The sequence below is a fragment of the Pyxicephalus adspersus genome, chromosome 5 (genome assembly GCF_032062135.1).
Source record: "Pyxicephalus adspersus chromosome 5, UCB_Pads_2.0, whole genome shotgun sequence".
In the NCBI taxonomy this organism is placed as follows: Eukaryota; Metazoa; Chordata; class Amphibia; order Anura; family Pyxicephalidae; genus Pyxicephalus; species Pyxicephalus adspersus.
In genome coordinates this window covers 80,360,861-80,432,949 of record NC_092862.1, presented here as the reverse complement: position 1 = coordinate 80,432,949, position 72,089 = coordinate 80,360,861, and the positions used below count along the sequence as shown (strand labels likewise).

Here is a 72,089-nt window from a genome sequence, read left to right as displayed (position 1 = left end):
TCAAGGCCACCCAGAAGTTAGTAATACAATTTTTGTGAATGGACTGACCGGGCAGCAGCAAGAGGAGGCAGTGGGTCCTGAGACAGAGCATGGACCGCATTGGTAACTGGCATCTAGAGCTGGGTGTAGTGCATCGTCAATGCCATCCAGAAGTGTACAATTCTAGTGAATGAAGTAGTGACAGGCGGCAGCAGCAACAGCAGGAGGAGGAGGCCGTGGGCCCTGAGACAGAGGGTGGATCATTGGAAACTGACATCTAGAGCTGGGTGTACTGCATTGTCAATGACACCCAGAAGTGTGTAATACAATTATAGTGAATGGAATACTGACAGGCGGCAGCAACAGCATCAGGAGGAGGCGGTGGGCCCTGAGACGAAGCGTGGACAGCATAGTAACTGGCATCTCGAACTGGGTGCAGTGCATTGTCAACGACACCCAGAATTGTGTAATACAATTATAGTGAATTCAGTACTTACAGGCGGCAGCAGCAACATCAGGAGGAGGAGGCGGTGGGCCCTGAGAAGGATCAGGGACCGCATTGGTAATCGAGCCTTTCTCGCTTACCGAACATTTACGCAAGAACGGCCTTGTGATAAGCCATGAGGTCCTGTTCTCGCCGAACAAACGAAGGAAAATGCAGGGGGCCGAAACGGTGACTGTTTCTGGTGGAAATGGCGCGCTTGGGGGCGAATCATTTGCTCCCGGGATGCACAGCAAGGCCCAGCAGCCCAATCAGGAGAGATCTGAGCACAGGCATAAATACAGAGAAGGAGGGAGGGGTTAGTCACTCCATCTTGTGTTCTACGTGAAGGAAAGAAGCAGGGAGAGAAGTACATTGTGACAGAGACAGGTTAGGAGCCTTCTCTATATCTGGAAATATAGAGACTTTGCAGTTTTTGATGCTACCTCTTGCTATCTAGAAAAAAAGTTAAAAACATTTCTGTCCTACTCTACAAAAAAATACAGATATTTCATTCTGATACCACTTGCTATCAAAAAACAAAAAAACACTCCTGTATTTCTCTCAAAAAAATACAGATATTTCATTTTGATACCACTTGCTATGAAAAAAGCCAAAAAAAAAAAATCTGTTAAAAAAACACAGATAGTTCATTCTGATACCACTTGCTATCTATTAAAAAAAGCCAGTAAAATGTCTGTATTACTCTCAAAAAAATACAGATATTTCAATCTGATACCATTTGCTATCTATCAAAAAACCAAAAACATTCCTGTATTTCTCTAAAAAAAATACAGATATTTCATTCTGATACCACTTGCTATATATTAAAAAAGCCAAAAAAATTTCTGTATTACTCTAAAAAAAAAATACAGGTATTTCATTCTGATACCGCTTGCTATCCATCAAAAAAGCTGGAATAATTTCTGTACCGTGTTTCCCCGAAAATAAGACACTGTCTTATATTTTTTTGGGCTTCCAAAAACACACTAGGTCTTATTTTCAGGGTAGGTCTTATATACTTTTTTTAATGAAAAAAAAACACTTACCATATTCCCAAATTCCCCTTACAAATTCCCCTTCTGATCACTCTGTGCTTTTTTTCCCCTGTTCGGCAGTTAGGACAGGGAACAGCAGGTGGCGCTGTGCCGGCTTCTTTCGCTTTGCTTTACAGACAGGAGAAAACACGATGCTGGCAGAGGAGAGAAGAGAGACATGCTGCAGCCAGAGACACACGCAGGATCGCGTATCAGGTGAGTATATTATTTTAATTTTTTTTTTTAACACATTTTTAAGGGCTCACTAGAACTAGCCTGGTTACATGCACTTCAGCTTCTGCCAGGCGAAGTGCATGTAATATCACTCCGCCTGTGACAGGAGCCGGAACTACAAGGAAAGCATCGGCTTGTGCGGCTGTGTGTTAGCCCGCTGTGTGTACGCCCGCTGTCTCCCGCTCGGTGAGTACTGTTTTAATTTATGTTTGCTTTTATTTTTTTATTTATTTTTCTACTAGGTCTTATTTTCAGGGTAGGTCTTATATTAGGGCAGGTTGGGGGAAAAGTGCTAGGTCTTATTTTCGGGGTAGGTCTTACTTTCGGGGAAACACGGTATTACTCTCAAAAAAATACAGATATTTTATTATGATACCGGGTAGCACGGTGGCTCAGGGGTTAGCCCTCCGGCCTTTGCAGCGGTAGGTTCTAGGTTCAAATCCCAGCCAGGACCTTATCTGCATGGAGTTTGCAGGTTCTCCCCATGTCTGCGTGGGTTTCCTCCGGGTACTCCGGTTACCTCCCACATCCCAAAAACATGCAGTTAGGTAATTGGCTTCCCACTAAAATTGACCTTGGACTACATTAATAACATATGACTATAGTAGGGACATTAGACTGTGAGCTCCTTTGAGGGACAGTTAGTGACACGACTATGGACTTTGTACAGGGCTGTGTAATATGATAGCGCTATATAAATACTGTGTAATAATAATAAATAGCACTTGCTATCTATCAAAAAAGCCAGAAAAATGTCTGTATTACTGTCAAAATAATACAGATACAGTGATATCTCGGTATAAATCTGCTTTGGAATAAGTCCAACTTGGTATAAGTTCTGTTTGGACACAAAAGTTTTGCTTGGTATACAACCTTTGTGCTAGAACTTGTATAGGTCAAAATTAGTCATAACACCACACGCTACCATTATTTACCTCTCTTGAGACAAAGCCACGACTGCCCAAGAGTGTCAGTACGCCAGTTGCTACCATTCAGTGGACAAACCGCGCTGTAACTCTGTGAATTACATAACATCTCCTCCTCCTCCCTTCTCAGCACCATCCTAGTAGGCACTCGACTCCTCTCAGCAAGGTAAAGTAAGGTTACATTTTCATTTATTTCATCTAATTGCCTTTGTATTAATATATATTAGTATTAAGCAGTGTTTAAATTATTTTATACAGCTCCATCAATCTATATAATGCCAAAAACAATAGGATTGTATTTTCATGGGAACGGATTAATCATTTTCCTTTTAGTTCTTATGGGAAAAATTTGTTTGGTATAAGTCCTGTTTGTTATCAGTCCAAGGATCTGGAACGGATTAAGGACTTATACCAAGGTACCACTGCATTTCATTCTGACACTATTTTCTATCGATCAAAAAAAGCCAGAAAAAAAATCTGTATTACTCTCAAAAAAATACAGATATTTCATTCTTATACCACTTGCTATCTATCAAAAAAGCCAGGAAAAATGTCCATATTACTCTCTAAAAAATACAGATATTTCATTCTGTACCACTTGCTATCTATCAAAAAAGCCAGAAAATGTCTGTATTTCTCTCAAAAAAAAAATACAGATATTTCATTCTGATAGCTCTTGCTGTCTATCAAAAAAGCCAGAAAAATTTCAGTATTTCTCTCAAAAAAAAAATACAGATATTTCATTGTTTGATACCTCTTCTTATTTACCAAGGAAGAGCGTTTAGTAAAAGGGCATTTTTGCCCGATTAAGTAAAAGATGAGTGGTAGATGCAGGGTAAGGTGTGGCGTTCGGCGACCTGCCACATCTGGCAGGGGGCATACTCCCCGGGTGTCCGCCACTGTAAGAAAACAGCATCAGCAAACTGTTGGAAGCAGTAGCACAAGTTGTCAAACAGGTCTGAGATGTGTGGGGAGCACCAGTACGCTGGTAGATTTATTGAGAGGGAGGACTACAATCATACAGCCACGTCATGTGGAGAGTATTGTGGACTGGGTCTCAGGGGCCTTAAGTGCAGCAGGCTCTTCTTCTGCAGCAGCAGCAACCAGCACAGCTGTGACAGGAGCAAAGACAGGAGTTAGCGTGGCTAATGTGCCTGTACCTCCCGTAACAGTCAGAGACAATGTGAACGTGGGGGAGATGGAGCTGGAGCAGACGCAGGGCACCCAGCAGATGCAGAGGCAGGCAAAGAAAAAGAGCAGCAGAGTTGTTGCACGCACCTCTCCAGTCTGGTCTTTTTTCACGCTGAAAGACGATGATGGTACTTAGCAATCTGCATCTAGTGCCTTGAGCAGATTCGCAGAGGACAGGCCGGATCACATTTGGGTACAACATCCTTCCTACATGCGCAAAAACCACAAACCAAAGTGGGAGCTGTGGAAGTACTCCTTCCACCACCATTGACTCCTTCACCTGCACCTGTCATTGCTACTACGTATCAGGAGGTTGATGCCAGCCAGACTTCCCGCTGCAAGAAAGTATCAGCTTCTGGCCACAGGTTTTATGGCGTCAGACAATGTTTGTTGCCGCAAGATCGATACTTCAGTGACCCCTTCAGCTCTCCTAGCTCCCAGTCCCTTCAACCCACTCTACCTGAGTTCTGCGCAAGGTATCAGGCTAAGGGCCCAGCCAAAAAAGGAGTCATTGAGCTCAATTCGCGTCTAGCCAAACTATTGGCCTTCCAGCTACTGCCGTACAGCTTTGTGAACTTGGCTCCTTTCCATGACCTGATAGCCTGTGCCGAGCGGCAGTGAAATATACCAAGCAGGCATTACATCTCCAGCACAGCTGTACCCAGTTTACATGCACATGTAATGGGTAACCTCTCCAGGCCATTGGCATTCTCCATCTCTAGTCAAATCCACGTCACCATGGACAGCTGGACAACCAGGCACGGAGTGGGAAGCTACTTGTCCTTCACCGCTCACTGGGTGGCCTTGCATAACACAGTGGGCGGTAGTCTGCAAGAGGCATTGCAGCACCTGGTAACCCTGCCGAGGCATGTGGTGGGAAAGCACCACCTCCTCCTCCTCCTTCATTCCTTCTACTGGCAAACCCTCTCTTTTTAACATTCCTTCTGAAAGGCCAGCAGCGGAGGGCACTGTGGTAAACAGGGCACACCACTACGGCGCCCTCAAGCACACGCGTTGCCAGGCAGTGCTGAAAATTATGTCCTTGGGGAGAAAAGTCACACCGCGAGATGTTCCTTGTCTGCTTTGCACAGATAGATTGAGGCTTGGCTGATGCCCTCCTGGCTCACGACAGGCAACATAGTGTGCGACAACAGGGCCAACCTTGTGGCCACTCTGCGCATAGGCCGCAAACAAATGTGCCCTGCTTGGCACACGTACTTACCCTGGTGGTGCAGAAGTTCCTCCACACGTACCAAGGACTGCAGGACTTACTGAGACAGGCTCGCTCCATTAGAATGATCCAGCGCCAACAGAGGCTGCCATCGCATAGACTCATTTGTGACACTATAACTAGATGGAACTCCACCCTGCACATGCTCTAGGGTCTGTGTGAGCAAAAGCTAGCCATGCGCCATTACTTGGTCAGTGTGGTGCATGGAGGCAGCGGGGCACTTAGTACAGCCACACAACTGAGGTATTTTAGCAGTGACCACTGGCTGCAGATAGAGACGCTGTGCAAGATACTGGCCCCCTTTCAACAGGCCACAAACTTTGTGAGTCGGGAGTGGTCAGGCTGGAACGATGTCATACCCATCATCTTTCTGCTTGATAATACCCTGTGTGCCCTGATGGAAAGTGGTGATGGGAGAGGAGGGGAGGAAATGGGGGAGGAGGATGAGGGTGACATTACACTTCATATCTCACAGCCAGCATCGGGAAGAGTAAGAAGGGACACTGGCCAGCATCAGGAGTTTTAAGAGGAGGAGGAAGATGATTATGATGATGAGGGAGACCATGGTGGGGCTGCTGGACAGGACCCGTCCAACCTGCATTTGTACTGTCATGCCCCAGGCATTGTGTGGGAGCGATAGATCAACAGGAACTGCTGCAGCTTGAAGAGGAGAAGGTGGGTGATGGGGAGGAAGATGTTTTGGCGCCTACTTAGGGACAGGAGGAGGATGAGCTCAGGGAACCCCTCTTTCAAATGTGTGCACAAGTTGCGATGCCTACGGAGGGACCCCCGCATTCAGCATCAAAAACCAGGATGATTACTTGCTGGCCACCCTTCTGGATCACCGCTACAAAGACAAAATGTCACAGTTTCTACACAACCCGGTGCAAGAGAAAGAAAAGGTGACCCACCTGAGCAGAATACTATGCCACCGGCTGTGTGAAGTGTTCAGCACACTACATTCCACACAGGAAGCTCAGGCGGACACTGCCTCCACCGTATCCTCCTGTACATGACAGCAGCAGAAATGTAAAGTATATTGCTAGCTGGGACAATGGCAAGCAAGACATTGGCGATGAATGCCACCCCTGGAGGTTGCGATAACTAGCTGAAAAATTCAACCGAGGCAGGCTCAGCTGACAGGGTGTTGGTTATAGACAGCCACAGACTCAGCACAGGAGCAGTGTTTGTTCACAGAGGCATCTTGGTTGGCCAGTGAGTCCTTGTGTCAGTCAATAAGTGACATCTGCTGTGGGAGTATGATAGTTGTTAGTAACCCACCTTTCATTCATTTTCAAAAAGGTGAGGTTACTGACATTTTCCGGCGACAGTCATGATCACTTGTCTGTGACCACTCTGCCAGTGGCACTGAAGAGTCTTTGAAAGAAGCTTGATGGCATACTGTGCCAACTGCAGGCAGATTTCAAGCCTGTTGACCCAAAAATTATTGGCATCACTTCTGTCAGGACAGGCATCCTCCTCATAACTGCTGTCGCCACCACCACCACCACCACCAGCCAGAAAAGAGCCAACGTAATCATGCACCATGCGCTTCATCCGTTCTCGATGAATATGCCCCTACACTTCATTCGTTTGAGGTGGCCGCATCAGGTTTCGCCAGGCATCCAGAAAATCCCTCCTGCTTGGCCTGGACCTTTGGATGTGTGGGGCCTGCTGCCACAACTGCTGCTGCCGCAGCTACAGGACGTTGAGGTGAAGGCAATGTCCACCTGAGCCCCGTGTGGAATGTGGTGCACGGAACTCCTCACACAGCCGGTTGCATAATATTCTGCTCAGGCGGGTCACCTTTTCTTTCTCCTCCTCCACCTCTTAAAAACTCCTGATGCTGGCCAGTGTCCCTTCTTGCTCCTCCTGATGCTGGCTGTGCGCCATGCAGTGTAATGTCACCCTCATCCTCCTCCCCCATTTCTTTCCCTCCTCTCCCATCACCACTTTCCATCAGGCCACACAGGGTATTATCAAGCAGAAAAAAGATGGGTATGACATTGTTCCGGCCTGACCGCTCCCGACTTACAAAGTTTGTGGCCTGCTCAAAGGGGGCCAGTACCTTGCACAGCGTCTCCATCTGCAGCCACTGGTCACTGCTAAAATACCTAAGTTGTGCGGCTGTAGCAAGTGCCTCGCTGCCTCCATGCACCACGCTGACCAAGTAATGGCGGATGGCTAGCTTTTGCTCACACAGACACTGGAGCATGTGCAGGGTGGAGTTCCATCTAGTTATAGTGTCACAAATGAGTCTATGCGGTGGCAGCCTCTGTTGGCGCTGGATCTTGCTAAGCGCCGCAGCGCTAGTAGAGGATCGGCATACATGGCTGCAGATGGAGTAAGCCTGTCTCAGTAAGTCCTGCAGTCCTGGGTACGTGCGGAGGCTCTTCTGCACCACCAGGTTTGTACAGTACGTGTGCAAAGCAGGGCACATGTGTTTCAGCCTATGCGCAGCGTGGCCACAAGGTTGGCTCCATTGTCCCACAGTATGTTGCCCTTTTGTGAGCCAGGAGGGCATCAGCCAAGCCTCAACCTCTCTGTGCAAAGCGGACAAGAGTTCTCTGGTGGTGTGACTTTTCTCCCCCAAGGATCTCAGTTTCAGCTCTGCCTTGCAACGCTTGTGCTTCCGGGAGCCGTAGTGGCGTGCCCGCTTAACCACAGTGCCCTCCACTGCTGGCCTTTCAGGAGGAGTATACACTTGGTTAATTAATTAATTACTATCCACCCCTCATTCAAAGATACTGGGAAGGCATAGTCCTATCCTTTTACTCATTCGTAAGACTTCTGATGGATGAAGACACCCCAATACAAACTCGGCTTCAACAGGCCTATATATATCCACATAACAATATACTCGGTAGGTATTACTATTATTACCTCTGCTTATCAAGCCCCTGACTTAAAGCATATTCATTTAATGACATTCTATTATACTCTAAGATATCTAATTACATGTAATCGTCACATACAGCTGTGATTCTACTTTTTACACTTATCTTCACCTTGACCAATTTGGGTCACTATTTCTAGTGACAGCTACATAGTTAACATTCCTTTATTTATATATTTGTTTGTATATTTATATGACCACTACATCAGTAAAGGCATGTGAGTAACATTTATATACTGATAGCTTTATTTGAATATCTATATACCCACTATACCATTAATAAATTCTTAGGTTACAAATCTTACAAAGCATTCAAGTCCACATTAGCAACAAAAATTTACTTGTTATTAACAACAATAGGATGTACTCTCTATTGATGTTTTCGAATGTTTACTGTATGATATCATTATGTATATCTCAAATCTGCATTTCTATATGTACATATAGACCGGTAAGTACACCTAACATTTATTCCTGAGGAAGCCCATTAAGGCAAATGCGTCAGATAGCGCAACACGATATGGTCAAAAATACTTGCAATATTTTTTTTTTATTGCTAGCTACTGATATGTATAGTATGCTAAACCTCTGTCCTGTGAATTGTTAACAGGGCAGAGGAAAATCCATGTACTACTTTACTGTATTGATATAAAAATACACGTTCATATTTTTTGAAAAACCACGAGCCTCAAACCTCTTTTCTTCTCAATTTTTACTTACAATTACTTTCAGGAGTAGTGTCGAAAAGAGAGGGGTTGACGGTAGAAGGAATGCAGGAGGAGGAGGCCGAGGAGGAGGGAGAGGACTGTAGTGGCCCATGCTTTCTCACCACATCCCTCGGCGGGGGTACCAGGTGCTGTAATGCCTCTTGAGCATTACTGCCCACTGAGCCATGGCCACCCAGTGAAGGACAGGTAGCGCCTCACTCCAGCCTGGTTGTCTAGCTGCCCATGGTGACGTGGATTCGATTAGACACCGAGAATGCCAATGCCCAGGAGAGGTTTTTCATTACATGTGCATGTAAACTGGGTACAGCTGTGCTGGAGATGTAATGCCTGCTTGGTATATTTCACTGCCGCTCGGCACAGGCTATCAGGTCATGGAAAGGAGCCAAGTCCACAAAGCTGTACGGCAGTAGCTGGAAGGCCAATAGTTTGGCTAGAAGCGACTTGAGCTCAATGACTCCTTTTTTGGCTGGGCCCTTAGCCTGATACCTTCTGCAGAACTCTGGTAGAGTGGGCTGAAGGGACTGGGAGCTAGGGGAGCTGAAGGGTTCACTGAAGTACCGATCCTGCGGCAAAAAACCTCTTTTCTTCTCAATTTTTACTTACAATTACTTTCAGGAGTAGTGTTGAAAAGAGAGGGGTTGACGGTAGAAGGAATGCAGGTGGAGGAGGCAGAGAAGGAGGGAGAGGACTGTAGTGGCCCATGCTTTCCCACCACACCCCTTGGCGGGGGTACCAGGTGCTGTAATGCCTCTTGAGCATTACTGCCCACTGAGCTATGGCCACCCAGTGAAGGACAGGTAGCGCCTCACTCACTGGTTGACGCAGATTCGATTAGACACCAAGAATGCCAATGCCCAGGAGAGGTTTTCCATTACATGTGCATGTAAACTGGGAACAGCTGTGCAGGAGAAGTAATGTCTGCTTGCTATATGTCACCGCTGCTCGGCACAGGTCATCAGGTCACGGAAGGGAGCAGAGTCCACAATGCTGTACAGCAGTAGCTGCAAGGCCAATAGTATGGCTAGATGTGAATTTAATTCTTTGACTCTTTTGTTGGTTGGGCCCTTAGCCTGATGCCTTGTGCAGAACTCTGGTAGAGTGGGCTGAAGGGACTGGGAGCTAGGGGAGTTTATGGGGTCACTGGAGTATCCATCTTGTGTCGAAAAACGCGGTCTGACGCCACAAAACCTGCGGGCAGAAGCTGATACTTCATCGCCGCTAGAAGTCTGGCTGGCACCAACCTCTTTAGATCTAGTAGCAATGACAGTTGGAGGTGGAGAAGCAGTTAATGTAGGTGGAAGAGGAGAGGATGACGTGGTTGCACTTCCTTCAAGAGAACGCAAGTACTTCTCCCAATTTGGTTTGTGGTGCTTGCGCATGTGGGAAAGCAGGGATGTTGTACCCAAATGTGATCTGGCCTGTCCTCAGCAGATGTGCCTGTGGCACAGGATGCAGATTGCTACGCACCCGTCATTGTCTTTCAGTGTGAAAAAGGACCACACTGGAGAGGTTTAACCACTCTGCTGTTCTTTCTCTTTTCCTGCCTTGCGTCTGCTCCAGCTCTACCTCCCCCACGGTCACATAGTCTCTGACTGTTCCTCTGCTTGTGCCCACTCGTCTGTCTCTTCTTTGGGACTCACATGAGGCAGATTGGTGGCCCCTTCCATCCCCAATCCTTTGCTGCTGCTGTTGCCTTTTCTCTATGTCTGTTTCGGAACTGCTGCTAGCCCTTACACGCACCGGTGGTTCCCAGGTGACATAACGGTCATCATCATCCTCATTTTCATCTAAGCCAACCTCTGCAAATGCAGCCACTGATGCAGAACCCTCGCCCAGCAAGTGCTGACCTCACTCTTCAAGGGTCTCAAAGTCTGCCTCCTGCTCTGAAATTCGCACTGTCAGATCCTCAGGCTGTTCGTCAAACAACAAGGGGAAGTCATTGGGAGGTACAGGAACATTAGCCATGCTAACTCCTGTCTTTGCTCCTGTCATGGCTGTGCTGGTTGCTGCTGCTGCTGCAGAAGAAGAGCCTGTTGCACTTGAGGCCCCTGAGACCCAGTCCACAATACTCTCTACATGATGTGGCTGTATGATTGTATTCCACCCTCTCAATACAGTCCTACAGTGGCGGACTCCCGTGGAGTATGCCCCCTGCGAGATGCCGCAGGTCACCCAACTACGTCTACCGCTCATCTTTTACTTATTCATTCAAAAATGCACCTGTACCAAACGGTTTCTTTGGTAAATAGGAAACGATATCAAACACTGAAATCGCTGTATTTTTTTATTTGAAGGACTGAAAAATTTCTGTACCACACTGGCTTCTTTGAAATGACTCTGGCTTGACTGAAATATCTGTATTTTTTTTTTATAGTAGGACAGAATTGTTTTTTTTAACAAACAGTCTTCCATGGTAAAAAGCAAGAGGTATCAAACATTGAAATATCTGTATTTTTTAGGACAGAATTTTTTTTTTTTACAAACGGTCTTTGGTAAATAGCAAGATGAATCAAAGACTGAAAAATCTGTATTTTATATAGTAGGACAGAAGTTTTTTTTTACCAAACCCTCTTCTTTGGTAAATAGCAAGAGGTATCAAACACTGAAAGACCTGTATTTTTTATATAGTAGGACAGAAGTTTTTTTTACCAAACAGTCTTCTTTGGTAAATAGCAAGAGGTATCAAACACTGAAATATCTGTATTTTTTATATAGTAGGACATTTTTTTTTTACCAAATGGTCTTTGGTAAATAGCAAGAGGTATCAAACACTGAAAGATCTGTATTTTTTTTACAGTAGGACAAGATTTTTCTGTAGCAAACCGGCTTTTTTGGTAAATAGCAAGAGGTATCAGACCGAAATATCTGTATTTTTTTTAGAGTAGGACAGAATTTTTTCTGTAGCAAACTGGCTTTATTGCTAAATAGCAAGAGGTATCACAGACTATGAGGTATCACAGACTGTATTTTTTTGGAGAGTTGGATATAAATTTTTCTGTAGCAAACTGGCTTCTTTGGTACAAAGGAACAGGTAGCATGAAAAACAGTTTTATCTGTATATATACAGATATACAGAAGGCTCCTAACCTGTCCCAAATGATTCGCTCCCAGCCGCGTCTCTTGCCGGAAATAGTGGGCGTTACCGCCCCCTGCTTTTTCCCTCGTTTGTTTGGTGAGAACATGACCTCATGGCGAACCACAAGGCCATTCTCGCTTAAATGTTCGGTAAGCGAGAAAGGCCAAATTCGCCGCGAGATCGAACTTACAAATCTCGCTCGCTCATCCCTAGCTGCCACTCATCTTTTTGAATGTGCCCTGATCTCTTGCAATAGAGCTAGGCCTAACAAATGATAAGCATACATAAATGTCTCTGTTAACCAGAGGGAAAATACTCTTGCTGGTGCTGCCATACCTCTTTTTGTCCCGTTTGGGTATACAAACAGATTGTTCACTAACCCTTTAGCTCTTTGGTAATATTTACTAATGAGGTGGACCATATCTTGTTTGCTGTAATCCACTTCATCCTCCTGAGCATCCTTAGCGGGAGAGTTTAGTGCCGGCAGGACTGCCTCCCAATTCAGATGGAAAACCGACTAAACTTTCGGAAGAAATTCTGGCGATGGTTACAGGAGGACTTTATTTTGGAGAATCAGTGCAGTATGGTTCTTTCGTGGAGAAGGCCTGCAATTCTGAGACATATCTTCTATCTTCAATGTTAATTTCTCTATCGATGAAAGCAGTCTGAAAAATGGTCTCATCTTGATTACTGCTTTGAGAAATTGTTGTACCAGAGGGTCCTCTGCCCATCTTATGCATGGTAATGCCGACAGTGCTGACACCTGGACTTTAATTGTACTGAAACTCAGGCCAATGTATATAGCAGACTTTAGAAAATCCAGAATCTGTGCGGGAACTGGTTTCAAAGGTGAAAAACCTGCTTCTTGTGTCATAACAAATTTTTCCAAATTCTGTAATACATTCTGTTAGTCAATAGTTGATACTCCTGCACCTAGCAGTCTTTCTTTTTCAAGAGAAAAGTTGTTAGTTTCAGGCGCGTTGTATTGGGATATTCCCAACTGCCTTGCACTAGTAAATCCCTCTGAAAATGTAACTGTATTGGGCCTGCCACAAACAATTGTGTTACCAACAAAAACCGTGGCCTCCTTGGCCAGAATGGCAGGATTGTCATGCATTCTTTACCCCTTTTTTTTTTGTAATATATTTATATTGAATTTACAAGACAAAAACAAAACAGAAAAAAAAAAACAAAGTAACTAGAAATATAGAGTATAAATAAAAATAAAGCAATGATATACATTACCAATATAGAAACCACAAATGATCATATAAGCAAAACTCCCTACGTGACAATGCAGGTTATAATATTAGGAACACAGAAGGGATGCTGTAAGTAAACGGTAAACTTTCGTCCAGAACAAATGAGCCACCGGACATTCCCACCAGACATGTAAAAAAGTACCCAATAGCATACAACCTCATAAACAGAAAAGAGAACATTTGAGGACGCACTTCCACAAACAAGTAGGTACCATATACCATATAGAAGGAACCTTAAATCAAGTCACCGAGATGACAGAGATGTTCATAAGACAATTTAGTAGAATCAGAAGGACCTGGCCTGGGAGTAAGAATGGGATGAGAAATCTGAAAGTATCCAAAGAATTTTGGTGTTTTGAATGGGATGGAAAAGGTGTCTTTGAGTTGAGAAAACAACAATATCCATCTTGGGATAGAAATTTAAGTACATGAAACAGACCATTTAACTGCCAGGAGGTAAAAGATGAGGGGGAGAGGAAACCAGGGGGGAACACAGGATTATTGAGAAGAGGGAGTAGGGGCAGGAAACAGTGAAAGCCATGGATCTGATTAGCAGGATCCCACACTTTCAGCGAGTATGTAAAGGTAGGAAGGGTAAATTTAAGATGTAGATGGAGGGGAATCCATAAAAGATTCTCAGAAACAGAATAGTCAACTTCCAATGTTTTAAGATCAACCCACAAAGGGATTTTGGAGACTGAGAGATAACTAACCAAGGGGTTCAACTGGGCAGCCATATAATAATGGGTAAGGTGCAGACAGCCAATCTGCCTTTAGGCCAGGGATGATAAAGCGTAGTCCGAGGGAGGGGAGCGAGTCCCAGCCCAAATAAAAGAGAAGACCATTGTTTGAAGAGCCTGGAGAGTTTTAGGCGGGACAGGGATTGGAAGGACACAGAACAAATATAGTGGTTTGGGGAGAAATTACACTTTTAAAGCCACATTTCTACCTAGCCAGGACAGATGGAACCAAGTCTACTGTTGCAAAAAAAGCGCGTAATTTAGAGACAAGGGGGGATAATTTTCAGCATAGTTCAGCAAGAGTTGCATAGAAGGAAGTGAGGTTGATCCCTAACTATGGCAGAGAGTTTTGATTCCATTTGGAAATCCTATTGTTGTTGTAGGGAAGTTAACATAAGTGTAGGAAAGGAGATATTAGGGGCTTTAGTCTCCAGTTGAGTAAGGAGTATTTGAAAAGAAACTGGAAAAGTCAGTAGAAGAAAACAAGGTGGAATCTGCCTCTTTATGGCTACAAAGATACATTCCTATTCACCCACAGTTGATCATGTGATTTCTTTCCTTTGCAACATCTATGATACTTCTATAGGTACATGTTGGATGAGCAGCGGAATGACTACTATATTGCAGGATTTCTCCAGAAATGGTAAAACTTTGTTGAGCGTATATTTTCTGAGGCAAAGAGGTTGCTGATTATTAAGAGATATAAATACTCCTTGTGGTGCATTCCTAATGTAAACAATTAATGCACTGTACATTTTTTACTATAATGCTTCTTATGTGGTTCAGCTTTTAGTTTTCTGTATTTACCCTATATGGGGTGTGTTCTTTTGTATTTAATGTGTTTTTTGTCAGCTTATCTTACGTGCAACCCTGTTATGTTAATTTTTTTTATGTCTAAAAATCCAATATACATTTATGTAAAAAGAAAGCTTCCATTTTTTTTTAACATTTTTTATTTATTTTTATTTTTAAACAATGGCAAGCAATAACATCCGAGTGTAGAAAAAGAAAATACAAGAGTAACTTAGTTCAGCAGTGTTGTAAACAATAGTGTTTTTACATTAGTCTATAAACACAAAAAAGAAGGGGGGGGGGGTAAGAGGGGACAGGATGGCTGGGGGAGAGTAAGGGAGGTTTAGGTATAAACTAGATAAGATTTATAAACCAACATAGAACAAAGTTCAAAAGTAAGAAGGGAACTATGCACGAAAGCTGTTGAAAGAAGAAGTTTAATTGAAATCATCTAGAACACATACAGCTAAAATCACCTATGTTACCTGGGCTAAATAGGCACTGTAGTCAACAGAGTCTTGGTATTGGAGTTAGTTGCCTCCAAAATAGAGGCACGCAAACTCTGGCTGTATAACCAGCATTTAGGGCATGACCAGAATATTTGTAGAAATGTTCCCTTATCTGTATCACATCTCCAACACCTGTCTGAGATACTAGGGAATATCTGATGTAAGCGTGTAGGTATCCTATACCTCTTTGTTAGCATTTTGTATCCTATACCCTGAAATTTGCTGCTGATTGAGGATTTGTGGGCCTATGATTAATAAATGTGTGTGTTGAGATTCTGAGATTCTGTCAATCCTAGGTCCCTTTCCCATGATCTCAAATAGACCGGTAAAAACTCTGAGGAGGAGCAGGAAACAGCTGTGCTAATTCAGAGAGCATACAGCGTGCTACTCCCTCCTCAATACATAGTCTTTCAAAGATTGTCATGGGGCGAACAAATTGTCAAGCCTGGTGGAGGGACTGTAGAAAATGGGATAGCTGGTTAGCTCTCCAAAAAGCTGGTTGGTTTGGATCCATTAATTCTTTTAAGGAGGGACAACTATTGCATAAAATAAAATGGTGTGCTCTACTTAGGTTATGTTTCATCCTGGGTCTTCCATCCTTGGAGGAAAGGATGGGTTACCAATCACAGGTGGAAGTGTGGAAGATGTCGGTGAGAGATTGGGGGATCGTATATACTTAGGTGGGGTTTTTCTGTAAAAGTTTAATAGGTGCTTGTGAAAGCCATGGTATTGCAAACAGTTGAGTATCACTATATGACTGTTCTAGACCTTCACATTGCTTTTAGGGAGAAGGGCGCCACCAGTCTACCACTGTCTGAGGTGCGCCGCCGCATAATATAGGGAAAGGTTTGACATTCCCATGCTTTCCTGACCAATGGACAAGAAGAATAGTCTACAGTTTATCCATAGAATCCTCCTCCCCAGATAAAAATAAAAGGTAAAGGGTTTGCATATTTAAAAGGGAGTTAGGTATGGTAACCGGGAGTGCTTGAAACAGGTATAACAGGAGCACATTCAATTTTTTGGCGCTTATGCATCGAAAGCAAGAGATACGATCATTGGTCCATCTTTTGATAAACGTCCTAATTCTTGAGAGTTGAGAATGAAAATTTAGTTCAAATATATTCGGTAGGTGTCAGGCTGTATTGGACCATCTAAAGGAATATGAATGGGAGATCTCAGACAAAGGTTGCTGCTAGAGTGTGATTTTCATGGCTTCGGATTTAGAGTAGTTCACTTTAAAATTTGATAAAGTCCCATAATCTTTTAGCTCCATCATAAGATTTGGGGGTGAGACAATAGGATTCGATATGACGCACATCAGGTCGTCTGTCAATGCTGCCACTTTCTGGTGTGTTCCTCCCATCTTTAATCCTGAGATGTCGGTATTGCATCTAATCAAGCAAAGGAGTGGTTCAAGGTTTATATAAAAAAAAGAGATGAGAGCAGGCAGCCCTTTATGTCCCATTTCCAATTGGAAAGGGGGAGAAATTAGATCCTTTTACCCCGACTCTAGCGGAGGGATTGCATTAGATAGCATTTTTCCAAGAAAGCATTTTTTTCCTAGGCCAATATGTCTCAGAGTGTGGTTCATAAAGGACCAGTTGACCCTATCCAATGCTTTACAGCATATTTTGAGAGTAACATTGTGGGGGTGTCTCCTTAGTAATGGAGGCCTCTAAATATTCTCTATCCCTTCCTTCCAATTAAGGCATACGAGTTCGGGTAAGGTAGGATCGAATGGCTTCATCTCTATCTCTAATGCTACCATGGTCTGACATACAAGGAAGATTTTAGAGGTTACGATAATAGTCACAGAAAGCTTCTGCTATCTGCTCTACTTTGTATTGTTTCTTACCTGCCTTGTCTACTAAAAAGAGTATGAATGTTCTCTCTAGGGATGGGCGAGAATGCCTCTGGGAACCCACACTGTTCCTGTGCTGAGTCTGTGGCAGCCTATCACCAAACACCTGCCCCAGCTGAGCCTGCCTCGGTTGAATTTTTCTGCTAGTTATCGCAACGTCCAGGGGTGGCATTCATCGCCAGTGTCATGCCAGCCATTCTGCCAGCTAGCAATTTATGAGGTCTCCCTGGTGATAGCTGACCAGAGGCCACACACTGCCACTGCTCTCACTGACCCACGCTCCGTTTCTGGTCCTCCATCCTTTTGCTTAATGTCACTGCACTACTTGCCCACAAGTTTATGGGTGGCATTCTTAACACAGGTCCAGGTCATGATGCCAGCTAGCAATTATTAATATTGTTAAACAGGATTTATATAGTGCACCTGCACTAGGTTGGCCTAGTAAGTCCTTGTGTCAGTCAATCAGTGACATCTGCAGTCGGGATATGATAGTTGTTAGTAATCACCTTTCGTTCATTATCAAAAAGGTGAGGCGATTGACATTTTCCGGTGACAGTCGTGGTCGGTTGTCCGTTACCATTCCGCCAGCAGCACTGAAGGTTCTTTCGGACAGAACATTGAATGCCGGGAACGAAAGAAGCTTGATGGCATACTATGCCAACTGCGGGCAGATTTCAAACCTGTTGACCCAAAAAATTATTGGGTCACTACTGTCAGGCCAGGCATTCTCCTCATAACTGCTGTCGTCAACACCACCACCACCAGCCACAAAAGAGCCAACGTAATCGAGCACCATCTACTTCATCGGTTCCCCATGGTTATGCCCCTGCACTTTACTTGTTTGAGGTGGCCGCATCAGGTTTTGCCAGGCATCCAGAAAATCCCCCCTGCCTTGGCCTACACTTTTGGATTTGTGCGGCCTGCTGCCACTACTGCTGATGCTGCTGCCGCCACTACAGGAGGATACGGTGGAGGCGGTGTCCGCCTGAGCTTCCTGTGTGGAATGTGGTGCATGGAACTCCTCACACAGCCGGTTGCATAGTATTCTGCTCAAGTGGGTCACCTTTTCTTTCTCTTGCGCGGGGTTGGGTAGAAACTGTGACATTTTGTCTTTGTAGTGGTGATTCAGAAGGGTGGCCAGCCTGTATTCATCCCGGTTTTTGATGCTGCAAATGTGGGGGTCCCTCCGTAGGCATCGCAACATGAGGACACACATATGAAAGAGGGGTTCCCTGGGCTCATCCTCCTCCTGTTCCTCAGTAGGCGCCAAAACATCTTCCTCCTCATCACCCACCTCCTCCTCTGCAAGCTGCAGCAGTTTCTGTTGATCCATAGCACGCACAATGCCTGGGGCGTGACAGCACAAATGCGGTTTGAACAGGTCCTGTCCAGCAGCCCCAACATGGTCTCCCTCCTCATCATTATTATAATCATCTTCCTCCTCCTCCTCCTCATGAAACTCCTGATGCTGGCCAGTGTCCCTTCTTGCTTTTCCCGATGCTGGCTGTGTGCTATGGAGTGTAATGTCACTCTCATCCTCCTCCTCCACCATTTCTTCCCCTCCTCTCCCATAGCCACTTTGCATCAGGGCACACAGGGTATTATCAAGCAGAAAGATGATGGGAATGACACCATTCCAGCCTGACTGCTCCAGACTCACAATGTTTGTGGCCTTCTCAAAGGGGGCCAATAGCTTGCACAGCGTCTCCATCTGCAGCCACGGGTCACTGGTAAAATAGTTCAGTTGTGTGGCTGTACCAAGGGCCCCGCTGCCTCTATGCACCACGCTGACTAAGTAATGGCGGATGGCTAACTTTTGCTCACACAGACACTGAAGCATGTGCAGGGTGGAGTTCCATCTAGTCACAGTGTCACAAATTAGTCTATGCAAGGGAAGCCTCTGTTGGCGCTGGATCTTGCTAAGTGTCGAGCCTGTCTAAGTAAGTCCTGCAGTCCAGGGTACATGTGGAGGAACTTCTGCACCACCAGGCTCAGTACATGTGCAAAGCACAGCACATGTGTTAAGCGTGTTTTGCGGCCACAAGGTTGGCCCCATTGTTGCACCCTACGGTGCCTGTTGTGAGCCAGGAGGGCGTCAGCCAAGCCCCAGCCTCTCTGTGCAAAGCGGACAGAGTTCTCTGGCGGTGTCACTTTTCTCCCCCAAGGATACTAGTTTCAGCACTGCCTGGCAACGTGTGTGCTTGAGGGAGCCGTAGTGGCATGCCTGCTTAACCACAGTGTCCTCCGTTGCTGGCCTTTCAAAAGGAGTGTCCAAAAAGAGAGGGTTTGCCGGTGGAATGAATGAAGGAAGAGAAGGAGGAGGAGGGAGAGGACTGGGGTGGCCCATGCTTTCCCACCACACCCCTTGGCGGGGGTACCAGGTGCTGCAATGCCTCTTGCAGACTACTGCCCACTGAGCTATCAAGGCCACCCAGTGAGTGGTGAAGGACAGGTAGCGTCCCACTCCGTGCCTGGTTGTCCAGCTGTCCAGCTGTCCACATTGCTGTATGGCAGTAGCTGCAAGGCCAAAAGTTTGGCTAGACGTGAATTGAGTTTGATGACTCTTGTTGGTTTGGCCCATAGCCTGATGCCTTGCACAGAACTCTGGTAGAGTGGGCTGAAGGGACTGGAGCTAGGGGAGCAGAAGGGGTCACTTGAGTACCCATCTTTCGACAACAAATGTCGTCTGACGCCACGAAACCTGCAAACAGACGCTGATACTTTCTCACAGCTTGAAGTCGGGCTGTCATCAACCTCCTGAGACATAGTAGCAATGACAGTTGGAGGTGTAGAAGGAGTCAATGGAGGTGGAAGAAGAGACGATGACGTGGTTACACCTCCTATAAGAGAACGCAAGTACTGCTCCCTCTTTGGTTTGTGGGTCTTGCGCATGTGGGAAAGTGGGGATGTTGTACCCAAATGTGATCCAGCCTGTCCTGTGCGAATCTGCCTGTGGCACAGGATGCAGATTGCTACGCACCCGTCATCATTTTTCAGTGGAAAAAAAGGACCAGTCTAGAGAGATGCGTGCAACCACTCTGCTGCTCTTTTTCTTTGCCTGCTTCTGCATCTGCTGGGTGCCCTGCGTCTGCTCCAGCTCCATATCCCCCATGGTCAAATCGTCTCTGACTGTTCCCCTGCTTGTGCCCACTCATCTGTGTGTTCTTTGGGACTCACATAAGGCAGATCTGCGGCCCCTTCCATCCCCAGTCTGTTGCTGCTGCCTTTCCTCTACGCCGGTTTCGGAAACTGATGCTAGCCCTTACACGCACCTGTGGTTCCCAGGTGACATCACGGTCATCATCATCCTCATTTTCATCCAAGCCAACCTCTGCAAATGCAGTCACTGATGCAGAACCCTCGCCCAGCAAGTGCTGACCACACTCTCCAAGGGTCTCATAGTCTGCCTCCTGCTCTGAAATTTTCAATGACAGATCCTCCGGCTGTTTGTCAAACAACAAGGGAGAGGTATCGGGAGGTGTGTAGCTGTGGCTGTATGATTGTAGTACGTCATCTCAATAAATCTATCAGCGTACTGGTGCTCTGCAGACATCTCAGACCTGTTTGACAACTTGTGCTGCTGTCTCCAACAGTTTGCTGCTGCTGCTGTCCTACACTGGTGGACTCCTGGCGAGTATGCCAGATGCGGTAGGTTGCCCAACGCCTTCCCCTGCGTCTACTGCTCAAAATGCACCAGTACCAAACAGTTTCTTTGGTAAAAAGCAAGTGGTATCAGAATTAAATATCTGTATTTTTTTGAGAAAAATACAGACATTTTTCTGGCTTTTTTGATAGATAGCAAGTGCTATCAGAATGAAATGTTCGTATTTTTTTTTTTTTTGAGAGAAATACAGACATTTTTCTGGCTTTTTTGATAGATAGCAAGTGCTATCAGAATGAAATGTTCGTATTTTTTTTTTTTTTGAGAGAAATACAGACATTTTTCTGGCTTTTGTGATAGATTGCAAGAGGTATCAGACTGAAATATCTTTATTTTTTGGAGAGTAGGACAGAAATGTTTCTGCCTTTTTTGATAAATAGCAAGAGGTAGCAACAAATATTGTACGATCTGTATATTTCAAGATATACAGAAGGCTCCTAACCTGTCCCTGCACTTCTCTCCCCGCTTCTTTCCCTCACACAGAACACAAGATGAAATGACTAACCCTTCCCATCTTCCCTGTATATATGTCTGTTCTGAAATCTCTGCTGATTGGGCTGCTGGGCCTTGCTGTGCATCCTAGGAGCAAATGATTCGCTCCCAGCCGCCAAAAATAGTTGCTGTTCCTGCCCCCTGCATTTTCCCTCGTTTGTTCGGCGAGAACACGACAAGGCAAATCACAGGGCCGTTTTCGCTTAAATGTTCAGTAAACGATAAAGGCCTGATTCGCCGCAAGATCGAACTTACAAATCTTGCTCACTCATCCCTAATCTTTAGTTCTCGCTCTCTGTACTGGTAGGGTCTGGGCTAGTAACCTACCTCTTTTCTTCCCATTTTCATAAAATGAGTGCCTACATCTGACCAGTTTACCCTTGGCCTTTGCCAATGTAATTGTGGATAGTCTCAACCTAAGTGCTGTTAGTTCTCCTCCAATCTGTTTATCCAAAGTTGTCTTATACCCATATATTCCAAACTGAGATATCTGCGTGAGCAGTTTTATAATCTCTGCCTTCCTATCATTTTTGTCTGGTGCTGTGTTTAATAAAGATACCCCAAATCACAGTTTTGTGTGCTTCCCATATTACAAATGGGTCACTATCAGAGGTGGCATTTGTTTGCAAATAGTGTGAGAGTTCCCTAGTAAATTCTGCTTGTGTTACAAGGTCTTTAAGCAAAGATTTGTTAAGTCTCCTTTTCCAGGATCTTGGTGGTGATATCCTAAGATTATTGCAAATGACATTGAAGCATGGTCTGAAAGTGTGAAGTTCCCTATCCTACACTCTCTAACCCGAGAGAGATTCCTCTGGTGCATATAGAAATGATCTATCCTGGAATAGAATTGATGTGGGTGGGAGAAATCAGAGAGAGGTTTTGAATGGGGGAGACTTGTCCCCATTTAACCTCTAGTGCCAGGGATCGCACAGCCCTTGGGACTGTTTTTTTTTGTTTAGAATTTTTTTTTTAAGGAAAATTCGATCCCGATCAGCGAATTTACACCAGCCATTCTTGCTTACAATTTCAGTAAGCGACAATGTCCCAATTTGCCACAAGATCGAGTTTAAAAATCTTGCTCACTCATCCCCAGTTTTCTCTCTCTGTACCTGAAGAGTTTTGGATAGTAACCTACCTCTTTTGTTCCCATATTCAAAAGATTTGTTAAGTCTCCAGTTCCAGGATCTTAGTGGTTATATCCTAAGGTTATTGCGAATGAGACTGGAGAATGGTCTGAAAGTGTGAAGTTCCCTATCCTACACTTTCTAACCCGAGAGAGATCTCTCTGGTGCATCCAGAAATGATCTATCCTGAAATAGAATTGATGTGTGTGGGAGAAATCAGAGAGCACTAGAGGTTTTGAATAGGGAAACTTGTCTCCATTTAACCTCTAGTGCCGGGGAACGCACACTGAGCTGATCAATGAATGCAGCAGTGGCTGCATTTATTGATCAGCACAGCCCGTGGGACTTTTTTTTTTCCCCTAGGTCCCTAAGTCGGGTAACGTAGAAGGATCTGTTTCGGCTCCCCTATCCAGAAAGCCCAAACCAACAATAATGAAGCATATTAAAAGTTCTCATCGGCATGGTGAAACAGCAGAATTAAAGAACCTTTTAGAGGATAATGCATCGCAAGTAAGAAGGCCAAGAGTCTAACAGCTCCTGTAGGTAGACAGGCCACTAAGGGCCTATGGTGGAGTGGGAATGTTCCGGGGGACCTTCAATTTGGATCTTGGATCCAATAGATGTTTCTTACAACAGTGCTTTTGTTTAGGGTGTTGATAGGCAGGTTCTGCAGGGCAAGAAGTATCAGGTACATAGGCAGGCCAGGATTGCAGCTCAATGGGTGGTAGGTTAAAAGTAGCAAGGAACCATGGTAAATCTGTAGAATGTCTCATAGTGGCAGAAATTCCATCTCGTGAAGCTTGGAGATAAAACAGGAAGCCCCACCTGTAGCATTACCGGTCTGAGTGGATGCCTCATGTCTAGTGTATGTTCTGACAGATCTTGTAGAAGTTGTACAGGCATGCCATTGAATATGACCTCATCATTCTCTCTCGCTGCTTTCATGATATTTTCTTTCATATGGTGTAGCCTAAAGATAACATCCCAAGGGCAATCAGAATCTGGGATCTTAGGCTCCAGTGTAAAGTAATTCTGGTCTATTTCAATGGTCGCCTTATGCATGGGGGGCGATGCATAAGAGTATTGAAGAGTGTGGACACAAGCTGGAATGAGGTCAGTAAACTCCAATTACTCTGGTAACCCAGGTATCCGAATATTGTTTCACCTTCTGTGGTTTTCTAAATCATCTTGGTGTAATAAAGGGCAATGAATGAGGGTTGTGTGGGCATTTAGTGTTGTGGTGTTCTGAGCGATATGATTCCTGGGCTCACTAATATCCTTTTCTATATATTCTATATTCTAATTGCAAATACCTGGGGGGAGTTAGATGGCCTTCCAAACTGTAGCCGCGGGGGGGGGGGGTCTTGGGTGAGAGGGTGAGAATGCAGGAGCCTGTGGACGCTGCTGGTAGGGGGCTGGTGAGGGATTTACCGCCTGTCCCTCTTTCTCGTCAGAGTGTGCTCCCTGCTGGCTGGAGGGTGAGACAGGTCTCTGGGAATCACTGTGGCTGTGAGATTGTCCGAGGGGGAGAGCACCCTGCTCTGTCCTGTCCCACTAGCTGTTCTGCATGCAGCAGCAGTAGCCAATGCCATCTTGTCTGCTGCCGGCTTATGAAAGACAGAATGTGGCATGGCCGAGCAGAAGAAGTATTATTCTCCTTCACCGCCGCCACTGCCGAGGGAGGATGATCCTTTGGATCTCTCTTGCCCATGCTGGGGGGAATTGCGGCAGAGAGTGACGAATATTAATATTGTAAGCTGCTATCTGGAAGAGAGACCCGTGCATGCATGTCTTACCCGGTCCGCATCCAAGCCACGCCCCGGCTTCCACTTTTAATTGAATTATTGGCAGGGTAATGGTACTCTAATGTCATAATACTTTCCAAAATAATGGCAAAAACTCAACTTAAATTAATCTTATTGTAGATGTGGTTCTGCTTGTATTTTGTACAAGACCACAGAGATGAGTCCCGGACAAAAAGTATGTTTCCCATTATAGAGGGCATGGGCTCTTTAAAAACAGAGTGTGTACTGGGAAAGAAGTCCAGAGTTAGTTGTTAGTTGTTCCAGGGCTCTAGATTCTGGAATGGGGAGTAAGGTATTGGGATTACATTGCCATTTCACTGGGTACACTGTTACAGGACAAGGATTGGTTAATTGATTGGTACACTATATTTCCATAGTTATGTGTATATACTATAGGCCATATCCCAATAGTTAGATATGTATAGATTCACAATAGTTAGGTGTCTATTAGGTAGGAGCATTTGTGTTTAATCATTGTGATCTGCTTCTCTTCACCTGGGGGATTCCAAATCAAGGAATGCCAGGGACTGCACACAATAAACAAACACTAAACAGACACTAAAACAGATGCCTGTAAACAGATAAAATTCCCATAACAAACCAGTAGGGCCTCTAAGGGGTAATACATCAATATAGATCTAGTCAAGCCCTGGTTGGGCTTTCCCATCAACTACATGAGTTCTTTATTTCAGTTTTCAATTAATTACTGGAGTTTGAAATAACCAATCCCAAGCTAAGGGAATGTGTAAGCCAATAGGTGTCCTACAAATCACATCTATCAGCCAATCATTACTCTCCAATGATTCCTAATTGGGTTTAATTGTATAAGACGGGAGCCAGCAAAAGGAGGAAGCTAAGAACAGCCAGAGGAAGCCTGTGGAACAAACGCAAGCAAGTACGAGTCGGTTAATAAGCAAGAAATAGTGATGCAAGAAGCATGGAAGCAAGGGAGAAGATAGTAAGAATTAGATAGATAAGCAATGAAGCAAGTAAGCCTTTCGAGTCATACTATGTAAATATTGTGTTGGGTGGCTGTATTGTGATTGCAGTCTTATGTACTAACCACTTTTATAGTATTATTAGGATTTACCTTCTAACAACATTATTTCCTTTACTGTAAATGTTATTGATTTAGGTTCCTATATTCTTTTCAAATAATACTGTTGTGTATTTTATGTTTCAACTTGTTCCTTAATTTAACTGTTTGAGTGACTAGCTATTATTTGTGTATGAACTTTCATTTTTTGAATAAATATGTGCATGGATAGGGTTATAAATATCCATATTTATGCAGATAATATTCATATTTAACATACACACATAGAGTTTGATATAGCCAGACAGGAGGATTAGAAAGCTAAAATGAAGGGCCTACGATTAGAAAGCTTTATGCTATTTCTTTATTTATTATGTATATCTATCATATACCCATCTCTATGTTCCTATATCATCCTTTATAACACCACTCCCACAAATCTTTATTCATGACATCATCCAGGGACAGGTTTGACACCAAGGAGGAGAGTCCTGGTCCCATACCAAGATGACCAAAGCATATTAGGCCAGCCCTAGGGATAAAAATCAGCAGCCCTGAAGCTACAGGCAATACCAGTGACTTGCACTTTTCCCTTCACTTTTTATTGAAAATGTTACATTTGTAATCGGAACAGATGTTAAGAAGTCTTACAATGGGGATGCCAACTGTCACTAGAGCATAGTCCTCCCAATTAAACTCAGAAAAACAAATGATAGGGGTTTGTTTCAAAATGTTTAGTTCTTGATCAAAATCTAATTAGAAAGTTAGTTTTTAGACACACAATCAAAGGATAAGGAAACCACATCTCAACAGAAAATTGTTTACATTTTTTGTCATCTCTGTAATGATTTTTGGATCCTATATAACATGAATCCAAAAAATTTGCACAAAATGGGGAACAATAAAACTTTAACTGCTTTAACTAACTAAGAGGAGAATGCCAGAAACATTTTAGGAGCCAGTGCTGTAAATAAATACAGTTATTATACTGTGTGCTTTTTCTTCAAAGGCAGTCACAGATATTAATATGTGGCCAATTTAATTCCGCCAATTTTTGACAATGTGTTAGAGAAATAAAATGTAAATGAATTTTTGATGAAAGAAATAAGTTTGCAGCTATGTATAATTTTTAATCCAGTGGTTAAGTGCTTGTTTTGCCTGAGACATATTTCCCGGATAAATAGTAATCTTTATTTAGACCTTTTTATGATGGTTTATAAAATATTCTGGAATAAAAAAGGGTTAGCTTTTTATTTTACGTTTTGTTCAGCTAATCGTTTCAGCTCTATAATAGGAACATTGTTTGCAACTGAACTGTAGGGGGTGCAGTAAGCTTATTCTAGCTAGTCCTTTGCATCTCAGCAGGCCATAACCACAAGCTGAATAGTCCTTTATCACAACAGCCTCTTTTCTGCAAGCTCAGTTCTCTAAGAATGGGGATCAAAACAGCATGCATTATTACACTGTAAGCTGCTATCTTAACCTCAGTGCTGTAAGTGAGACCTCAGAAAAGGGAGCAGTTATACATTCATCTTGAGACTCCCTGCGGGTTAAAACCTCTTCCTGCAGTCTACCAAGAACATTCTCTACTGATTAGTTTGAGCTGCTAACTGTGGACTGAAGTGAATATATGATTTCCATGTCAAACACACTGGATTTATTTCTGCAAACAGAGGGCACAGAAGCTGTAAAAATGTCATTATCTCTGCATGCCTATATACCCATTGTAGCTTAACTCCTGTCACTTTCTGGCAATTATTTAAGAAAAAAAGGTAACAGCAGAATACAAATTTATATTGGAAATGTATTTTTCACTAGTACTTTTTATGCAGTACTGAAATATGTTGTATTGTACAGTTTTTACAAATATTATCAAAATTGTTTGCTTTAGCAAATGAAAATCTTTATTTTTGTATGTGACTATTTTTTAATCTTATTGGGCTCTGAAAATTCTGTCAGCATTTTGTAAAAAAAGTATTCTCATCCTCGTATGCTAGCTTTGTAAATTAAATTCCTATTTAATGATTAAGTAGATTCAAACCCTTTGGCTAGGTTTAGACTACTAGTATTTTACGTGGCGTTTACCTCATCTGGGTGTTTACTATCACTAGAGTGGTAGTCTGGGAGCAATAACAGGTTGTTACTGCTAGCCTTTTGCAGGCAAATGCTTGTGCAGGTGTTTGCATGGGGCTTACCATTTGAGCTTGGCCTTTGAGCATTAATATAAACTGAACAAACTATATTCTGAAACTTACTTTCCTACATCTGTGATACAAAAAGTAAAACATATTATTAAACAATTTTATTTTACTCTTATCTATCTTCGTTTTACTCCTTGGATGCTATTTGCCTTTGTCAATGCCTCCACTGTCTACCAATTACATGTCAACCCAGTTCCACTTCTATCTTTCACTACTAAAGCTCTCCACATTACTATACATATCCTTACTAATTTCCAAATACCATCCCAACTGCAAGTTTCACTCTGTACCTCCATCTTATTTAGTTGCCTTTAATTCCCACATTCATAACTTCTGAAGAACTTTACCCCTTTCTTGGTTTTCTTTCCTGCAGCATGTCTGTCAAGCACTGTCTTGAAATCTTTAAGTATACCCTCAAATGTACCTCTGAAGACAAACATAAACTTGGTCGCTGTCTTTCTTCAGACAACTATTCATACCTGTCTTCTAGTGCACCAGTTGTCAAATGACTGACTGCCTTTTGTAGTTGTATTCCTGAAGAGTTAAATTTTACCGTGCATGAACTATGTGCTATTTTCCTTTTGATTTCTTTAAATTACTATGGAAAATGATAACTATAAAATTAAAAAAACTATTATATTTGTGTGGGATGGATTTTAAAGAATGTAAAGAAAAAAATAAACCACAAGCAAACCACCACCACCACCACCACCAAATAAATGTAATATTTTTATTAAAAACTGGTACTTCCTTTAAACACCTATTTAATGCTGCCATGGCATGACATTGATGACCAAGGATGACCATAAATATTGTATGTTATGGATTAGGTTGTAATTGGTTAATGTGGAAGTTATAACTAATCTTTCAAAATAGCTAAAATAGTGATGAACTAAAAGTAAAGATGAAAAAAAGACCCTAGCTATATGGATTCATTCTTTCTTAGACTACTACATTCAATTAAAATGAGCAGGATATGTATGCAACAGACAGACATCTGATCAAACTACAAGTGCCCCAAAAGCTTGACTTTGCCTCATTTAAAGGTCTCTTATCCTAACATATTGGGAGAGGAACATCACAAGTATGTCTAAGAGATTTTCTCTCCTGTTATTTATATTTGTCATAAATCTTTCGGCTATAGATTTAAATTCTAACTAAATAAAAGCATCAAGAGTAGAAAAGAGAACACAGATTTGCACTTCCAATTTTCTTTAAAATCTCTAACATGTCCTGAAATCAAGAATCAATTAAATCATATATATATTTCTATCCACTGTAACTAATACAATCATTTAAAATTATGCACAATTTTTCTCCTATACCTGGGAACAACCCAATTAATTTGAAACATGGGTGCCCAACATTCGGTCCGTGGGCCACATCTGGCCCGTGGAGCTGTCAGATCAGTTCCTCTCCTCCTTTCCTGTCTGCTCATTGTCTTAAGGGGGTTGGGCGCACACATCTCCCATGTTGCTCCCCGCCCACCTTGTACTGTGAGATAATCCCAGCAGCAGCATGAGAGCTGTGTTCATGCAGCTGTCTTTATCCCAACGTATAAATCCTCATATCTCCTTCACTGATTGTCATAGAAATTAAACTTTCAGGATACACAGGGGACCTGTCGAGCTGTTACTAAACCAAATTTAAGCCCTCTACAGGTAATAAATTGCCAGATATGGAGTCACAAGCATAAAACTCCAACAACAATCAGGGATATTTTCACATTAAGGGGGGCTATTTCAAGACCAGGGTCCCCAATTTGAGTTGGCATGTTGGGGACCCCCTGGGGGCCACTACCATGGCAATGACTGGAAATGACTGGCTGTTGTGTCCCATGGCTTTTGTGTCCCTTAAAGTTTACAAAACTTCAAGGCTGCATTTAGGTTGGCAGTAAGGTTGCAGTGTGGTCACTCCTTCCTCATGCTGTGGAACCCTGGCTTGGGGGAGACGCTCAGTACCGCTAACTGCTGCCTGCAGTCAAATCTGCAGACGCTGAGGCACAGGGGAATAAGCAGCTGGTGGGGTATCTGTTACACAAAGCTGGACAATTACATTCTATGAATCCCAATTTCTCTGGAACAGATAGATGTTGGCAACTGGAAATGTGGGAGCCAGTACGAAACTCTTTTTGTCCCCCCCCCCATTCCCTGTTAAAATCGTATCATGCTACCCTGTCATACATCTGCTATCCCCATACTCTCTATGAACCCTAATTACTCAGTAAGAAAAGGGAAATGTGACTGCAAGTGGGGGACTCTTGTAGCTAACTCCCCTTAAAATTTCATCACTACGTCGCCATCACAAGATACGAAAATCTATACCTGTCTTACCGTGCCACCGTGTCGCACATAACTTGCCACTTACCCTCTGTGAATCCCAATTTCTCTTTAACATAGAGGAAGGGAAATGTAGAATAGGTTAGGGACTCTTGTGGCTACCCCCCCTCACTAAAATTGTATCACTCCTCCCATAGCATGGTGCCCAGTCACATATAAATGTCCACTTATGTTTTTTGAAACCTAATTTCTCATGAAAGGGGAGCTGTAGGTACATTAAAATGTAGGATAAGTGGGGGGTTCTTGTGGCTAACTTCCTCTAAAATGTTATTGCTGTAGCACCATCACAAGATAAGAAAAACTATACCTATCATACTGTGCTACCCTGTCCCACTTATCTGACCATTTACCTTGTGTGAACCCCAATTTCTCAGGAACAGGGAGATGTAGGGACCTAAAGATGTAGTAGTAAGAACATGTACCCCTTGGTTATCTGTCAAATGAATTGCATATCTCTTGAACTATCCATTTCAGAGCTTCTCATTTTGTCATTCTCTTTTATTTGGTGCATGTATGTTACGGTAACTAGAAACATTTGAATTTAATTTATTTAAATTAAAACTGTTCTAGTTTTAAGCATACATCTCTAATGTTTATTTGCATTGTGGCCGACAAGTTTTACCTCAATCTCAAGAGCGGCCCCCAGATGAAAAAAGGTTGGGCACCACTAATTTAAAATATAGGCCAAATATCTCTATATTATCAAAAACTCATCTCTGTATGGTCACTTTTGCTACCCTTGCCATTAGAAAGACTATGCTATTTTTATGATTGTTATTGACACCCTAAAGCTCCAGGGAACCATATTACAATTTAATTTAGTTGGTATAAGGTACTGAATGATCAAAAGGACCCCATTCATGTCTAAAACACTTTCTGCAGGGTGTTTAGATGTTTGAGTGGGTTTCACTTAGGCACTCTGATTCCCTCCCAAAACATACTGGTAGATTATTTGGATTCTGTCCAAATATATCCTTAGGACAGTGCAGTTGAGGCTGTGACTTGGGCAACATAATTTAACTATTAAGGTGGCCAGTATGGTTGCTTTATGTCACATTAGTTCATAAGAAAAACGGAAACGTCACAGGTCAAGTTTTTTACTGCCGTCTGATTGCACTGTGGTGATAGACATCAGGCAAAGAAGTGGTATTAAGCCTTTAGGAGAGGGGTCACGGGAGTCTGGGCATGTGCCGGACCAAGTGAGACGCTTCCCACTGAACTCCTGCTCCACACGCAGGAGATCACCGACACTCGCAGGTGATGGAGAGCTTATTCTCTTGTTCTGACCAGGCTGCCTTCTCCTCACAGGCATCCAAGATGGCTGTGTGTAGGCATCCCTACACACAGCCCAGAGGATAGATAAAAGATCCCTGGTGTCTTCCAGCCCTCCCTCTTCGCCTGCATTGTCCCTGGAAACTCTGGGTGAAAATGCACCCAGTTTACCAGGCCTCACCAGGGCAGATTTAGAAGCGTACATGTGCCACATAAAGGATACAGTACGGAAGGAAATTGCCAACCTTAAAAAAGATCTGAGCTCCAGGCTACTGGCTGTGGAAGAGGTGACAGATGCGCCTACTAAGTCATCTGACCAACAGAGAGAGGTTCTAAATGAACATTCACTACTGCTGCAGTGGTTGATAGTATGACAGGATGACCTAGAAAATGGAAATAGGCAAAATAATATTTGTATACCTGGCATTCCTGAATTGATATAGTCCTTTGGAAAGAGTACACCGAGTCCCAGGTTTCAGACCACAGGACCCAGATAGGGCTAGGGATGTCATATGCAAAATTACCTCCTATCCTGTTAAAGAAGAAATCCTAAAAGCAGCCCGCGCGCAGAAAGAAATTTCTTTAATGGCTCTCATAGCATGCTTCTTCAGGATTTACCCTGCCACACCCTGGTTTTACGCAGAGCCCTGCGCCCTTTATTGTATGTGCTGCGAGCACATGGTATTCTCTATCCTTGGGGTTTTCCCGTTTATTTAATGGCACACAAAGAAGAGGTCTCTGCAGTATTTCGTTCTATTTCAGATCTACCATCTTTTTTGGCCACCTTTACCTCAGGTATCCTTACCCAACTGCCTCAAGGGACCTTGTATCTTAGAGGCCCCAGTTGGTCAAGATTGGTCAGTATAATGAAAACGCCAAAACCGGAAAAAAATGAAACCACACTGTGTTAAACCAGCTCCATGAACATGGACAGTGGAATCCGTTTACTCTTAGTATCTTCCTTTTCTAGGGCTGCTCTGGCTGTCTACCGTGGAGGTGGAAACATTATTATTTCAGGTTGCCTGTGGTTATGTTAAGCCAGATATTTGCTTGATGTTGTTCTTTTTTATATTATTGGATTATATGTAGTTGGGCTCGAAAGCGGGAGCTCCTCTTATGAATCTGTGCCTTCGCAGTTTCCAAACTAGGGGCCTCACTTGAATACTAAGGGGTTATTGTGTTTTGTAGTGTGTGCCCCAGAACTTCCCTAAATCTATTTACAATTTTTAACCCAACCTTAGCTTAATAGCTATCCCCAGGTAAACGTTTGGGTTGGGTCTGCTGGATGCCTCTCAACTCTCCTTTCAACTTACCTATAGTTGTCAAATACCCCCCCCCCCCCCCCCGTGTCTCATTACATACTGACACCTGCTCAGCCACTTGGGGACCAGATATTACTTGGAGTCCTGTTCTACACTGAAAATTACAACGTAATGTAAGAGGTTTAAATACTCCAGAGAAACGTACAAGAAACTCACTTCAGGAAATATAAGATCCCCAAATTCTGAAATCACAGATTTCCAACAGTCTACCATAGCTACTCAACAGATTCTCGCCCAAAAGGTGTATGTATAATATAGTCTAATACATTTTTTTGTCTCTTAAAGACAGGTTCTGTGATGATGGGGCTGATATTGTTTGTCAAGGGTTTTCTGGATATCCAACTATTTACTCTTGCTACAGCATATGCTCCCAACACAGCCCAGGCTTCTTTTCCTTCTACAACTCTGATGAGGCTGGATAAATTCCGTGAAGGATTGGTCATTTTTGGCGGTGAACTTAATTTTGCCCCTGATCCTGGATGTTTCTCACCCCATGATTGGGGGTCAGAGGGGTATCGAAAAAGTTTTGTAAATCATCTACAGACAAGGACAAGAACTGTTTTTCTCCAGGCCTCATCAGAGCTATTCACGGATCGATTACTTCTGGATCCGCCACCCTGATTTAATCCAAGTAAATGACTGCTCCATTGGAAGCACTACGTTTTCAGATCATGCACCGGTATTTCTACAAATATTGCTTCAACATGTTTCTCCCAAAGTGTGGAACTGGAAGCTGAATGAATCCCTTTTGAAAGATAAAGAGATTCTGGCAAATGTTTCTAGAGAACTATCCACATATTTTTCCACTAACGAGACGCTTGGAGACGCTTGAAGAGAGAGGCTGACTGCATTATGTTTGGGTAAAGCCAAAATCACTCTGGCTAAATGTGGACCATCTTCTATGAGTATGGCATAGAATATGGAATTTTGGGAATTCTCCTGAAAGCCCATAGGGCACATTCCTTCATTCCCTATATTGTTAATAAGGAGGGTCACAAACCTAATTTGGTCAGGGATATTGCAGCCAGTTTCCAAGAGTATTATCAAGCCCTATACAATATTATTCCTCACCAATGTGGGAATAACAAAGATGCTGTGGGGATTACTAAGATCAAAAACTACCTTATTAATTCAGGAATGCCACAACTTTCCCAGGCAGAGGCTAAAGCTTTAGAGACCCCTATCACAGCCCTAGAATTTCAAAGGGCCATTAAATCCACTGCCACAGGAAAAAAAACCCAGGCCCTGATGGCTTTACCCTGAATTAATATTATTAATAGACATACTCTCACCCCCCAACTTGCTTATATCTGGGGGTAAATTTTCTAAAGAACGCCTTAACACCCACATCACAGATACCCAAGTAGTGGAATGATCCTTCAGCGTGTGCAAGCTATAGGCCAATATCAAACAAACTCAATCAAGACCTAAAACTCTTCACAAAAATCTTGGCTTGCAAACTACAACCCTTGTTACATAAGCTTATATACCTTAATCAAGTAGATTTTTTCCCCACTAGAAAGGCCAGGGATAACACAACCAGGGTTTTGAACTGGAACTTTGCCCTTCAGAGGTCCAAATTGCCGGCCTTCCCTCTGTCAACTGACACAGAGAAGCTTTTTCACAGGGTGGACTGGCAATTTGTGCTTCAAACTCTAACGCATATTGGACTGGGTGATAACATGATATCCCATTGTATCGGTAGGGGTGAACAGATTTTTATCTGCACCCCTACCAATCCCCAATGGTGCGGGACAAGGGTGCCCCTTGTCCCCACTGATTTCATACTCACCCTTGAATCTTTTCTCTGATATATTCGCTCCTCCAAGGATATCTCAGGCCTACAGTTGGGTGTTTCAGAACAAAAGGTGCTGGCCTTTGCAGTTGATCTCATCTTCCCCATATCTAGGCCAATGTTGTCTCTCCCTAATCTTATGGAGGAGTTTCCTTTACCTTTTTCAGGCACTCCCAATTAACATCCCAAGAGCTATTTTCAAACAGCTACATGCTAAACAGTTTAAATTTATATGGGGAAATAGAAGTCCGCGTTTAAGCTGGCGTTTACTGTTCTGGCACAAAGGAGTTGGTGGCCTCTGCATCCCTAATTTCTCTATTCTATTATGCTGCTTCTCATTTAGTGAGAATTGTGGACTGGTATGTACACACAGATAGTAAACAATGGGTCTCACGAGAACAAAATTTTTGCAGCGTATCACTGAAACACCTTCCGTGGGTGCAGTCCTCCTCCAGTCAGATAGTGAGGACTCACCCCTCACTGAGGGCATCCAGTGATATTGGCAGTAAATATTTTCAAAATAAAGAGATCTCACCCCAACCCAGTCCAATGTTCCTGGTAATAGGGAATCTAGCTTTTGCACCGGCTTAGAGGACAGGGGCTTCTCTAAAATGAAGGAGGGTTAGACAGGGTGTTGAATTTTGTGAAGAGAGGCCAATAGTATACACTAAAAAAATCATTTTTTGCTGTCCCTACCGCTTGCATCTACCTTGCAGAGACCATTACCTACATTTGAAAATATGTGTGCTGGATTTGGAAATTTGCAGCACGCTATCTCACCTATATACTCTATTTATAACCTGTCCCCAGAAGACTATACACCCTCATATCTATGCTCTTGGGAAAGAGAATTGGGGTTGAGGATCACCCTTCACAAAGAGATTAAGTAATCAAGTTTACCCACAAGGCATCTATTCACAGTGGGTTTCAGGAGATGAATTACAAAATCATGTCCAGATAGTATATGACTCCTGGTAAATTACATATCATGTTCCCATCGGAGCCTGGGTTGTGTTGGAGATGTGGCAGAGACAAAGGGTCTATGTTGCATGTTTTCTGGTCATGTCCAGGAATCAAAGCTTTTTGGGCTAAGGTTAGAGATGTATGAGACTCTGGCTCCATAAGTTGAATGAAATAATGCTTATGAAAGATCTCACCTTGGAGATCCATGATAAAACCAAAAAATTTCTATCTACCTGGGCCCCTTGGATAACTTTTCAGGAATACGATGAGTATAAAGTTCTTTTGAGTCTCTAAGTGATTTATATTGCAAAATGGGGAAAATGTTAGTTCTATTTGGTCCCCTATTGGCACTCATGGACATCTGGCTTGATTCCTTCATTTTGTATCAGCACTATACGACATGTATACCTGCTGTTTTTCTTTCCAGGAATATGTCATAACCATTCTGTGTTTGAACTCTTCCTAAGGCTTTTTTTTTTTTTCTTGATTATCAGAACATTATATGCTCAGAGACATCCTCCCTCCCCCCTCTGTTTTATCCTTCCCTCTGATTTTTCCCCCACCCTTCATTGTTCGGTTGTCTATGACAGGGACAGGTAAGAGGCAGTAATTCTTGGAAGGAAAGGGCTAGATAATGCTAGATGTCCTGCAGTTAGGAAATTGTGTGGGATTTTTCTAACCAACCGCTGCATCTTTTCAAGTAGGTAGCACTAGGAGTGATTATTTCCTGTGAAAGTGTTATGCCAACCCCAGATTTGTGAAAGGATAAGGGATAATAAGAGGGGAAAGGTCTAAGTTTACTTAGAACTTGCTATTCGCAGCCTTAATATTGTTGAATATATTTGTAACTAGGGATGAGTGAGAATGCCTCTAGCATTCCTGCGAAAATTTCCTTGAACTTCCGATCAGAAGATCGAGGAAATCATTACGATCCCTGGCACTAGAGGTTAATTAATCTCTAGTGCCCAGGGATCATAGTGGATTCTCAAGGCTACATTCATTCTAGCAGCCCTGGGAATTCTCCTGTTTGCAATCCCGACACTAGAGGTTAATTAAATTCTAGTGCCCGGAGATAGCAGTGGAACTGCAGATGAAATCTCAATGGATAAGTGCAGCCGGTGATTGTGAGAACTGAACTGCAGATGAACTCTCAATAGAGAAAATCCATTGAGAATTCGCCTCACGCACGCGAGAATTCGCGTGCCTCCAATCAGCATTGACCGCAAAGTTCCCACGGTCAGTGGGCTGTACTTATCTAAGTTCCATTGAGAGTTCATCTGCAGTTCCACTGCGATCTCCGGGCACTAAAGGTTAATTAACATCTAGTGCCCCAGGATCGCAGTGGATTCTCTGGGCTCCATTCGTTCATGCAGCCCTGGGAATCCTCCTGTTTGCGATCACCCGGCACTAGAAGTTAATTAACCTCTAGTGCCCCGGGATTGCAGTGGATTCTTAGGGCTGCATTCGTTCATAAAAAAATCTTTCCTCAGCCAATCAGAGAGCACTAGAGGTTTTGAATGGGGAGACTTGTCCCTATTTAACCTCTAGTGCTGGAGATCGCACACTGAGCTGAGTGACACAGCCCGCAATCTTTTTTTTTTTTTTTTTTGGAAATTGGATCTCGTTTGGCAAATTTACACCGGCCGTTCTCACTTACAATTTCAGTAATCAAGAATGACCGAATTTGCAGCGAGATAGAGTTTTAAAAACTCGCTCATCCCTATTTGTAACTTGTTATTATATCTTATGAACTCCAGTTGTCATGTAATATTTTGTCATACCAGCATTTTTCTGCTGTCCTCCTCTCCCCTCAAGATGCCAATATGGTGAAAGGAGGCTCCTCTGAAGTATCCCCATGATCTCCATTTTGCAGTGGTATATCCACTAATTGTTGAAAGTAAAGTCTAGCACTTTGTATAAAGCCACTTTCTTGTAATTTTCCAACCAATACATGTAATTGTTTAGCAAATAAAACAACTTCTTCCTAATATTTCTTGTCCAACTGCTGCATCTAATGTAAGTGTGCAGTGAAATCAATGCCATTGCAGTACACAAGAGTAACCTGTACAACTGTGCAAGACTAAAGATCTTTAGTTTATGTTAACAAACTGCTAAGATTGCTTAGAAATCTTTTGTTTTGCTTTTTTTGACCAAAAGTCCCATTATTAAGATGCTAAGGGCTTATTCACAGGGGTGTTAGTATGCAATATATACAACAGTTGCCAGCTTATTAACCGCTGATCAACCATCCAGTGGCCATCATTCAACTGCTTCCTTTATACTCTATTGATGTCAATTTTGTCAATCACCACAGTAGGTCTTGCACTCTTAGTTGGCTGATCCTTTGCATAAGAGATGCTTTACTGTGGTGTGTCTTATTCACCTGTCAACCATTATAGATAGTGGTTATGCTTAACCGCTTCTACAATTGTTAGAGTGAACAAACCTTAAAGCACAAACAGAAAATTAGCTTTTTCTGTAAAAAAACCATATATTCTGATTTCAATGCACACAATCACCTTTTAAAAATGTGCAGGAAAGCAGCAACAAGTCATATGGAGCCTTTTATGGCTGGCTGACAGTTATCAAAAAGTTTTTTTCTCAACTTTTGGCAGGGAAGTGTTTGACGCACACGCACTGATGACTATTAATCTTCTACACCAACTTCACAACAATTAGACCTACAAGGTGTGATAAAAAAATATAAATATATATACAATATATAAAAAAAATGATTACATTCAAAGACACATTGTTCCCCTTCAAAATACTCCCCCCCCCCCCCCCCTCCACGTTGCTGTCACTTCCTGAAGCAGTTCTGGAAGTCCTCTTTTGTAAATGTTGATTCAAAATATTTACTTTTGGTGGCATTGAGGAGGAGGCAGTTTTCACATTGTGAAAGAGATTGCATGATGTGAGCTCTGGTGAATAGGACCAATGAAGAACTCCAATAATGCAACAATAATGCATTCTCAAGGCATTTATGTGAATATCCTGTGACACAATCTCTTCGGTTAGGCTTGGTAACAGTATGGAAGACAGTAGTTCAGCAAAAAATAGATAAAACACTCACTGGATATTCCTGCTTTAGAACACACCAATGCCAAAAGTTGAGCTTTTTAATATTTGTATTAATAAAAAGAACAAACAAAAGTAATTCAGGTAGACTGACTTGAAAGCTTTATGCATTCTACAAGGCCTCTGTCCAATTGAGAAAAACACTGACTACATAGTTACATAGTAGGCCAGGTTGAAAAAAGACACTAGTCCATCAAGTTCAACCACAAGGGAAATAAACATATTCCAGATATAAACCCTATAAGACATAGTTGGTCCAAAGTAAGGAAAAAAAAACCCTGGTACAATTTGCTTCAACAGGGGAAAAAGTTACTTCCTGGCAATCGGATGTTTCCGGGATCAAATAATGAGGATTTTTAAATGTACCGCTTTTAGATTTAAAATCCTCAATAATCATACTGCCGGGGAGGCTACTTCCTGAGGGAGCCTATTTCACATTTTCACAGACCTTACAGTGAAGAATCCCTTCTTTATCTGAAGCTTAAACTTCTTTACTTCTAGACGCAAAGAGTGCCTTTTTGATTTTTGTAATGATCTCAAAGTGAATGTTTTGGAAGAAAGTTTTATATATGGACCATTCATATATTTATACAGGGTGATCATATCCCCCATTAAAAGTCTTTTCTCAAGGAAGAATAGATTCAGTTCAGATAATCTCTCCTCATAGCTGAGCTTCTCCATTCCTTTTTAGTTTAGTTGCCCTTCACTGCACTCTCTCCAATTCCACAATGTCCTTTTTGTAAACTGGTGCCCAAAACTGGACTGCATATTCCAGATGAGGTCTGACCAATGCTTTGTACAGGGGCAGGATTATGTCTCCATCTCTGCATTGTATTCCTCTTTTAACAGAAGAAAGTATTTTGCTAGCTTTAGATATTGCAGCTTGGCATTGCATGCTGTTATTAAGTCTATGATCTACCAGATCCCCCAGATCCTTTTCAATTTCTGACTCTCCCAAATGTATTCCCCCTAGACAGTATGAAGCATACATGTTGTTAGACCCCAAGTGCATAACTTTACATACATTTATCTATACTAAATGTCATTTGCCACTTCGCTGCCCAACCAAACAGTACGTCCGGGTCTGCTTGGAGATTATAGACATCCTGTATGGATTTAAATCCATTACATAGTTTGGTGTCATCTGCAAACACAAAAATGGTACTCATAATCCCAAACCCTATATACATAATTACATAGTAGGTCAGGTCTTTCTACAAGGCCTCTGCCCAATTGAGAAGAACACTGACTACATTGTTACATAGTATGTCAGGTTGAAAAAAGTCCATCAAGTTCAACCACAAAGGGAAATAAACATATTCCAGATATAAAACCCTAGGACATAGTCCAGAGGAAGGCAAAAAAAATCCTGGCGCAATATGCTTCAACAGGGGAAACAAAAATTCCTTCCTTCCATGAGACAATCGGATGTTCCCAGGATCAACGGTCACTTATCATTTGTAAAGATGTTAAACAGTAAAGGTCCCAACACTGAACCCTGGGGTACACCACTAATAACCTTAGACCATCCGGAGTATGAATCATTATTAACTACTTTCTGGATGCAGTCCTTAAGCCAGTTCTCTATCCATTTACAGATTGACTTTTCAAAACCGATTAACCTTAACTTGCAAATACATTGTCTGTGGGGTACTGTGTCAAATGCTTTAGCAAAGTCCAAGTACACTATATCAACTGCTATTCTACTGTCTACCTGTTTACTTCCTCATAAAAAGACAGTAAATGTATTTGACAACTTTGGTCTTTCTTGAAACCATGCTATCACCTATAATATTATTTTCTAGCAGAAACTCCTCTGTAGTTCTTTATCAAACTCTCTAGGACCTTTCAAACTATGTACACTAAACTAACAGGTCTGTAGTTACTTGGTAATGACTTTGCTTTTGAAAATAGGAACGACATTGGCCTTACGCCAATCCATTGGTACCATGCCAGTGATTAAAGAGTAACAAATACCTGAGCTCAGCTCTTTGAGGACACATTGTTGTAATCCATCAGGTCCTGGTGCTTTGTCAGCCCTAGTTTTGTCCAATTGTTTCTCAATCATATCAATTTTGAGCCACTGTGAACCATTTAAGGCAGTGACATTGCTATTATGAATTTGGACTTGAGCTCTGCCATTTTTCTTTGTGTACACAGAGCTAAAAAATTGTTTAGTAAATCCGCGTCTTCTTTATCCCCATTTAACAACCCAGAGACATCCTTTAGAGACCTACGTGCTCAGATCTGATCTTTTTGCTAATAATATATGTTTTTTTAAAATTGGGGATTTGTCTTACTTTCCTGTGTAATCTGTCTTTTATTTTGAAGTTTTGCACATTTTATCTCCTTTATAAATATTTTGTTATATTCTTTATAGTTTTCAAAGGGTGAAGGTGATTCTTCATTTTTATATTGTTAGAATGCCCTTTTCTTGTTCTTTATGTTTTTTTTAACATCAGCTGTGAGCCACATAAATTTTAATTTTACATTCTTAAACTTATTACTTATTTTTAGTGTGCTTGTGTAGAACAGACTTGAAACATTCCCATTTTTTTTTTGTGTTCTTTGAGGACAATATTGTCTCCCAGTCCAGGAAACAGAGAGCCGCCCTTAATATTACAAAATTGCTCTCTTAAAATTAAATATATTTATCTTTCCTGTGTTTGCTTCCTGCCATTACTCCAGTCAGTGTCAGGGTAGTTGAAATCTCCCATGATTAAAACATTTCCAGTTTTTGCTGCTTTTTCTATCTGTGCTAGTAGTTGGTTCTCTATTTCTTCCCTAGCACTGGGGCCTAGCACTGGGCCTATAGCAAACTCCAATAATTAATTGTGTTATGTATCCCCACATTCAACTCCACCCATAAAGCCTCAACCCCATCGCTTGCTCCATCAACAATTTATTTTTTCACATTTACTTTCAAATCACTTCTCACATATAGACACCACCACCCTTTCGTTTGACTCGTATGAAAGAGAGTATAACCAGGAATGTTGACAGCTCGGTCATATGCAGAACAAAGCTAGGATTCAGCAACACCAACTAAGTCACAATGCTCTTCATTCATTAAGGCTTCCAACTCGCCTATTTTGTTTGCCAGACTTCTAGCATTGGTGAACAAGCTCTTTAAACTATTGCTGCATTTACCAACACTGTTTGCCAAATCCTTTTGTTTTTCAGTACAAACAGTACTGCCAAATCCCATGTTTGTGTGTAACATGAGTAACTCCTTATGTTTATCCATAACCCCCCCCCCCCCAAACTATCCCCAATCCACCCTCCACTAGTGACTGACCCCTGTCTGACCTTCATGCCACCTTATTTAACTTTCCCACCCCCCTCTGTCCTGGTTTAGATGTCCCTCCACCATTCCCCTAAATCTTTCCACAGCAGACCCCCTTCCTTTTAGGTGCAAACCATCTCTGGCATAAAGGTTGTACCCCAATGAAAAGTCAGCCAGTGCTCTAAGAACCCAAACCCTTCCCTATTACACCAGGACTTAAGCCATGCGTTTAGAAATCTAAGCTCCCTCTGCCTTTCTTGTGTTGCACATGGCACAGGCAATATTCCAGAGAATGTAACCAAGGAGGTCCTTTCCTTCAACTTGAAACCTAGTTCTTTAAACAGATTTTTAAGGATCCTCCTTCTTCCATCTATCCTGTCATTGGTTCCAACACGGACCAAAACAGCTGGGTCATGCTCAGCCCCTCCCAGTAATTTGTCCACTCGGTCCACCACATGCTGAACCCTTGCACGAGGGAGACAGCAAACTATTTGGTTGAAGGGACCTGGGTGAAAACTATTCTGACCATAGAATCCCCTATGACAACCAGTTGTCTACACCTTCCTACACTGCTTTCCCCTCCCTTACTATGGACTGCTCTCCCGGCTGTTAGGGGTAGCAGTAACATCTAGAGTTGCCACCACTAGGTCTACCACCTGCACATCCTCACATAACTTTGCAAAATTGTTAGGGTGCTCAAATACAGGGCTGGCCTTTCTTTTTCTGGGTGCCCCTACCAATCCCTTTAACTACAGTAACCCATCTTCTTAAATGTTCATCCTGATTAACCTCTCCACCCTCCACATCTAAGCCATTAACTACTTGCTCAGTGAGCAGAAGACTCCTCCATAGGTGATCCGGTGATGTCAGTGTTGCACTGCGCCTCTCCCGCTCTCCAATGCGAGATACCAGAAGGGTGACTTGCTCACATCTGTCACAGCGGTATTCACCTAGGAGCTGTTGCTCCATTTGTGCATACATATGGCAGACTGTGCACTGAAAAAAAACTTCCATCTTGCTGCCACTCATTTTCCCAGTTACAATGTTTGTTATAAAAGTTTACTTACAGTTTATGGTTACTATAAGGATTCATATCTTGTGTTTTCTAACTCCACTTGTTTCACCAGCCAAGAGTGAGCAAGCTAAAGGTGAGTCTGCCCAGAACTCACCTGTGAATTTTTGGCCATTCCCCCTTAGAGGTCAGCAAGGAAAGAGGAAAATTAAAAAAAAATGACAGCCAGACACAACCCAACAGTCAAACAGACACAACTCCCAAATGCACAATATCAGAAAAAAAAATGATTTTGTGTTTTCTAACTCCACTTCATTCCAAGCCACTTGCTTCACCAGCCAGGAGTGAGCAAGGTCAAGGTTAATCTGCCCAGAACCTAAATCACTTGTGAAACCTTGACTAGTCTCCCTTAGAGGTCATCAAGGAAAAAAAACTATTAAAACTATTAAAAAAAAAAAACACAGTCAAACAGGCACAACCCAACAGTCAAACAGACACAACTCCCAAATGCACAATATCAGAAAACAACTGTGTTTTCTAACTCCACTTGATTCCAAGCCACTTGTTTCACCAGCCAAGAGTGAAGCTTGAGAAGTTGAAGTGAGCATTTTCTTGAGATTGCTGTGAAGTCCTCTGTATCTTAGGGGGAATATTGAACCATTTCTTTTGGGGTATCTGGCATGTTTCTGCAGAGGAGGGTTTATCCTATGTCATTGTAGGGCAAACTTAGTTTATTTTATTAGGTCCCTGAAATACAGAAATACAGACTAAAGGGAAAACTCCACCTATGGAAAATTTTGTACTTTTGAAGATGCAGCATCACTGGTTGGAAGGTGCTGCATTTGGCAACTGTGGTAGCAAAAATATCTTTTAAGATTTGTTTCTGGGACCCTTTGAAATCAATAAATGCATGATTTTTGGAAGCTTGGAGTAGGGCTTCCTTACTGTTAAAAATGGTATAATTGGCTTTCATTTTTTTGTGTACCTGGTTTGAGATATAACAATCAATGAGATTGGTCTACACACCAATTGTTCATGTTTAAAAAATCTACAGCCTAGAAAAGGCCTTTGCCAGGTTTTGTTTTCTCTTGACTGTGTACAGGTAGAGTTTAACCCTGCCCCCCCACCCCACTTCATATCCTAACCTCATCTGCAAATATTAATATGCTTGTGCTTATGGTGAAAACGGCCCGAATATAATTCCTTAATAAACTTTATCATACATAACATATTAGACATAACATTAATAATACATTAATAAATACCAGTATTAACAATTCCAACATTCCATCATTGTAACTTTTATATAGATAACAATCTATCAACCGTATCAACCTAACCCTTCCGACAATATTGTAACTTCCCTCAGGTTGCAGATGCTCGAGAACACCAACACCTTAAACTCCATTAACCCAGGGACCTGAGTTTCATTGATATATATTCTGCTCCCATGCACCATTCCACTGCCACCGCCATTCCGGGAGCTATATCAACCACGCTCCAATACATTCACCACTGTACCCACATGCTACCATATAACCATTTTTGGAGACGCCATTCCTTAGATGGCTCTTCACACCATTCCATCACTTTAAATACACCCTTACGAGTGTGCCCTCCTCCATACCCACAGAGTTCTCCTAATCCCTTCCTCTAAACCAAAAGACCACAGCTCAATACCCACTGTGTTCAGGTGAACTCTGTCCCATTGCAAATATTGCGGGAAAGCCTCCTCCAAATCCTTGTACTGCACGACAATGCCCCTGTTCCTAGCAATAAACCTCCCCACCTTCTTGTTTACTTTTATACGAGCTTTATTCAGGCACTCTAAAGATCTTGCCCACCTCCAGTGTGTCCTAGCCACTATTTCTGACCATACAAATAACAATTAGGGGAATGCAGTGCGTAAGCGCAGGAAATGCCACCTAATGTCCCTGATGAGCTTCCGTATGAACCTAACTCCCAAATCATTTCCCCCACATGAATAATCACCGCATTTGGTGGCCCATCCATCTCAACAAATCTGTGAATTTCCAGAAGCACCCTGCTCGACAACATTCCCAGCACACGGATCCAGTGCAACACTCCATCCTCCCTGGATATGCCCAACTGCCGGCCTTCGGGCCTCACATTAGCTCTCCTAGCTCCCCAGCTCACATAGGAATGCCCCAAGATTCATATCAGCTCAGGCACTGCACCTCCTGAAATAAAGCAAACCATCATAACAACATCCCTGTAAACAAAACCAAACCCAATCTCCCCTCCCTCCTCACTGGAGAACTCCAGTTAAAACTCAGCCACGTGTGGCTGCACACACAGCCTATAATTCAACAACTCCCACCTCCCAATCCTTTTAATCATGTCCTCCCTCATACCCCATCTGGAGGCTTCTATCGCTGCTCCAATCCAAAATTAATGTGAAGCATATTCACACTCTGCCAAGCCTTCTTCCCTCAAACACTTCCAAAAAACTGACAAGAAGTGGAAGCGAGACAATGCTGACCCATCCTGATGTATCAAGAATGGCTCATTTTCTGACACACAAACAACCTGCAAATCATCCACCAGCCTAACCAACAGATTAAAGTAGGCGCCTAGTGTCCCTTCTCACCCCCACCTCCCTCCTATATCCCTTCAGAACTTGTCTTAACACAAATGATTTTGTCACATCCCGTATCCCCAACCATTTAACCCCATCTTTCCATTGAGCAAAGAAACTGACACCGTCTGTTCCACTGCTTTACAAACAAAACACCAGAGCACCAAGCATGTCCAGTCCTCCTTTGACTTTTCCCCCAACCCACCAGGCGTGGTGGGTTGGGGGAAAAGTCGTGCCACCCAAGTAGCCCCAGATACTGATTTCTGCAGCAACGTCACCAAGGACCTGCACAATCTGCCACAGTCCTTCGAGACAAGGCACTCCATACCGCTCCGCTCCTGGTGCCAGTTCGTGAAAGACCTACCACTGAAACTGAGACAAAGCGTTTGCTATCAGATTATCCTTCCCTGGAATGTGGACTGCCCACAAATACACATTGTGACGTAAACATAGCAACACCAAATGCCGCAACAACCGTATAACTGGCCCTGATGATGCTGACTACTTGTTAATGGCCTGAACTACCCCCATGTTGTCACACTGAAAGAAAAATTATTTTATTCACCAGCTGCTTGCCCCATATTTCCACGAACAACACTTTTGGAAAGATTTTAAGAAGAACCAGGTTAGAAACCAAACCTGAAAATACGCACCATAACCAACCAAACCTGCCACATCAAACAGATCACGATCCGGGTTATTTTACTGGGTCCTCCATCCACAAAGCGTTTCTGTTGTCATCCTTCAGAAAAAGTTCCCACATTTCCAAATTCTCCTGGCATCAGTCTGACAAAATGCGACGGTGGTTTAATGCCTGTCGTCGCCACCTCCAACCTTCTAGCAAACACTCATAATGGGCATAATCCTGCATGCAAAATTTAATTTGCACAGCAATGATTGCACCCGCCTTAACTTCACCTTCCTCCTACCACTTACCGTCCGCACCTCCTCCTGCAATGCCTGCAACTTACCCATCGGCAGCTTGCATTCCATTGCTCTATTCCCAAAAAAGACAGCACCATGGTCGGTCCTTACGGTTTTTCTGGCGCCAATGGAATACCAAAATGCTTACTGTAGGGTTCCTAGCAAAATATGGCGTGTGCGGGATGCTGGCTGGCCCACACATAAAAATCGTCCAAATAGTGCATCACTGATTCCATTTCCACCAGATCCACCCACTCCAGGAAGGAACTGAATGTCTCAAACAGTGCACATGAAACCAAACAAACCATGGGACGGCACTGGTCCACATAGAACTGTCTCTGCCACCTGCACCCCAACAACCGCAAGCTATCTAGATGCACAGGCAGCAGTTGGAAAGCTGTCTCTATATCCACTTGCCATCAACACCCCACTACCATACCTCTGTACCCACCGCACTGCGCTACCAAAGGACGTGTATGACACCGAGCACAGTTCAGGTTCAATGGCCTCATTAACTGACCCCCTTCTGGAAAGGATAAGTGATAAATCATCCTAAACTTATTCGTCTCTTTCTGGGGAATAACCCTAATGGTGAAACCAAGTCCTGCAGGAGTGGCTCTCAAATGGCCTAGCTAATCAACCTAAACTTACCTTTTTCAACTTTTTGCTAACTATTCCTGGATACCGCAGCACCGATCGTTCTCTAGAACCAGGGGCAATGTCACCAAGTTGCACAGAATTCTAAATCCCTCCCTTAAACTTTCCACCAACACCCCAGCCATTACCCCGCCTGAATACCTATTTAGGAAGGGTAGCATTCTGTCTATTCTCACCGGGGTCCTCCCTTTTTTCAGCCCCTTCTCCACCCTTAAACTTACCTTGGCGCAGGCAGCACGAAAAAATCCATGCTGTCCCCTGCACCCCAAACACTTGTGGCGAAAACGGCACACTGCTCCGAACCTACACATCCCTTTATTATATTTCTAGAAGAGCCCTCGCTTTTCAATGGGTGGAGTCCCTGAGAGCCCGGTACCCCCAGGCCCCCCAAAAAAAGGGCTGCCCCCCCACCCCGCTGATGTCATAAGCTTCATCCATAGGCCTATATCCCTATGATCCCAGTGCAAGGAAAGTGGCACCATCTTTTGCTGATGAAACTGTTTTTAATTTCTCAACCAGGCCTGTCCCCTGTACAGCCTGTAAGCCTTTGTTAACTCCATCCAAATACCCGAATAACACAAGAGCAATTCTCCGGCGCCCAAATGTACGTGATATCAAGTGATACCGCCGCACCTCATCCTCCCGTTTTCCTTCAACCAAACCCCCTCGATCAAGATTAAAGCATTTGAGTAGCAGCAGTGAAAATATTTCAACATACTCACCCCTCCATATAGGTTTGCAGACTTCCTGCTTCAAAGGTGCTCCCAAAGGTCCCTCAAAGCACACATATATCACCACACATGGCCCTCTTTTTCTCCCTGCCCTGTGCCTTCCCCTCATTCGCAATGCTCCTTATATCCCCCCAACTACCCGATCCTTCTGCAAATCCTCAATTCATACTCATTTGGTTTTCACGAAGATCTGCGCCCTACCCAACGCCCCTCCCCCACATCCTCCCCTGAACCCCTCTCTGATCAGACATCAGCTTCAGCAAACCCAATAACACAGACCGCACCCCTCCAACACCTGTGGCACCCCCAAAAAATCCTTACCTGGGAACCCCTGTACCTGTCCTTCCCCCCTTTTCCCCATAACTCCTTCACTTGTACAACCACAGCCATCTTGGTACTTCCACTACCAGGTCTCCCCGCGGTTCCCATCACGACTCCTCCTCCTCCACCCCACTTAGTAAGTCTCTCACTGGACTCTGAACCATGCGCTCCCCCTCCTCTTCTCCTCGTCATCGAACCGCCAACCGCAGTACTCCCACGCTGAGCCTCCTCCCGACATGCACTACATGTCCAGGGTGCGGATGAGGTCGCACACACCCGATCCACTGCAGACCGGGATCGAGCCCCCTCATGCTGTGCCTGGGGCTCACATCCTGGGGGCTCCGCTCCAGATGGGAATTCCTTCCACTGCCCCCCTGACACTCCCGCAGCAGTATGTTTGGCAGGACGGTCTGGAGGGTCCCTGATGGGGCTTCCTAAATGGCGCCGAACCCTGGGTACTTCTGGGCTCAGGCGCTCCGGAGGCCTAGACCTCCAAAGCCGCGCCACTTACGCGCCATTATTTAAAGAAGCAGGAGAAGTTCCCTGCAACAAAGCTGCCAGCAAATCTGGACCTTTCTTCGGCCGCCGCAGCCCTGGGCCCACATTGCATCCAGCTGTTCCATAAGTAAGTGCAAGGTCAATCCTTTCCTTTTGCTGTCCCTTCTCAATCTCGCCCCTGACCCCCTTGGCCTTCCTTTATCCCTTCTCTTCCCCCACCCATTGTTTTCTTATTGTCACCAATCCTTGACCCTTACCCCTTCCAACGATGTCATCCCATACTTTTCAACCTACCACTGCCTAGCTCGACCTTCCCAACACAGTCATGTTGGCCTTTTGCCTATCCTCCTCCCTCTCGGGCTCCAGGGTCTAATTTTTGTTGTTGTTTAATAGTGGCAATGTCCATTCAGTGGGGTGAGTTTTCCTCTTTCAAAGTTAATAAAGTTTTTAAACAATTTATAAAATAATTTAGTAAAGCTGTCCTGTAGCATGTAGCAGATAATTTGAAAATGTAGGTTTTTATTTTTTTAAGTAGGCAAAAAAGTGTTTTTATGCAATACACATTGAATTTTTTGTTCCTCTAATAATAATTTGATTTGTTTAAATATTAGTCAAATTAGTGTCCATAACAGACTGTCCTTTTTCACTTTGGTAGGATAAAACTGCATTTAAACAGCATATAAAAGTAATATTGTATTTTGGACACTAAAAAAAAAAAATTTTTTTAAGGAAAATCTAGTAAGGGAATTTTTTGGATAGAGGTAGGAATAAATGTTTTAAATAATCGCTATGTCTGAAAGGAAATTTTGTATAGATTTTTAAATATTAACCTTACATCTATAAATAAAATGTATCATTTTGATATATAAGCTGTACATGTCTTTTCTTCTAGTAAAAAATTTGCTTTATCTGCTCACCTTACTCAACACAGGACTCCAGAGCACTTAGAACTATTTGGTTGCTTAGGGGAGTTTTTGTAGTATATATTTTTACTAATAATTTAAAGAGCAAATTACTTTCCTGGCTTTAGTTTACACATTGCATACTTTTCAGAGTAATTACTTACAAGCAAAGTTCTGTCAATATTTAATGGAGTAAATATAAAAAGGTGACCTTCTTAGTGATTAAATAACATTATATTATGACTGTATAATTCAATTAAACTAAAGCCTTCTTTTTTTTGCTATTCCTCGAACACTTTTTTTTTTTTAGTGTATAAATAGTTATATTTAGTCATCTGCAAATTTACAACATAAAGAGAAAAGTGCATAAAAAAATGAAAGTTAATATTTTACTAATAGAGTTTACCAATAGTCATACAACACACCAAAATTTACTGCTGTACTAGCAGGACCAATGTAGAATACAACCATGTATAGAAGGGAAGGGATGAGAATGTTAAAAATTTTAAAGGGGGCCATGTGAAGTGTAGAGAAATGGTCTTTAATGATTGATAATTATTAAAAAAAAGTCAGTAGGTCTCCATCATAACATTATCTCAAAGACCCCTGATAATGTCTTTTGGGACAAAACTTATTGGGAGGAGTTTCCTAAATGCCTGTGATGCTAGCACTTTAATCCTTTATATGTGGATACTGCTCTCTATTAATGGTACGCATATGTCCTTTTATTAGTTTCTTTTATTAAATGGTTTTATACTATATGTGGTTCCTTGTATGTTTAATTATTAATTTAATTAATTTCAACATTAATTGAAGATGGGAACTGAATAGATAACACAGTATCAAGTGGAATGTGGCTGTTTTCTGCATTTATTGAAGTCCTGAAACTGAACTGAGAACACCAGGTGTTACGAACTGCACAAGCAGTGTGGCAGGTGATCACTAATATCAGTACCTGATGCAAGTTCACTGAAATCAAGTTTATTTCAAGAATGGTGCCAATAAGCACGAATAATGTAAACAAAACTGTGACCATCCAGAAAATAACAAACACTGCCAAAAACAACTAACAAAGTTAAAGCAACAAAGGTACCAACAAGCTCAGGTCAGGTCAGGATCAACAGGTCTTAGGAGAAGAAACAGGATCAGGGCCAGAGAGCATAGCAGATAGCAGGCCAAATAACACTAAGGCTCTGGCAAGGATTTAAGGAAGGGCAAAACCTTAAATAGGGAGCTCCCAGCTGTTGGCATAATAAGTTCTTCCTGGATGTGGCCATCTGCTGCTGGCCAGTGGAGGTTCATTGTAACTAGGTATTCAGCGCCACCAGCAGGAGAGGCAGATAACTATAACACCAGGGCTCATCAAGTGAAGGGTGTATCCGCTTTGTGCATTCATTGAAGATAGGAACTGAACAGGTAACAATAAGTCATAAAAGAGCAGTTCTTATCTGGTGTGCAGTGAGTATAAGAAATATGTTCCTGATTCTTTTGTGAGTGAGTTCAGCTGCCATTTGAATCTAAAGGACTCTTTGGCTTTTGGATTTACAATCAATGTAGAATATTTACACCTATTATGTTAGTGGTACCCAACCTTTTGCATGTTGTGGATCACTAAATGCACCATCTTTGGACTGCACATCCGCAGGGAGCTGTGAGTCTCTCAAAGGGGAAAAAACTTCACCCCAGAGTGATGTCACGATGCCAGAACCCACCCACTCTCCCATCACAGGTCTGGGATGGGAGAAGAAATACAGCTTTTGACATCCAGACCCTGTTGGAAACTCTGGAATTTTCATGGAACAGAAAAATATGTTTTTATAAACAGGCCCAGTCAGAAAAAAATGGATTAGGTAGAATGGTTTCAAGAGGAACAATGTGCAATTAATACAGTAAAACAGTGGTTTGACACAGAAGAATGCAGTAACAATACCACAAATAAACTATGGATAGCCTTTACCCAATTATACACCCATCAATGCATGCCCTAGTTTACATAAAGTATATGAGCATTTTGTGTCAGTTTAAAAGCACACTGCTTTGGATATGCAAAGACCAGATTTCTCCCTTTGGAGCCTGGGTCTGGAATGTTTTATGCCAAAATTTAACAAACATCTACTTCACGCAGTATATTGTCGTGTGTTATTGGTCATCTTGCTTTGCAAAAATGAGCTTCTATGAGATTGTGTAATTTCTATGTAAGAGTAATAAAAAATATGCAAAAAGAAAACATCAATCTCATTACTTTACATCATGACAAACTTCTAGCTTTATATAAAAATAAAACAAAATATTTTATAATCTACCTGAAGTTGAGCATTGATGATAACCCCATTGGTTAATGTTTTGCTTTGTCTTTAAGCAAGTTTAAACTGCAATCCAGACAGATGTTTTTGGAAAAAGCTAGCCAATTAGTAAAGGATGTTTTCATATAGTTAAATATAGTAGATTGGCTGGGAGTCCCCACATAAAAATATAATATATATGTGCAGCTTGTTTACTCCTGTCATAGTAATAATGACAGGATGGGATCTTTTTTAATCCATTCTATTACATAGGGACAATAGAGAGGTTTTATCTGCAAATAATTGCCTAATTTCTAAATATTCACTGGCTTTTACATTTCTTGGGATTTTGGTTGTTTAATTATGTATCTAAATGTGTGGTTAAAGGCTTCTAATGTGCCTCTTTAAATCTGTTGCTCATGCTTTACAGGCTTTATGCTATTTACATCAGACAACCAAAAGCCACATTCCAATTGAGAGCTCCTAACAAGTGGAATTTGCTTAAAAAAATCATTATTTTTGCACGGAGGCTGCCACAGTGGCTAGGGATATGAGTTTTTCACAGGATAAAGCTGAGTACAGATGTCATATTACAGTCACTGTAAACAATCTTTCATGACCTCTTTCTAGAAAGGGATTATATATTTGATCCAATTGTGTCCTTCATTAGTTTTGTTTTACAGTTTCCTCTTTTGTCCTTTGGTTCTGTGAAAGAGCTACCATCTGTGTTTATTCAGACAACCTCTCTTTGGATCTAAGTTATTAAAAGGTTTTGGAAATGAGGAAAGATCTGTTCTTTTTAAAGTTTCTTTTTTTGAGCTCCATTAGGTCAATGATATTACCTTGACAACATTGGTAAAAGAGTTAGTAGAACTTTATATTCCTGTGTGAAATGCCTTGGTGGTTTTCCTATAGGCATTTAGAGCTTGAAGGTTTTGTAAGAGGGCTTTATAGAGATGATTTTTCTCATCTTTCTGGTGTTGGCCTTGTTATTTTTTAACCTCAATCTTAATAATATTATTGATCCGTCTAGTGTTTTTGTGAGGCCTTAGCAGCCTGGGTTTAGTCATTCAATGTAGAAGAGAATAATGGTAAACATTTTAAATATGTTGACATGCTGGCATTAGCTAGGTCTTTAGATTTTGGGTTTTCTGCTATTGGTAAAACATTTAGGTCCTCTTTCAAGCAACTTTGAGTCCCCCTCAAAATACCACAGTCCAAACCAAAAGAGACTAGAAGCTGCAGTTGAAGGAGAACATCATCAGAACGGTTGCATCTGGAAGTATTCTGGGACTGAAGCGATGGCTGTATTTATGGTGCAGTTATTTATGTGTGTATGTTCATGTATGTAATGCAGTGCTGCATGTCTACTTTTATGTAATGTGTAGATTGTTATGCCTATTGTATGTGTGTAATGCAATGTTTGTGTGTGTAAGGCAGAGCTATGCACATTTTTTAGTGTGTAGTGAAGTATATATATTTTTTTATGTTATGTATATAATGTACCTAAAATAAAAAAATATTTTATATTAGCTTTTTTACAGCAAAACATCTTAGTTTAAAACCATTTCACTCATTGGCACAATATATATTTCATTGATACAGAGGCTTTTTTTCACCCACTGATACAGGCGCTATTTATTCTAATGAAATGGGGTAATCATTTTACCACTAATATGTATAACTTTTATTGAAGCAGGGGTATTTTTTTTTCTACTAACCACCAGTACATGTGCCATTTTTGACTCCAACTGGTCACCATTCATACTCTCACTAATGACAAGAAATGTTGTGAACCCACTAACATAGGGCCATTTGTTACTCCCCATGACCACTGACACTAGGCATTATTCTCAATGATGACTGAAACTGAATGCACTTATTGCTTCTGGTTGCTTCCATTGACACTTGGGCATTTATTATCCTCAATGACTATGGACATTAGTGCTTACTGCTGACACTGGGAATGAAAACCTGGTGTACTATCTGCAAGTTTGGTGGAGCTGTAGGCTGAGGCACACACTATAAGAAACTACGTAGTGTTTACCAGAGAACCACTCAAGAAGCTTTGCTGAAGATGGATGAAAGATATTTTGTCCATAAAAATGACCGTTGTTCAGGGGAACTGTCATTCAACAGAAGAGCAGAATTAGGGAACGTTAAAGGTCAAAGCAGGGAGCAAGCAAGTGTAGGCATACATAGGCTGGAGTCACAAACCAGTAATACAGCATTGCAGGGACACATGAGTACAGGGTATGACAGAAGCATAAGGGGTCTAGGGAGCAGAAAGAACTCTGCAACTCAGTGATCCTAAAGACACTCTGGGGAGAATCTGGTATTTAGGAAGTCCAGGAACAAATTAAATTATTATTATTATTATTATTAATTATTATTATTATAATTAAATAATTATTAATTAGGGTAAAAAAAACAATATTTTTATTATTATAATTAAATAATTATTAATTAGGGTCACAAAAAAATCAGTATCCTTACAAGAACTCTTACAAGAACTCTACAAGAACAAGAATCTGTTCACAATCTCTAATTAGTAGCTAGCCTCATAATATACAGACAACATACATGGATAAGATTTTATAACAAAGAGCAACAAATCCCGGCTTAAATTATACTCTCGGCTTTAGTGCTTTTTCATAGATCCATATCTATAATTTTACGTGGTTGATGCTAGGTTAGGGTCTAAGTGACTAAGTCTATTGGACTTACCTCAGTTTGATACTGTCTTAGCACATATTGTGGCTATTAATTGTGACAATTATTCTCATAGACTTGTTAAAATAGATTAATACTTGTTGATTGTTTTCTCTGCCGCCTACACATTTATATTATACTTGACTTGTAATTTTAGCCATCATGTCTATGCTATGTAACGTTGATTCTATGTACATTGTTTTCTTGTTTTTTTTTTTTACATGATGCAATTTCCTGTTAAGTTACCTTGCAAAAAATTTCAATAAACATATTAAAAATATTGTATAAATATGTAAAGATATATTGTATATGATAATATATATTTAAAACCAAAAAAGTAATTCAAGCATGTACTATATATATATATATATATATATATATATATATATATATATAGTAAAATAAAATATAGTACATGCTTAGATAAAAGTTTCTTGGTTTTAAATATTTTATACTCATACAGGTACTATTTAGTTAAAGCAAATATGCCACCAGGGAGAGTCGATGTGGGAATGCAGCTTCCGGTGATGTTCCATGTAGAGGTGCCATTGGAGATGTATGGCAAAGGAATGGTTATGCTGTATTAGAACGCTACCATAACATTGTTTTAAGTAAATCTTAAATATAGTATGCTGTCTTCATATTAATTAGCCTTTAACACTTTTGCATTGATTGCACCTTTAACCTTGAAAGTCCCATTTTTTGTCTGTATGATATTAGGCAAATTAGTGGGGACTTGGCTCAGATATTTCTAATTATATATTTAAGCGCCAGCCTCTGCAATTAAATAGTAGGGAGTGGGCTCACATAAGTAGTAGAGCAGTTCCTATTGAGTTACAAGAAAGATGACTGCTCCAGTTGTTTTGTGGTTGTTGGGACAGGAAGGAGTTCTTTTACATATAAAAGAATCATGGTGGCTAGCTGAGCTAAGGGAGGGAGGCGCAGAGCATACTACTCAAACACTCCTTTGTCTGTAAAAGTTCTAATTTATTGAAGTCATGGATGATGAAAACTAAAGTGAATGTCATCTTTACCACTAGCACAATAGTCAGGTTTAGATCCTTTCTCCAGTAGGCTTGAAAGGATTTACTTTGCCAGGTCAAATCTCAGGGCAGCTCAGCTTTTTTTTTTTTTTTTGCAAAATTTGGTTGTTAAGGAAAAAAGACTCTACTTGTGATGAAATTCATAATGTGAACAGTGGTACTTACAATACTGTTTTAAAACAAAGCCCTGACTTGGCATCCGGTGTTGACTGAATTAAGGTGAATGAAAGAGGTAGGCTTGGATAAGCTGCTAAATGTTTTTAACATTACAGAACATGTTCAGTTGAATACTTCTATGCAATAAATGTTCTTGGAACTGGAAAATTACATCCATTAATTCCTTTAAAATGGACAAGAATTCTGGATTGGAAATCCAAGTTGGAATTCAGATTTTTTTTCAGAGTGCTTATTTAAATAAATAAATAATGCAGTGAATCTGATACTCACCAAACATTCTCTGGTGGAAATCAATCGCTGCCATCGAAAACAAATGTATCTACAAGTTTTTCAAACTTTCTGCTTAATAAATAGACCCCTATAAATTATTAGAATGTATTATCCTTTGAGCACAGTGGCTCGGAGGTTAGTGCTCTGGAGTATAATAAAGTTTGAAACACAAAATCATGTAAAAATAATAAATTGAATTAATTAAAAAATCTATATATTTAAAAAAAAAAAAAAATACATATTATACTTATACTATTATATATACTGTAAAATAAATGTTCTTGAAAACAATGTACTGCTTTTACACATATAAATCCAATGTATTGCATTCAATACAGTTATTTTGTATTGAATGCAATACAAATGGTTTTTGAATTTCCCGCCCCGCCGGCAACGTACACTCGCACCGACGTCACCGGGAACTCTCCGGTGACTCATCGGGTGCAGAAGCCAGCCAGAGGAAGAAGAAAGAACACAGAGATCGCTGCGATGGACGGTGCGGGACACCGGCGGATCAGGAAAGGCTGTATTTATTATTACCTTCCATAGGTTTTCCTACCCCAAGTGTGACTTGGGGTTACCGCTTCCAGCAACTTTTTTCTACCCCGAGTCACACTCAGAGTTACCGCTAGGGAGATTAAATTAGGCCCAATGTCTCTGCAAGGCCACAATTGCATTTTTGCATCTTTTGACTACTAAAAAAGGTGTAAACCTTGACCATGCAGTATGCTTATGATGTAAGGTTGTACAAGTTGGGATAATTCTTGAGAATCTTGGCAAGGCATGTAAATTTTCTCTTCTTAGTGTAGCCACGGTATCAGTTCTGCTTCACAGTGCATCACAACACTTTTGACCTTGACCCATTTTCATTATTTTTTTTTTGCAGTGTTACATTTCTTGCTGAAATAAAAAAGAAAAATTCAGAATCCTTAATATGTACCAATTTCATTGGTTCTATGGTTTGAAAATTTTCATGGGATGTTCTGCACTAAAATTACACATTATGCCTCCCTAAAAGTTTTAAATGTTGTGTCCTGACAAGTTTTATTTGGTTCTTGCACTTTAATTTGTAAATGTGTTTTTTTTAACTAAAAACTGTAATATCAGCCAGATATGATATATTATGCAAAACTCACATACAGGCACATGAGGCAGTCATTCTTAGCAATGTCCCTGCTCTGTAGAGTATAGCTTGATGTGCAATGTCAGGGGGCAGCAAACCACCCCTTGATGCTGCATTGGTGATCCATAAAACTGTGTGGCAATGATGATGGTTCCTGGTTTTGAACAGTTCTATTGGGTCCAATATTAACCATTTTTGCAAACAGTTTTGAGAAGCACTGCTTCGGAAGCTCCAGCTTGTATACTGGTGCATCCTTTAGGCGGCTGGTTCTTGCCACTGCTATCCACCATATCCCCGTATGTGCTCATTCCATTGGATGAGCACACTTTACCGGATCTGTGTGTTTTTCTCTGCACACACATCACAGGATTGAGCCGGGTGCCTCCAACGACACCTCAGTCGGGGGATTCCGATCTAAGATGAGGCCACCACGCATGGCCGATAATGCCTGTGTGTCCGGAGCGTACACGTATTGGGAGAGTACCCCCAAAACGGCTCCCTCTTTGCTATATAGGGAAGGCGTCCGGAACCTCTCACTCCATTCCAGCCCAGAACTTCATTGCTGACACGGCTCATACAACAAACCAGGTCCTCTGGCTACCTTCAGGTAATGAGCATCTGCTCTTCCTTCACTCCCTTTATATCTCATGTGTTTATTATCACATTTGCGTAATGCTTACCTACCCACCCCAGGTTACTACCAATACTGTTGTGAAATCACCTGCTTCCCCTCTGGTCTTCCCTCCCTCTATTTGCCAGAACCAAATTGAGTTCCAGAACCAAATTGAGGTCTAACAGTCAGAACCTGTTCTCCCATGAGGACTGTGTGGGTTATATTTTAAATTACATATTATGTCATGCTTGGAAAGACATGGCCACTAGGGGTGCTACAGCTTGCACAGAGGTGGTGTAAGCCCTGAGAAGGGTCAAGGCACAGAGTCTAAGCAGGAATCAGGTCTTCTCCAGAGCCTCTGATGGTGAGGATGTTGCGCCACTGGTTACTGTCAGGTTGGGGTCCTTGGGAACACAAAGGTGGGCAATATGAGCACAGTGCCAAATCACAAAGCAGATGATTATCCAGGAAGGCCAGTGTCCAGGCAGGCAGCAAGCAAGAGAGGTCAGGTCACACGCAAGGGGTCAATTGCCAGGGATCCAGGAGACAGAGACCAGTGACACAGGGGCCACTGCGGGCACAGGAAACACAGGAGACACTGGATTCAACAAGAGGCACAGGTGATTTAAGGATATCCACAGAGAGACAGGAAAACACTGAAACAGCACAGGGAAGTTGGCTGGAAACCAACAGACTGGTCCAAGAGGAGTTAATGTAGGAGCTGGACACAGAAAACACTAAATTAACCACCAGGTGAACAGGAACTAGCTCAACAGAACTAGGAACTCGGCACAATGAGACAATTGCACGAACACCTAGTGCAGTGTGTGAGCAGGCTAAATAGACAGGGATGATTAAGAGGCTATCTCCTGATTGGCCAGCAAAGCTGATAAAGCTTGCTAGTGTAGGCAAGCCCAGAGTCAGAACTGCCCACATGCGCAAGAGAGACGCGTCTGCGCTTTGGCAAGGAAGAGGTAAGTGTGACAATTTATTTCACTAATATATAATTCTACATAAAATTTACATTTTATTTTTCACAATTAGAGTTTCTTACTCTTCCTACCTGTACACCAGTCTTGTAGCATATATAGCATACGTAATTTAACCGTTCTAATACCATTACTGTATACCCAATTGTGTTATTAAATACCTCATATATACTTCTTGGCATCACTATTACTATTGCATACCTGTAATAAATACCTTATGTTTATAACCAACGTATGCGATATTAAAATTGCGATTTTCAGCACGACTTATGACATATGCGTTATGTCTAGTGCCTATATGACCCATATATGTGCATATTCTGATTCAAGGGATACTGTGAATCAACATTAACTTGTTTTGTATTATGAGAATGTATCATTAATACAACATTTGCCCAAAACCCTACTCTCTGATGTCATTCTCTTTACATAATACCCAGGGTTGGCAAAATACTTTTATTAGGCAACCATAATCACGCATATATATATTCTCGTTTCTAAGGTTTCAACATTCTATAAATGGCAGCATTAACACAATCACCAGAGAAAAGCGTGTCATTTTTGTTTTTTTTTAGCTGAGGCATCAGCTAAAATTGTACACAAGTTCTTAACAGATCATTTTGAGTCAATCCTAGTTTTAGGCAAATAATGTTATCACGTTGTGGAATCTACCAGAAATTTGTACCTGGTGATGTTGCAGATATTCCCTTTAGTGTAAAATTATTTTGCATTTGAAGCACACATACACACACACTACAGGTGAGTATTTTGTTAAAAAAAAAATATCTGGCACCTATCACAGTGGATTTTTAGGACTTTTGCTTTTGTTTTTGTGGAATGCCTCTCTCACTGAGTATTGCTCTTGCATGATATTGTCAATATTTAAAAATTAAATATATAAAATATATATGATATGTTTATAATGCATGTTTAGCATAACAGAATAAGTCATAAGTCTGTGATAAGAGCACGTGTCTTTTTATTCATAAACTATATACCTGTGCCTAGAAACATGGATGACACGTCATGAAGGTGTAAATCATATAATCAATGATTTGTTAAGATTTCAGAAGCAAAAAATGTAAAAGGAGGTAATCAGCAAAGGATAAGAAGTTTTAAGTGAAGACCTGCATCATGAGCTATTTCAAAGTCCTGTTTGCTGATTTTTTCATTTCTCTTTGTCTCTGCAGCTTAACACACTGAATGCTGAACATTGATGGGATATTGCACATGTGTGCCTTTGAAGATTTCTCTTTATATTTTCTAGTTTACTCAGTACCTCACACATACACATCTACAGGTGAGCTCCTGCCTTGCCAGTATCAACTTCTGCATATAACTTGATCATTGTTGCAAGCACTTTCCTCACAACAATGTTTTTGATGCTTTGTCATCTTTACCCTGAAAATGTGATTGATCTTCACTACCTTTGAGTTGGAGTTATGATGAAGAATAACATAATTTTACTGACTTGTCAAATGTGTTTATTATGTGAAACAATTGTAGAATGAGTGACTTTTCTCCTAGAACTGCACAGAAAGAAGACAGTTATAAGAAGGAAGTGCGCAAATCAGCAGCTTTATATAAAAGATGAAGTACAAACAGCAATAATGAAATGCCCGGGAAGCAACCCCTCACAACCACTAAGGTTTAAGTTTACACAATACAAGTATAAATCCCATTCATTAACATTTTGATATACAATTAAATTATTTGTTTTTTTATATAACCATGGCTAACCAAATGTTTCACCAGGCATGACCCTTTTCTTTTTATTGTATGACAAACTTTGGCAAATATATGATTTGGCTTGGCAAGTGTATTTATGACTATTTGCGATTTCATTCTCTCATAAATGTTATAGTGTCATCATAGTGAACATGAATTCTAACAGCTAGGTAAATGTTTCAGACATATGATATTTTATATAATAATTGCCTTTGTTTAAGCAAAACTTTAATAGTGTTAAGTCATGTTTATTTCAGTTTTTTAAATTCCTAACACTCAGATCAGTTTTTAAAATAATGTTCTTTATCTATTTTTACAATATGTATACACTCTCAATTGTCTCTAAATGATAATTTGCCCTGCGTCATTTGATAATTAGAAGTGTACATTTGCCCCAGTTATAATCAGTGAAAGAAATATTCTTTCAACACCTGGTGGGGAGTCATAAAAATATAAATATGCTAAAATTATTGATTTCATAATGATACAATACTACATAACAATGATATTAAAGCTACTGTACTAAAAAAATAACTTTGTTCAAATTACATGATTTAATAATCATACTATATTATTATTTCCAATGTTTCACTGTTTTGTAAACACTAAATGGTCTTTAGTTTAATGTGAATATAGATAAAAAAGATAGAAAATAAATCATCCTTCATTAAATAAGCATTTTTCTTATCTTTATTCTAACTGAGTTAGGCATGTTAACCTTGTAGTGCAGTTATCTATTCAACTAATTTACAGTATGTGTACAGTTTAATCTAGATAGATCTAGAAGAATCATATTTCATACAAAGAATGAAACAATAAGATGACTAAACCAAGTAGAAAATAAAAGAAGTGTTTCACCTTTGCTAAGAAGTTTTGCAATAGATTCCAAGAGACTTTAAATTGCTGCATAGAAAGATAGGCATCTAATTTTTCAGGATTGCGTCTATTCAGGGTTTGACTTCTCTTCTTAGCTTTGTCTACAATGATCAAAACTATCCCTTTAATGCAATGCACCAATGAAAGAACCATTTGTTACACTAGCATATTTCAAAGACTTTCTAAAATCTTCTTTAATTTTCCAATGCAATACAAAATGCACAGCCAGGACAATGTAATTGGATTAATTAACTTTTCAGTATAGGAGAGAAAAAATATCTTGTCTTTATCTTCTCTGATTTCAGTAACTGAGATGCACATATCCTTCTAATGACTTAATCATCTAATTAGTTGACTTGCAAAGGCAAATGAACAGAGATATGTTCTAATTCCCATGTACATACTCCCAAAGTAAATTACTTCAGTTTAGTCCGGATGATTACAGCTTTTGAACAAAGGTGGTGTCAGATTTTTTCATTTAAGCCACTTAAAAAACAACCCCCTTTAAAGAGAAGGTCCTCAAAATTGGCATTTAATCCTGTGTTTTATCTAATCTACCCATGCTGGGTAAATCTCTTGCCCTTGGTTAGTTTTAAAATTACAGACATATAACTCAATCAAATGCAAGCATTTTATATTTAAACACATTAAATAGATGCACCTTATCTGACCATTTTCTGTGTTCCCACACCAAAAATTATTAACATTCTTATCCCATAATTGGTTGCCAGGCCTCTTCCTTTTCTGGCAAAATTCGATTGAATGGGCTATACATACTTAGTTACAACCTGAGAATAGAGATGTATTCCATGCCTAGTGATAAAAGCTCATTATGGTCCTTGAGGGTTTTTTGTTGTCCTTTTTCTTTGCTACTCAGTCTGCTATGACTTTTCATTGGCACTTGTTTATAGCAGTCTGAAACTAGCCTTCACCTCATTTTGAGACAAGACTCTAGACTGAATAAATACAACTTTTCCTTACTGTTACTGAAACCTTTCTTCTATCAAATCAGTACATCACTCCGCACTCCTAGCAGCAACATCAACTATTGTTAGCAAAGTAAATTAGGAGCCTGCAGCTTTGGAGTTTTAATCAATAAAACCAGTACTCCAGCAAATGTTCATTACTTATAAAAGTTATGAGCACATCATGAGCAGTCATTATTTCTTGAATGACTATGCGCCTGATCAAATAATATGCAGATAACAGCAAGGTTATACTGCATTCCTACATAACATAGAGATCACAAGATTTTATGGAACATGATTGCTCTCAAAAATTATAAGGCCTGTAATTCTCTGTAAGCTTTTTTATTCATGTATAAATTTGTAAAGCTATTCTAAAACTGAAAGTAATTTCTGTTTTTTACATAAACATTTACCTACCATGTGCACCAGTAACTTCATGACCATATTTCATACACTGAACTACAGATACTCTATTTCAAAGAGTTCCTTCATTTAAGGGCTCTGGTTGTTTTGGGAAAACAATTTAAAGTCTGTGCATAACTTTAAAGAGATTGTAAGAATAGAAAATTGCAATCGAAATTAAAGCTGGGCCAGTGACTGGCCCTTTTCATAAGCCACCTTTTAAAGATCTTAGTTTGCCCCTTGGGTATTGTTTCTAAAAACAATGGTTTTTATTAAATTCTTTAGGAATTATTCATCATTTATCGTTTCCTGAGGGTTCCTCTTTAAATGATGAGATCGATGACTAGCTAACATCTGTCTGTTATGATTCCTTTTATGATGCGCTGGAAAAGTCCTGCCCACTGGGAAAAGGAGCTCTGTTGGCAAAAGCAGACATAAAATCTGCATTTAGGTTATTGCCAATTTGTCCTGTGGCCTACAATTCTCTTTGTTTTTAGTTTGATGATTTTTATTTCTATGATAAGTTTTTGCCTATAGGCTGTTCTTTGTCTAGTTTTTATTTTAAATATTTTTCTTCCTCTTTGGAATGGGTAGTGGTTTATCAGACAGGGCACAAGTGTTGTTTAGAATTTCTGGATATTACTATAGATTCAGACTTAATGTAAATCAGACTTCTAGCTGCAAAAATCCAAAAAAATCCATATCATTCACAGGCTTGAAATTAGCTGCAGTCCCTTCTTCGTGTTATGCCTATGGGCAGAATTCTTTTTATGGAAATTGTATATGGTCACATCTAGCCTTAAATCCCCATTTCAGATATATCATTAAGTAGGCAATTGAAGGATGATATGCAAGTATGGTTTAATTTTTTTAATGGCAAACCTGTTTAACAGAATGGGCCTGATTTATCAAAGCTTTCCAAGGCTGGAGAAGATACACTTTCTGCAGTGAAGCTGGGTGATCCAGCAAACCTGGAATGGATCTGGTCTAGGATTGAAAACATTTGCTAACAAAAACAAATGACTTTTAAACAATTTATTCCGAGTTGAATTCCTTCTGCTGAAAGTGTATACTCTCCAGCCTTGGAGAGCTTTAATAAATCAGACCCAATGAATTTATCTATGTTGAGGAATTTTATTCATTCACAGATGTAGCTGGCTAACTTGTCTTTGGCCTTTTCTCGAGGGGTCATTGGTGTTGTGGATCATGGCTCCTGTCTTGGGTTTATCGGAAACATACAAAAAATATAGTTATGCATGAACTTTTTCTGGTAGTTGCAGCAGTCGCTATTTGGGGTAAGCATTTTAGTAATAGGAGAATCATTTTACAGTCAGACAATAAAGGAGTAGTTTTTGCAGGTAATTGTCTATTGTTAAAATCCCCTCCAGCAGTTAACTTGATTAGACACTTGGTTATTTTATGTCTCTGTTATATTTGTTTAAATATGTGCCCGGTAAATTAAACACTACAGCAGATGCTTTGTCACATCTACAGATAGATCTTTTAACTTCCATGGCGGTTTTCCTGAGTGTGGCTCCGGGTTAATTTCAGTACCAACAGCGGTAACCCAGAGCCACACTCGGGGTGGAATTGTAAGGCAGTTTTAAAGTTTACCTGGTCCCCACATGCCCGTGGCCTTGGCGGCGTCCTCCGGTGATGCCCAGCATCTGCTTCCCCTGGCTTGTAAATGTTGGGGGCGAGGCCAGGGGACGCAGATGCCAGCCAGGCATGGGACAAACAAGCGTGTGGCTGGGGGGCGGGACCAGGCGGGAAATTTAAAATAATAATTTTTTTTTTAATGTACCACTTTGACATTTAAAAATACTTATTATTCAAACCGCCAGGGAGGTTTAGAAAGCTTTAACGAAAAATGCAAACTAGGAAGTTTTCCAATCCCCTTACTACCTATGGGATTTAATTTAAATGTTAATGCACATAATATTGAATGTTCTTTAGTTTCAATAACATGGACTGCATATTCAGCCACATGGGTTGAGTGGTGTAATTTCCTAATCATTTGAGGCTTATCTGGTATCCATAGTTCAGAACCATTAGCTCTAGTTTTTACTTGTAAGATAATTCAGAAATCCTATTCTTATTCCTATATTGTTAAACTATTGGTTTATTTCTCAAATCGTATAATATCCAAAGTTACATAGTTACATAGTAGGTCAGGTTGAAAAAAGACATAAGTCTATCAAGTTTAACCAACTATTACATCCCTCCATGTAATAGTTATTTCTCAGTCAAACAAATACAAAAAAACTACTGTAGTTCCCAATAGTGGAAAACTGATTACATACAGGATTTTATCAAATCCTTACTGGGCCACAGTGGCAGTGTGCAATTCTACGTATAAAGCCCTGCTTTTCAGTCTGCTTTTGTTTTAGCCTTTTTTGGGGCTCTGCACATTTCTGAATTTGTAGCTCAGAGTAAAAAGCATTTTTCTGGTTTACGATGTTAATTGTCTTGTAGATTATGCTTGCATTTTTGTCAGGAGATCAAAAACTGATTGGGAAGGCAAGGGGGCCTTTTCCCGGTTGTAAACTTTTGTAAACTTTTCCTGGTTGTTTTCTTTGTCCAGTGAAAAATTTAAAACAATTTTTACATTTGGCCTCCAGTGGCAGTGCTGGTCTTGTAGGGTTTAGGCTTTTCTTTACATTAATTTAGACAGACTGCAACGCTGAGTCTGGACCAGAGTATCATTAGGAATTTATGGTCGCTGGGAGTCAGATCTGTTATCTGTTAAATTTTAGGTAATAGAGTTTGCATTTGGATTCTGGGTCACAGAGACGCTCTGCAAGGAGAAAGTACACAGAGAACTTAGGCAGGCATCCAGATAAGTTTCTTAAGGCCTGGGAGGGTATGTGATTAAGGGCATGAGGTGATGTGATCTATTTCCTAAATTGTTAAGAATGTAAGGAATTTGGTATTTTGATATTGCCATAATATATTTAGGTAGCAACGACATACTGAAAAATCCAATACTGTTGAACTTTTTTTACTGTCTTCTGTTGGTGGCTTTTCTTACAGACACTTGGATTTGGATGGACGAGTTCAGGATATTTAAAGGCATAATAGTATTCACCTGTTAGATGTTGGTTTGGACATATATATCATCTTGGGCTTCACTCCCTGTCCCCTGCTTCTAGGGAGTGAAGCGGTTTTCCTGGAAGCAAGGTCAGCATGTTGAATTTACTGTGGGATTACAAACTATGGAATGGACAATGATTGAAAGTTTGATGTAGGTGAGCGATTAGGAGATTGTATGAGATTGAGGATGTTTGTGAATTTGTTACTAAGGGATCATTATGAGTATCTATTGGAAATCTGATGTTTTGAATGTTTGATTCCAGCAATTATGCTAAGAATGTGATATGTGTTGTTTCCAGGCCATGTGTTGCTTCTTGTTTCTCCTAGAAACGTTCAGAAAATAATATCATCTAGAGATCCTGTTTGAAATTCTCTGAGAACCATTTGAGCACCTGAGAAAGTGATCTGTTTTTATTATATTTTAGGTCTTATATTTTTATTACCTGTTTTGGAGTTTTGGGACCTGTATTGCCAAACTATGTCTAAACATTGGTCACAGCGACTATATATGAGTTTTGGGAATTGGATGGACTCTTTTATGCCTTATTCCTATACCCCTTAGTTTTTTTGAAATGCTTAATTAACTTATGTTAGACTGACCTGACAGACGCAAGCTTTTATTTTATTACATGGTTAGTATTTGTTAGCATCAAATAAATATATAATCTAAGTTACACATGCAATATTTGAATGAAAAAATATGTTCTTCATATAAAATACGAATGTAGTATAGTAAAAAGTCACAAGACTAAATGAAGATTTATATTTTGTTAGGTGATGCAAATGACTTAAGAGGGATTTCATGCTATTGTGAGTTTTTTAAAACGCACAGACCAACAACATTCTCTCTTTTCTGAATGGTCTAATATACAATGTGAACAAAGGATAAAACTTTTGTTTGTGTCACTAGTGGCTCTATTAGAAACAATCAATGCTATACCACAGTTACATAGAGCAAAGAAGGACACTTGGTGTTCTGACCTCAGAATAAGTAAACCAGATAATTAAACTGGGGGGAGATTCTTTCTGCTCCGTTACATTTGTGAAGATACTTGCTCAGCCATAGTCAAGAGAAGATGGATGAAGAATACAGCAACATGGAACTCAAGAAACAATAGGTTTACAATGATCCTAAATGCACCATGTGCCAAACACAGTTTGCTGTCAGGAACTAACAAGCCAGCCATATCCTCCTCAAGTTGAACTATTGCCATACATTTGAAAGGATATTATTACAATTCAGTTAAAGTGAAATGCTTTATGCTTCTATGGTCCATTGTTTTTAACTGAAGGGCTTGAGAAAAAGGAATAGTTGGTTAGTTTCTTAGTTACAAAAAGGGGCAAGCAGCAGATCAAAATGTTTTTCTTACCCAAAACAGTCTACTTTCTTTATCCTACCAAATTGTACAGTACTTGTAGGTACAATAAGCAATAAGTAGAATAGGAGTAATTGTGTATATAAGGGTTATAAATATAGAGGGTGATGTATTTAAAATTGAGTGACGCAATTTCAAGCTCTAAATTGTTTTTAAGGAGATTAATGAAAATATCATCTCATGTATAAGACCTGGACATTTGTTAACCTATTTGTAAACACAGATTCACTTTACTTTAGAAAATTACCTTCATAATCAGTTCATTAACAAAATGTGCCAGAAGCATTGTGTGTATTTCACTATGCATTGAGTCAGAGTACCCTTGTATTGGCCTTACTTTAGGTTAATGTGAGTTCTTACTGTGTGTCTGTGATTGATTAACTGCACTGTGTAATTGTGATGTTGCTTCATGTGCTGGGTATATAACACTGCAGTGTTAACATTTTCTGTTAAGCATATATGTGGCATTGTATTGTATGTCATGGTAATCTGGTGCCTACAGGTACTGGAGTTTTCATGGTATTGGAGTTTCATGGTATTGATTGCATCCTAAATAAAATCAAATTCAATAAACAGAATCGTTTTGGTTTTCTTTCAAGAAAAACACTACATATGCTGGTTTAAAACCTATTAATTAGTGATTAATAGTCCAAGAGCCCACAACAACCAAATCTTTTTTTTATCACTTACCCATATGCTATGTATGCCTTAGAACATCCTTGCACTTTCCAGTCCCTTGTTAATAAAAAAACTTGCATGAAACTGTAACCAAGCAAACAGACCATGTACATTATGCACTTAGATTAGGTATTTAGATTTGGTAAAACACGGTACATTTTTATTTTTGCCATTGATAAGCATTATAATGTGAAAAAATTTACTATATGCAGCCATGTCATTTAAATAGTCACAGACAATTATATAGGTCACATAGCTTGAAGTTTTTAATGCTTACATAATAAATTGACTTCAACATTCTAAACGCGAGAAAAGAACATTTTTGTTTGCTTATTTAATCTGTGTTTTTACTTTTTCACAAAATTTATTGTGAAAACATCCTCAACTCAAAATTAGCTTCTAAGTATAAATTTTATAGAGTAATCATATACAGTGGTACATTCTGATTAGGAAGGTTTGGTTATTTGGCGAGCAAGGAGCCCAGACCCACCCATACACCTATCCCCAGTAGCTTGTTTGCAGGGCATACTTTATTCTAATCTCATACTAAGAAGGTTATGGCCATCAAACGAAAGCATAAATCAAAGATCAGTAAAGTCATATTAATGAGAGTTATTATCACTGAAATTGTTTTTGTGTGGCTTATACTTAAGTTTATAATAAATTAATGCGTCTACATCTGATTTAGTATTTTGTGTCGCAGGTGAGCAGAATTTTTTATGCACTTGTAATACCCAGTTACTTCTAACTGAGGAAAATGCTTGTTGTACAAGTTTGGACTAAAGATGTTGTGACAACATCATACATTGTATATTAAAAGAAAGTATATTGTCAGGAATAGGGATGAGCGAGCAAATTTTTTAAATTCGGTCTTGTAGCGAATTGGGCCGTTCTCACTTACCAAACATGTAGGCGAAAATGGGCCTTTGTAAATTCGTCCGGCGAGACCGAATTTTTGGGACCTGCAAGACCAATCAGGGGAGCAGGGCTGTCAGCTCCTCTGATTGCTGTTGAAGCCCTGTACTATGACCCTGAGTTTCTCTATCCAGGAACACAGTGTGAGTCTCGCTGGCTGCTCATAAATGAATGCAGCGTGGGAAAAATCCTGTTTTTTCCCACGGCCGCGTTCATTTATAGATGCAAGCTGCATGACTCTGAGAGGAGGAGTATCGCGGCTGCATTTATGAATGGAGCTGTGAGAATCCCCCTCTTAGTGAGAGATCCCCGGGCACTACAGGTCAGAATGAGGGCAAGCCTTCATTCTGACCTGTAGTGCCTGGGGATCACTCACTGACAGGAGGATTCCTACGGCTGTATTTATGAATGCAGCCATGATAATCCTCCTATAGTGATTTCTGATGGTTTCACGAAATTTCCTGAACCCATAGGAATTTCAAGGAAAATTACCCGAGAATGGCAGCGTCACTTACAGCAGCAGGGAAGATCAGGCAAATAGCTGTGAGTCCTCTGCTCTGCAGCGTGCAGCTTCCCTTTGGCTGTGAATGGTCTCTCGGCATCCCTTGCTCTGAGACTGTGTGCAGCTGCTGGGGATTTGAAGTTGTGCTGAGAATAATGAGAGATTAGTTCCTGATCTCAGTCCTGTGCGTCATTGGATGCTGGGGGATCTGTTCCCAGTGATCGGAGCTTGTAGTAAGGTTTAACTAGGCTGATCTGTGCTGGAGTGTGTTTCTATTGATTTACTGTTGCTTACCATTGCCTGTTCCTGACATTTCGATTGTACGCAGCCTGGACCAACCTTTTGCATGTGACCCTAACTCTGCTTGTGCTACTCGCTCTGTACCTCGTCTGGTGGACAGATCGCCTGTGTATGACTTTAGCTTTATACTCTGGATTTGTCTTTATAGAATTTGGTACTGCTTATTCTGTGGGCTCCTGTTCCTCTGCAGACCCATCCCCAGACACCATCCCTTGCGCATTAGGTTCTGGGGCAACCGTGTGCAGTGAGTACTGGAGCTGGACCAGGGCCTTACATATATTTTATCAAAAAGATACAAGGCTGTTTTACATGTCAGTGGTTAATGCTTGGTGGAGCTTTTTAATTTTTTCTTCCTTGTACAGTGGCTTTAGAAAGTATTCAGATGCTCTTCCCTTTTTTTCAGTTGTGTTATCTTACAACCTAATGCTACAAGTGTTTATTTTTTTCGTTTCTCATTAATCCACACTCAATACCCCATAATGACAAAGTAAAGGCATCATTTTAGACAATTTTGTTAATTTAAAAAGAGAACACTGAAATATCACATTTACATTATTATTTAGACCTTTTGCAACAACACTTAAAATTTAGCTTGGATACCCCCCCCACCATTTTTCTTGATGACTGTTTCTGCACCTAGTTCACCTGTAGTAAATTAAATTGATTGGATAAGATTTGGAAAGGCACAGACTTCTCTATAGAAAGCCTTATAGCTGACTTCATATCGGTGCAAAAAACAAGCCATGAGCCAAGGTTATAGTTTTAATATCACTCTCTTTTTTTTTAATGAAATACTGATTAGAATGGGGGTGGGGGTGCTGTACCACTGTCAAAATTAGTGTAGTTTATTCACAATGAACATGGTAAAACAGATATGTTTTTAATAACACTGTAGACACCAGCAACTGGGAATCCAGACCAAAAAAAAAATCTCATCCCAAAAGTGCACTTTTATTTCTAAAGTCTTTTATAAATACAGATTTTTGGATATTTTGAGTGCCTAAGCAGCAAGTCTGTCATTGTTGCATCCCTGTGCACCCCAGCTATGCACTCCTCACAATACAATTCACATAGCAGGTTTGAGGCCTTGAGTAAAATGCCAGTGCTTCACCAGATGCAATTCCCTAATCTCTAACCTTGGTATTCACTTACAGACAAGCACATGGTTGCCTCAGGACTGAAGTACACAAGGAATCACCTCTGAAAGGAAAAGGATTGGGAAATGAGAATGAGTGGAGAGCTCACAAGAGTACAGTGAAAGCAGGTCAGAGATCAGATGCAAAAAAAAAAGCAATACACCAGACACCATATGCAAAAAGCAGAGAAAGCTGGCTTTCAGAGAACAAACTTGCATAAAGAGATGTGGATTCACACATAGAGAACACACATTACCTGTACCTGACTTAGGCAAAATATCCGACCATGGATCTTATGAGGTCGTCTAGGTGGCAAACAACCAGAGGGGCAGGTGAAGCAAAGGTCACCAAATGGTATCAGAAAAGCAAAATACCCAATCAGAACACTAAATAAATTCTATTCTGTGCATTTGATCCAAGCCTGACTAGGTACTAAAATGTGATTGACAGGCTGGGTGAGGATTACAGCATGAGTGCTATATCAATCACCTTGGGAGGTCAAGCACTCTGCACACAGATCTTCTTTTGGCAACCTGCAGCATCACCAGCATCCTTTAAGCCGTGAAACTTCTATTTTTCTTGGCACACGTGAGGAAACCTAGTATTTTGTAAAGATGATATCAAATGACCACACTTTGTTACAGATTTTTCTTTAAAAAGTAAGAAAATAAACTAAAGTTATGTAAATGTGGCGATTGGGGAATTGTAATGCGCCTGGGCACACAAACCACTACCGACTCCAGATATCCTTGAATAAGGTTTATTCAGAATGGTACAGCACAGCAAGGGTTAAGTCCAATCAAGCAAGGTATAAGGCAAAAGCAGGTCAGTAACAATCCGAGGTCAGGGCAGGCAGCAGGCAGAATGGTCAATAACAATCCGAGGTCAGGGCTGGCAGAGTTCAATCAGAGTTAGGTTCAGACCGGGTCACTGAGGAGATGACAAGCAGAAGTTTTAAACACACAAAGACACACCCAAGCACACTGTGGTAACAGAGGCTATAGCGGGCAATGGGGTGATGGACAGGCTCTCCTTAAATAGCCAGGATGACCAATCACCTTGCGCCACCTGGCACTGTCTGATGGGAGACTGAGTAAATCCCCTGCAGCTGATTGGCCGCAGGGAATTCAAACTAACTATGTCCCGCCCTGGGGCGAAGCAGCCGAGTGCCACGCCCTCGGGGGGTACAAGAGGGACGCATGGTAACACGCGCACCTCTTCCCACAGTACCCCTAGGACGTGCACTACTTTGCACTTGCACAGTGCTGGGAGCAGGAACCACATTCAAAGGGATGCAAGGGCTGCTGCCTGGCTGATCAGTAATTAGTCCAGGGCGGATCCCTCCGCCTGCAGAGACAGACAAGCTGTGAGCAGAGGAGCAGCCTTGGTTATGCTGCTTGCTACTGAGGGGTCTCCCTCTGTGGCTGGGAACCCCAGGGACACCGCAGGCTCGCAGGGCGGGTAAGTTCCTTACAGGAATGTGCTGAATGCATAAAAAGACAAGGAATATGTATGTGTTTTTAAAATTAGCTTTCTTTTTCTAAATAAAAAACTCATGATTCATATATTTTTATGATTTTTCTTTATTCTGCTAATAGTTTTATTAAAATTATTAACTTTGTCATGTCTTAACCCTTTTTTTTTCCTAAAAGAGATAATAATATTGAAGTCATACAGTAACACTATTTCAGTTGAGATTTAAACTTTTCATAGTCTTGTTTTTTTCTGAGTGTTTTTTTCTTTTTAAATGAAAACATAATTAATTAAGCCTAAATTGTGCAATAACATGTGAAATAAGAATAAGAAATACTAACTATGTCACTTTCTATTTCATGTAATATAGTGTATGTGGTGAAACATTTCAACTACAAAAGGGTACAAAGGTAAATGTCACGTAAACAGTGGATTTTCTTTTGATGTTACGCTGTTTAAGAATATTTTG

The 72,089-nt window shown here is 41.1% G+C and overlaps 1 long non-coding RNA gene across 1 annotated transcript; it reads left to right on the top strand.

Annotated features, from left to right (window-relative positions):
- Positions 1–24,910: 24,910 nt before the first annotated feature.
- LOC140332030 (uncharacterized) lies at positions 24,911–70,294 on the top strand. Its single transcript, XR_011921018.1, has 3 exons — positions 24,911–25,017; positions 59,364–59,473; positions 70,166–70,294. It is a non-coding gene; the product is annotated as an uncharacterized lncRNA (long non-coding RNA).
- Positions 70,295–72,089: the final 1,795 nt, after the last annotated feature.